Source organism: Danio aesculapii, chromosome 7, assembly GCF_903798145.1.
Source record: "Danio aesculapii chromosome 7, fDanAes4.1, whole genome shotgun sequence".
Taxonomy (NCBI): domain Eukaryota; kingdom Metazoa; phylum Chordata; class Actinopteri; order Cypriniformes; family Danionidae; genus Danio; species Danio aesculapii.
In genome coordinates, this window is record NC_079441.1 from 10,843,851 (window position 1) to 10,915,939 (window position 72,089).

Consider the following 72,089-nt stretch of genomic DNA (forward strand, 5'->3'; position numbering starts at 1 on the left):
TTTTCATGCTGTCTCTGGAAAGTACCAATAATTCATGTGGATTTGCAGACACACACACACACACACACACACACACACACACACACACACGCACACACACACACACACACACACACACACACACACACACACACACACACACACACACACACACACACACACACACACTGAAAAAGAGGGAGATGGTTGTATTATTCATAAAAAGACACCAAGCTTAAGGTCTGGTCCTTTCATTGAGCAGATTTAGGAAGCATGAACAAAAGCAAGAGTGTCACATGTCGTCTTTTCCACATACACACACACACACACACACACACTCACACACACACAAATCCGCTTTTATCAAGCCTTCACACACCACACTACCTCTAGAGAGACCCTCTGAACACAGAACAGTCAGAGAGCTGCCATTGTCTCTGGCATTATTTCCATTCGTACTGTTCTGCATTTTCACTAATGGATAACAGCACAGGCCGGAGTGAACGGTGTGTGTCTTTGATCCTACGTCCAGCTTGCATTTCATACACATGTATTTGAAGTCCCGCAAACATTGTGATACTTGCAGTGTAGTCAGCAGTTGCCATGGTTGCAGAAACTCACTCTATACCCTTAAAGTACACATGAAATCAAAACAAACCATATTGATTGTGTTAGCTCACGTTGCTAGTTTTGTGGTGAACGATTCATCTGTGCATGTCATTAAGAAAAATACAATTGTTTGGCCTTGTAATCTTTAATTGAAATCTGAAAATGCACTTCCTGTTTGTTTTCAGTTAAAATGTCAGATTACATCTGTCTGAGGTATTAGGCGTGGCTAACACACTTAACCACGCCCCCTTCCATATGTCAGATTGACAACAAACAGGAATGGTGAGCAGGAGGTGTCTGCTAGCACTGTAAGACTGGAAATATCAAAAAAGGTGGGCAGAAAATTCAAATTTTCTGGAACTGAGATGTTTATTAGACCAGTGTTTCCCAACCCTGTTCCTGAAGGCACACCAACAGTCCACATTTTCAACATCTTCAAACACACCTGAATCAACTTATCATAACATCAGAAGAGACTCCATCACCTTAAGTTAATGGGTCAGAAAAGGGAGACATCCAAAATATGTACTGTTGGTGTGCCTCCAGGAACAGGGTTGGGAAACACTTTATTGGACCGTCTAGCAAAATCAAAAACATTGTTTTTGCCATATACATTTTTTCATGATATTTATTTTGTATCACATTTGATATATCAGGCGTTTGTGCAACTTTTTGCTCATAACAATGTTAATTTTAATTACAAAAAAACTTTGCCCTTAACATTTTGACAACAGAGAACATGTCAGGCAGTTTTCCTCTTTGTTTTTATTTTACATTAAATATTTTACAGTCTTTTATTATTTCACTTTGTGTTAGGTGTAATAGCAGTTTCAGTCCTTGTTCAGGCAAAGATTCACTTTACACTTACATAGTACACAGACGTTTGAAGTGATTGCTGGAGCAGTGCTTTCGTCTCTGTCAGGTTTCTCCATGTTGGAAAGTATCAGTTTCTTGCATTCTAACATAAAAAGGCTCACTGCAGCCTGACCTTTATAAGGTGCAATTATTGTAAAAATACCCACAATGCATTTTAAGATGGAATTTCAGTCACTGATTTGATTAATTAAATTCCAAATACTGTGCGTTTGCATTGTAGTAGGTATGATATAGATTACATAACAAAAATGTGACATGATTGTTCAGGAATAATGTACCTTGTTGTATCAAATTTGATACATGCATTTTCAACACAATTTATTTGTATCACAATGAATTAATTTTTAAGTAAGTATGCATTGTTCCAGTCACAAAACCTTTATTTAATAAAATTAGTAACAATAAAAATTGTATTCTTACTACAACACCTTGAAATTAACAAATAGTTTCCAGCAGGGGCGTTGCTAGACATAAAGCTCTACTGGGGCACGTGCCTCCTTCAGTTTGCGTTTTGATTGCATTGCTTTCACCAGCGTTGGTTCAGTTGCACATAGAGAATAACGTCTTTATTTCGGAATGACCACCTTTAATAAATACACTTGCTTATGAAGTAAATCATATCTCAATGCATTTACTGGGCCAGTGAATTGGGTCTAGCGACGCCCCTGTTTTCCAGCCAAAAAGCATGCGAGCAATTCAATGAGAGCAGCCATTTTGAAAAGGTAAAAAAAGCCCTTTCACTGCCTGGACTGTCTTGAAAATCCACAAGAGGGCAAAATACATGTATCAAATTATATACAAGTTTTCAAGCCAAAAATTGATCAGGTTGATATTATATAGGTCTTAGAAACATCTGTATCAAATACAATACATGTGGCTTTATAATTGTAATAACTGTCCCCAAACCCTTTCCGATCGTTCTGAACAGAGTAGGGTGTAACGCATTCCACAGTAATGTATTCTACTGTAATTTTGTAAGAATGGGTTTTAAAACCACAGCGGTCCGAACTGTAGTTCTGCCAAATGACTAAGAAGTTATCAGTATTGATGGTAAAAAACTGTACATTCTAGTCAAACCATTCTTCTGCAATCTTATACCAAAAACGGACATAAGGTTAATAGCTATAAATGTGGGAGAGCTATAAATAGCTATAAATGTGGGAGAACGCTGATATTATGTGATTGTATTGTATTGCAATATGGAACAGTTAAGTGTTGATGTTAAATCAAAAGTAATTCACAAATACTTGATAATGAAATGATTTAATGACAATAATTCTCTATGGTTACAACTGAATTAATTACAAAATAACTGTTTAAAATGATCAAATATGGAATGATAAAGCATATGATATAAATTGTACCCAGCTTAAATGTAAAATTAAAGTTACCAGAGGTAGAAGAAGAGACACAGGGGAGGGAGAGAGAGACAAAGAGAGCAGGCCCAGAAGTTAGCCTGATTGCAGTAGAGTCAGAGAAGATAGACTCCAGAGAAGGAGAGTAGCAGAGGAGGAAAGCAGACCAGGAAAGACAGGCCAGGAAAAGAAAAGAGTCAGAGCAGCTTTTTACCACCTATTTTGTATCTTTCTTGACCATGTGACTAAAGCCCAAATGCTGAGACATTCAAACGTGACCACATCGTAAAACTCCCAAAGTCCACACACCAGGCCCTGATCTTATCAGTATCTGCCTTTGGAGTCAGTATGGACCTTCTTGAATCAAAAAGACATGTTTTGTCATATAAACAAATGCATATGATAATTTAGCTTCTTACAATTTGATTACAGTTACTAAAGTCACGTTACTTACGTTACAAATAAAGTTTTAAGAAGAAAAAATGCTTCTTTTAAATCACATTTTCCACTGCAAAATCAATTAATAAGCATGTGCTTTTAAACTGCTGGAGAACGCGAGCTGAAATAGCTGCTGACGAGAGCGGCTGCTTCTTCAAGTGGAAATACAGACATTACTTTGATTTTATTGAGCGGAAAAACAAAAATATTAATGTAAAATTCAGTTTATGACCAATCTCTAATGAACTTTCAACTGCTTTTAACTTGACCAGCAACTTGTTCAAGCACTTGAACAGAAAGCATTCTAGGACAATACTCGCCGTCAAGCACACTGGTGTCCAAAAACACAGCGGCCCAACTTAGCTTAAACAGGCTAAATTGGATTTTTGTACAGGATCAGGGGTAAAGGGAACTTAGCTACTTATGGGGTCGTTCACATATCACATCTTTTACATGCGCAAGCTCGTTATTTCCAATGGAGGTGTGCGGCTTTTTTGTGCGCGCATATTGGGAGCGGATATTGCGCACACTCACATTTCCCAGGAGAACTCAGTTGAAAATGTTACATGATAAGAACTGACTGATCAGCTTTATACTTTGTATGGCATATACACATTTCGGTAGACTAAATTAACTCAGACAAACACTGCAGTGCTTTATGGATGTCAGTGGTTACAGATGTGCAGTTTTCTATCCAGTTTTCTTCTAAATGTTTTTTTTTTTGTGTTTAAAAAAAACAGATTTTAAGTTTTGAGTGAACTCTTTATGGGTGGTTTCACACTTGGTTCAGTTGCCTGGACCGTACACAAGTTTGATTATCCCCTCTTGCCACCTTCTCGCCTGGTTTGGGTTCACACTGTCTTTTTTCCTTCTGAACCTCGGTATGCTTGCGTCATCGAGCTGCTGTGTTGTGTGTACGGCTGCTGCCAGGTGACGGACACGAAAGCAAAGCTCCAAAATGGAAAGACGAACGCACTCCGCACATCGCGGTCATTCTGCTTTTACTCAATCTTTTGGTTTTGAACATACAGAAAGCGACTCGCATCAATCTGCCGCAAAAATATTATAAACCTTCAGAACATAATGCGATGTCTGCAGAAGCTGTTTTTGGAGGAGACAAGTAGGCGTTATCCCTGTGCTTGCCCTGGCTCATGTCCCACTTGTCACCAAGGTACAATACATGATACAGACACACACACGAATGAATGTTGTGAAAACGATTTATAACGCCAATAGTTTGTTGTACTATTGGCGGTTCACTTTCGTTATTTGGTATGATTGCATTCACACCACAAGTGAACCGGACCAGAATTCGCGTGAACCGTACCCCAGACCACCTCGTATCATATGAGCAGTACTTCACACAAAACTGATGCTTTACACATATAAATACTTGTTTATAAATGTTTATTACTAACTTTTCTATGAATATGATTTGATTATAACTGCAGATCAATGACAGAGCGAAATAGCCTACTGTAATGTCTGTGATTATACAAAATAAATATATAAATGCAACATATATGAACACATACAGACCCTTACAGTCACCGATATGTTACCAATTACAGAAGAACTACACACAACAGACATTTAGTCCTTATTAAGGTTCATAAACAACACGAAATATAGCCCACAGTCAGTGCAAGCCTCTCATCTGTGTCTGTAATCTTCACCAGCACATGTAAGCTCTGTTAGAGAGTAACTTTGTCATTCCGAGTTCATAATAGTCCAAAAGGCGATGATAAACATGTCAGTTTGTTCGTGATTCAGGTTGCTCAAACAAAGGATCAGATGACGGAGACACTTTAATAATCACGCACACGTTATTATCATCAGCTCAAGAAGTTATATCAAATATAGACGAGATCGCGAGCTCCATGGAGAAAGAGAAAACCGCTCGCACTTTTAGACGGCCTCCTAAAACATCAACAGGACATGGCAGATTTTGTTCTTCTTGGCTTTGTGTCTGTACATCAAGACAACGACAAGGTTTGTTTGAGCTCGGGTCATCCATGGCTCATTATTATATGCATATAGTTTTACAGTGTCATCTCTCGGCTGTGTATAAAAACATGGCGGTTCATGGTTTTCATTCTGGCTAGCTCCATGAGTTCGTATGTCTGTAACCAATCAGCGTTCAGCTGCGTGTGTAGCTCCACCTTTTGGTATACTTTCTCATGTTTGGTTCCCTTTCGAAAGGGTGCTGAAAAAGTGGTACGGTACGGTACTGTTCGGTACGGTACGCCTTTTGACAGTGGAAACGGCCATAAAAGCATACCGAACCGTACCGTACTGTACCGTACCACTCAGTTGAAACTGGGCTTAAGTCTTTTCAAGCTGTTGTGATCAGCCTATTGTAATGTTTCTCAGTGAATATTAAATTACTGATAGAGCTGCAGTTTTATTTTGTATTTTTATAGGTTATAAAAGTAACTTCAAAGTAAAATAATTAGTAATCTGAGTAAAAAATAACTACTAATGTAATTAGAATGCAATAATTTGTAATCGATTCCTTTTTTAAAGTAACTTACCCTACACTGTTTCTGAATGAAAGGCCTACTTTTACTACATCCAATCAGCTCGAGTAGAAAAAACAAGCCACGCCCACTGTTTTCTCATTTATTATTACGTTTCTCTAGGAACTGCCTCACAATACGAAAAAAACAAAGACAAAACAAACATATGACAGAATTAATCTACCTTTTTGGTACTTCTGTGTATAATATGTATAATGCATGTATAATAATTGGTTTGATAGCAATAATACATATTTTTTCACATTTCTAGGCATTATAAGAGAGATTTCAGCCTGAAGTCCTGCTCATCTCCCTCTTTTCAGTGACCATGTTGAACATCCTCGCTGACTATAAATCGCACAATCAGGAACAGCGATGGACATCAATATCAGCCATGGCGAATGCAGTTCTGACCCTCTGAATATTTGCAAATGTGATGCCATAACATCTGCTCTGATACATTGACTGCTTTGTATTCATTTCAAATGGCTGACAATCAGATCAGGTGAGTTTTATTTAGAGGCCATGGTTATAATAACTATAATATTGACAGTATATAGAGTGTGTGCAGCCATTGGAACCTTATTGGTCTCATTCACTTCAATTAATTTTTTAGACATTAAAAATATCTGGTTATGCTGCTTAAATGTGCCATGAAGTGCTGTGAAATGTGCATTATTCAATGTTTGATGTAATCTCAACTGAAAAATAAAACCATGATGGGACAGTGTAGCTCCTCCCCTTAAAAACAGCCAATAGCGTTTGGTTTTATCACAGCTCTGCCAGTAAGAGTGGTTGAACATCAAATGAAAAGCTAATGAGAAGCATCTTGAAGGGGACAGGCTAAATCCTAAAAGGAGCAGTTTCAAAGAGCTATAATACATGATTTGTTTGGTATTTTAAGATGAAACTTTACATACACACTTTAGGGACATCCAAAACTTGTTTTACTCTCCGTAATAGGTCCCCTTTAAGCACATACAACGAAATAAAAACATTCAACAGTCATTTCTCTGCAGGAAAGCCATTCAACCCATGTGTTGACAATATTCCTGTTCATTATTTCATGTCATGATTGAAATATTGTGTCATCATTCTGGAATAAAGTTGAAAATCACTTACTGAATCATTAGATATTTAGTTATTGTTACCCCAAAAAATACCTACACTATTAAATTATTAATTAATTAATTCAATTATATTAATACGTATTTAAATTTTGGAATACTACGTTTTCACACATTTTACAATACATTTTCAGCTTAATTATATGAGAATTTAATATGTATATAAAATATTTTTATGTAAAAGCATAAGCTGAAGTTGCGATAATTATCTCTATCATAATTTCTGATTTAAAATATTAATAATAAAAATATAAAGAAAGAAATATTTAATTATAATTTTAGATTATTTAATTTAATATTTTTATTATTTATTTAATTTTTTTATTGAAACTTTGTGCCATCATTGTGTAATAATAATGAAAATCCCTAACTGAATCCGTAGATATTTAATTATTGTTACCCAAAACAAATATACTTACACTATTACATGCATGGGTCCCTAGTGACCCAATATACTTATGTTATATTTATATATGTTATTTTATATATGTTATATTGTTATATATTTATATTATTATATGTTTAAATATTGGAATACTACTGTATGTTTCAGCACATTTACCTATACAGGCTCATTCTGAAAATGTACCCCTATATATATTTCTGGAGAGCGACAAATAGAAGGAGGTACATTTTTTTACCAGTTTTTATTTTCACGAATCCACCAGATGCCACTGTGTACCCTTTTTCAGATCTCAAATTTCACTCGCGAGTGCCAATCACGCCTGCTGTGCATGCGTAAATCCACCTGAGGTCGCTGTCGACTGACTGAATGACTGACCGATCGACTGACCTACCCTCTTCCTTTCCTAAACCCAACCAATAGTGTTTTCAAAAGCCACAATTTACTCACCCATGCACCCACTTCCCTAAACCCAACCCTTTTAAAAAAAAAAGGCAATACAGAAAAAGAAAAACTCTCGCCTGATTTTTACCACATTTTCAAATTTTACCACATTCTCACCCTGGTATTTACTTGCTTATTTTATTATTTGGATTCTGTTTTTGTGTTACTCACTTTCTCGAACTGTTCCTCACCGGACTTGAACCCTGTCTTCACGGTCAACTCCTCTCTGTATCTCAAATCCGCTGACGTACATGATGAGCTAACTGGACAAACTGGTAACACCGGGAAAGCCGTCCATACGGAGCTAAGCGGTCAGCTGGTAGCGCAAAAAAGAAAAAATTTAGGCGTTCGTTTTAAAGATGAAAAGCAGCCATACATTCCTCTAGCTACATAATTCATGATCTCCAGAAACGTATAGGGCTACGTTTTCAAAACGAGCCTATGTTGATGCCTTTAAACAAACGGCTTTGACAGTCAGGGTGAATTTCTTTCATTTGTTTGGCATCGTTTCTTTTGTGTAATATATTAATCTGCATTAATATTTCAGCCTGCCAGCCAAACTTATCAATGGAGGCATTGCTGGACTGATTGGCGTCACTTGTGTTTTTCCAATTGATCTGGCAAAAACACGCCTTCAAAACCAGCAAAATGGGTCACGCATCTACACTAACATGTAGGTTTCATTCTCCTTTCATTTTCTGAGCAAATATATGGTATAGGCTTGTGCATACAGCAGAAGTCTGAATTATTAGCCCCCCTGTATATTTTTCCCTCCAATTTCTGTTTAACAGAGAGAAGATTTCTTCAACACATTTCTAAACATAATAGTTTTATTAACCAATTTCTAATAACTGATTTATTTTATCTTTGTCATGATGACAGTAAATAATATTTGACTAGATATTTTTCAAGACACTTCTATACAGCTTAAAGTGACATTTAAAGGCTTAACTAGGTTAATTAGGGTAACTAGGCAGGTTGGGGTAATTAGGCAAATTATTGTTTAAGGATGGTTTGTTCAGTAGACTAAAAAATATAGCTTAAAAGGGGCTAATAATTTTGACCTTAAAATTGTGTTTAAAAACAATTAAAAACTGCTTTTATTCTAGCCGAAATAAAACAAATAAGAATTTCTCCAGAGGAAAAAATATTATCAGACATACTGTGAAAAATTCCTCGCTCTGTTAAACTCATTTGGGAAATATTTGAAAAAGAAAACCACAGGGTGGAGAAATAATTTTGTATGGGTGTGTTTCATTCACAGGTCTGACTGTCTGATGAAAACTGTGCGGTCTGAAGGATTTACTGGGATGTACAGAGGTGATTGTGTGTTTGTGTTTAGTTCATCCAGAAGTGTTGATGCTCAGAGAAACTCTATTATTTCTGTATTTTCCCTCCTGATATCCCTCCTTTCATGTGTAGGGGCTGCTGTTAATCTGACTCTTGTGACTCCAGAAAAGGCCATCAAACTGGCCGCCAATGATTTCTTCAGACAGCAGCTCTCCAAAGATGGGTGAGAAGAAAACGCTATTTATTTACACCTTGCAGTGCAATGGGAAAATCAATAAACAGAAGTTCATTTCTCATATTTCTTACTTGGGTGCTTAAAATTTAGGATTACAAGTTTGATTCTGCAATTTAAGTCATTAAGAGACATGCATGTGCATTCAATTTAAAGGAATTCTCAGTTTAATTCTGAGTTATAATAATTCCTTACATTTATATAGCACTTTTCTGGACACTAAATGTGCTTTACACATTGGGGGGAATCTCCTCATCCACCACCAGTGTGCAGCATCCACTTGGATGACACGATGGCAGCCATATTGCGCCATACTGCACACCAGCTGATTGGTGGAGAGAAGACAGAGAGATGAAGCCAATAATGATATGGGGATGGTTAGAAGGCCATAATGGAAAGAGGCCAGTGGGCAAATTTGGCCAAGATGCCAATGTCTTATCCGCAGTATAGAGTCCCCATCAATATACTGGGGCGTTAAGACCCACACAGACCGCAGTTTGAGCACTCCCTGCTGGTCTCACTAATACCATGTGGTCTCTAATCCAGGTACTGACCTTAGCTTCAGTTGATGACCATGTGAGAGATGCAGAGAACTAGCTGCCGGCTATGCACAATAATGCACAATCCCTATTAAAAAAGAGAAAGACAGAGATTTGTTTAGAAAAGTATAACTGGAATATTTTTCTTAAAATTGTAAATATTTTTCTTAAAATCACCTATAGAGCATATATTATTGGGTATATTATTATGCATTTAGGTTTATTCAGAAATGTTAAATAAATAATATTGTTCATCTATAATCAAATAGATTTTCATTATATATATATATATATATATATATATATATATATATATATATATATATATATATATATATATATATATATATATATATATATATATATATATATATACAATATTTGAAAGAGAAAAAAAAATCTAATATTTATATATTTTTATTAAATTAAAAGGACCAAATTGGAAAATATAAAAAAAAAAAAATCTAAAGGGGGGCTAATAATTCTGACTTCAACTGTGTGTGTATATATATATTATAACAAACAAAAATTAGACAATAAGAGAAACTCTAAAAATACTAATTAATACAAATTATTATTTAGCTTTGTTTATTTATTAACATTATCTATGAATAATTACAATTTCTGTTGCCTGTAACGTTACAAGTTTTTCTTTCTTTCATTACATTTTTCTTTACTTCTATTTTTACTATTAACATTTTGAATCAGAAATGACAGAAATATAGCAACATAGGCTTATACATTTACATGTAAACATTTCATATACATATTATATTCTTATATATAAAATGCTAAAATCCATCTATATATTCTTATATATAAAATGCTACAATTCATATATATATATATATATATATATATATATATATATATATATATATATATATATATATATATATATATATATATATATATGAATATGAATTTAAGCATTTTATATATAAGAATATATAGATGGATTTTAGCATTTTATATATAAGAATATAATATGTATATGAAATGTTTACATGTAAATGTATAAGCCTATGTTGCTATATTTCTGTCATTTCTGATTCAAAATGTTAATAGTAAAAATAGAAGTAAAGAAAAATGTAATGAAAGAAAGAAAAACTTGTAACGTTACAGGCAACAGAAATTGTAATTATTCATAGATAATGTTAATAAATAAACAAAGCTAAATAATAATTTGTATTAATTAGTATTTTTAGAGTTTCTCTTATTGTCTAATTTTTGTTTGTTAAAATATACATAAAAAAAAAAAAAAATAAAATAATATATATATATATATATATATATATATATATATATACACAGTTGAAGTCAGAATTTTTAGCCCCCCTTTGAATTTTTTTTCTTTTAAATATTTTCCAATTTGGTCCTTTTAATTTAATAAAAATATATAAATATTTGATTTTTTTTTCCTCGTTCAAATATTTCCCAAATGATGTTTAACAGAGCATGGAAATTTTCACAGTATGTCTGATAATATTTTTTCTTCTGAATGTGAGTCTTATTTGTTTTATTTCGGCTAGAATAAAAGCAGTTTTTCATTTTTTTCTGAACCATTTTAAGGTCAACATTATTAGCCCCTTTAAGCTATATATATTTTTGATAGTCTACACAACAAACCCAGAACATTAAATGAAACTAATTAAAGTGGATAAATATTTATTGATATAATTGATATATTTAAATTTATTTCAATATTATATTTTAAGCAACCATTTTTTTAGAACATGTATGAAATTACCGCTTTTGTCCACCCAAACTTCCACCTCTCAGAATAAACCTTCATTATACAGTTTTAGTAATTTGTATTCATTAAAATGACTTCATTTTCTCATCTGCGTGACTCATTTACTCATGAACGTGCTCTGCGGTGGGACGTAATGGAGGTCTCATAACTTATTGAACAGTTGCACTGATTTAGAAATCGCCTTTTTAATTTATTCTTTTAGCTGAGGGCGATGAAGTCTCAGCTCCACTTCTGATTTTCTAAGAGAATGAGTCCACCGGGCCGCTGGATTTGCACGCAGACTTTTGAAAACAGAGCAGATCTCGATAAAAGCTTGTGCATTATGGATTGATACCACAGTATAACTCTGTACACCTTGAATAGACCTGCAGCTCTGGTGAGCATCTCGGTGGAGACTAATAGCTCGATTTCTGAATTATTGATTAATATGGCCTAGCAGACTGCAATGTGTGGATGAATTATTGAAATAAGTGTGTGTTTGGGTGTGTGATGTCATAGCAGAGGAAGAGCCAAGAGCTTCATGTTTAAAAAATCTGTACGTTAAGCCTAAAATGCATCAAAATAATATATTATTCCAGCCTGATCTCACGAGAAAACGTAAGTATATTACGTTTTGATAGTTTAGTGGCTAATTCGTACGAATTCATACGAGTTCAGTCGTACGAAATTGTACGATTTTAAAAAGGAGGTGTGGCACCGAACCCCACCCCTAAACCCAACGGTCATTGGCGGATGAACAAATCGTACTAAATTGTACGAATTAGATCGTACGAATTCATACGAATTAGCCACTAAATCAAAAAGTTACGAATTGCTGTGAGATTGTGTTGATTATTCAGCTATTATTAAAAATGCTGCCTCACTATAAAATATATTGTGCCCTGTTATAATTTATGAATTATTTACACCAGGGGTCACCAAACTTGTTCCTGGAGGGCCGGTGTCCTGCAGATTTTAGCTCCAACCCTAATCAAACACACCTGAACAAGCTAATCAACATCTTACCAGGTATACTTGAAACACCCAGGCAGGTGTGTTGAGGCAAGTTGGAGCTAAACCCTGGAGGTACACCGGCCCTCCAGGACTGAGATTGGTGACCCCTGATCTACACGCTGAGAAATGCTTGATTATTTAAATACAAATTGGGTCAAATATAGACTAACCCAAACATCAGGTTAAATTTGGTCCTTTTAATTAAAAAAAAAAATTAACCCAGCAGTTGAGTTATGCCGAGTTCATACTGCATGATTTTCAAAATAGTCATGTCATAGATGTTTTCACACTGCATGACTATCTGGCGTAGTATTCCGTCTGTGCTTTTTTACACTGCAAGTTGGATTGAGAGGAGTCTGGCTGCAGACTCGGTGCAAATGCAATTTGAGCTGCATCCAATGCTTTTTAATGCACTCATGCACTCAGAAGTTTCTTGAAAAATATCTAGTAAAATATTACTTACTTTCATCATGGCAAAGACTAAATAAATCAGTTATTAGAAATGAGTTTTTAAAACTATTATGTTTAGAAATGTGTTGAAAAAATCTCTACGATAAACAGAAATTGGGGAAAAAATAAACAGGGGGGCTAATAATTCAGGGGAGCTAAAAATTCTGACTTCAACTGTATATATATATATATATATATATATATATATATATATATATATATATATATATATATATATATATATATATTAGCATTTATGTATGTTAAAATACGCTAGTTAATTTAAGGTTATTATTTTATGGTAAGATGTGTAAAAACAATTTGAAACATTTCTCTTAAAATAAGATCTGCCCATCTAAACAAATAAAGCTCTCTCCTTCTCTGCATGTTTTGTTTTATTTCTGGCTCTCTTGCAGGCAGAAGTTGACGCTGGTTAGAGAAATGTTAGCTGGTTGTGGTGCCGGGACCTGTCAGGTTAGTCTCTCTCTCTCTATTCTGCACTCATGCGATTCACATTTCTCAAACTCACACAAAGCAGCTGCTTGTTCCTCCAGTGTTGAGTTTCCTAAAGTACTTTGCTGGCTTAAGTACAACTGAAAGGGAACTGTGCAGCCAAAATGCAAATTCTGTCATTAACCGTGTCTTTGAAATCTTGTTTCAAGCTACTCACTATGATTTGTTTCTGTTCTCCATGGGCTTTTTTAAATTCTAATTATTCGAAGTTGACATTTATTATTATTATTATTTTTATTATTATTATTATTAAAGGCACAGTATGTAATTTTAAACACTAGAGGGTGCGTTTTCACAACAAACAAATGTGTTAAGGTTGTTTATAAATGTATTGAGGTTGTTTATAAATGTATTGAGGTTGTTTATTAATGTTTTGATGTTGTTTATAAATGTTTTTAGGTTGTTTATTAATGTCTTGAGGTTGTTTATAAATGTTTTGAGGTTGTTTATAAATGTTTTTGAGGTTGTTTATAAATGTATTGAGGTTGTTTATAAATGTATTGAAGTTGTTTATTAATGTTTTGAGGTTGTTTATAAATGTATTGAGGTTGTTTATAAATGTCTTGAGGTTGTTTATAAATGATTTTGAGGTTGTTTATAAATGTTTTGAGGTTGTTTATAAATATTTTGAGGTTGTTTATAAATGTCTTGAGGTTGTTTATAAATGTATGGAGGTTGTTTATAAATGTTTTAAGGTTGATTATAAATGTTTTAAGGTTGATTATAAATGTATTGAGGTTGTTTATAAATGTATTGAGGTTGTTTATAAATGTTTTGAGGTTGTTTATAAATGTTTTTGAGGTTGTTTATAAATGTATTGAGGTTGTTTATAAATGTTTTGAGGTTGTTTATAAATGTATTGAGGTTGTTTATAAATGTCTTGAGGTTGTTTATAAATGTTTTTGAGGTTGTTTATAAATGTTTTGAGGTTGTTTATAAATGTTTTGAGGTTGTTTATAAATATTTTGAGGTTGTTTATAAATGTCTTGAGGTTGTTTATAAATGTATGGAGGTTGTTTATAAATGTTTTGAGGTTGTTTATAAATGTATAGAGGTTGTTTATAAATGTCTTGAGGTTGTTTATAAATGTTTTTGAGGTTGTTTATAAATGTTTAAAGGTTGTTTATAAATGTTTGGAGGTTGTTTATAAATGTATTCAGGTTGTTTATAAATGTATTGAGGTTGTTTATAAATGTATTGAGGTTGTTTATAAATGTCTTGAGGTTGTTTATAAATGTATGGAGGTTGTTTATTAATGTTTTGAGGTTGTTTATAAATATTTTGAGGTTGTTTATAAATGTATTGAGGTTGTTTATAAATGTTATGAGGTTGTTTATAAATGATTTTGAGGTTGTTTATAAATGTTTTGAGGTTGTTTATAAATGTTTTGAGGTTGTTTATAAATGTATTCAGATGTTTATAAATGTATTCAGGTTGTTTATAAATGTTTTGAGGTTGTTTATAAATGTTTTGAGGTTGTTTATAAATGTATTCAGGTTGTTTATAAATGTATTGAGGTTGTTTATAAATATATTGAGGTTGGTTATAAATGTTTTGAGGTTGGTTATAAATGTTTTGAGGTTGTTTATAAATGTTTTGAGGTAGTTTATTAATATTTTGAGGTAGTTTATTAATGTTTTGAGGTTGTTTATAAATGTATTGAAGTTGTTTATTAATGTTTTGAGGTTGTTTATAAATGTTTTGAGGTTGTTTATAAATGTATTAAGGTTGTTTTGAATGTTTTGAGGTTGTTTATAAATGTTTTGAGGTTGTTTATAAATGTATTGGGGTTGTTTATAAATGTATTGGGGTTGTTTATAAATGTTTTGAGGTTGTTTATAAATATTTTGAGGTTGCTTATAAATATTTTGAGGTTGCTTATAAATGTTTTGAGGTTGTTTATAAATGTATTGAGGTTGTTTATTAATGTTTTGAGGTTGTTTATAAATGTTTTGAGGTTGTTTATAAATGTATTGAGGTTGTTTATAAATGTATTGAGGTTGTTTATTAATGTTTTGAGGTTGTTTATAAATGTTTTGAGGTTGTTTATAAATGTATTGGGGTTGTTTATTAATGTTTTGAGATTGTTTATAAATGTTTTGAGGTTGTTTATAAATATTTTGAGGCTGCTTATAAATATTTTGAGGTTGCTTATAAATGTTTTGAGGTTGTTTATAAATGTTTTGAGGTTGTTTATAAATGTTTTGAGGTTGTTTATAAATATTTTGAGGTTGTTTATAAATGTATGGAGGTTGTTTATAAATGTATGGAGGTTGTTTATAAATGTTTTTGAGGTTGTTTATTAATGTTTTGAGGTTGTTTATAAATGTTTTTGAGGTTGTTTATAAATGTATTGAGGTTGTTTATAAATGTATTGAAGTTGTTTATTAATGTTTTGAGGTTGTTTATAAATGTATTGAGGTTGTTTATAAATGTCTTGAGGTTGTTTATAAATGTTTTTGAGGTTGTTTATAAATGTTTTGAGGTTGTTTATAAATATTTTGAGGTTGTTTATAAATGTCTTGAGGTTGTTTATAAATGTATGGAGGTTGTTTATAAATGTTTTAAGGTTGATTATAAATGTTTTAAGGTTGATTATAAATGTATTGAGGTTGTTTATAAATGTATTGAGGTTGTTTATTAATGTTTTGATGTTGTTTATAAATGTTTAAAGGTTGTTTATAAATGTTTGGAGGTTGTTTATAAATGTATTCAGGTTGTTTATAAATGTCTTGAGGTTGTTTATAAATGTATTGAGGTTGTTTATAAATGTCTTGAGGTTGTTTATAAATGTATGGAGGTTGTTTATTAATGTTTTGAGGTTGTTTATAAATATTTTGAGGTTGTTTATAAATGTATTGAGGTTGTTTATAAATGTTATGAGGTTGTTTATAAATGATTTTGAGGTTGTTTATAAATGTTTGGAGGTTGTTTATAAATGTTTTGAGGTTGTTTATAAATGTTATGAGGTTGTTTATAAATGATTTTGAGGTTGTTTATAAATGTTTTGAGGTTGTTTATAAATGTTTTGAGGTTGTTTATAAATGTATTCAGATGTTTATAAATGTATTCAGGTTGTTTATAAATGTTTTGAGGTTGTTTATAAATGTTTTGAGGTTGTTTATAAATGTATTCAGGTTGTTTATAAATGTATTGAGGTTGTTTATAAATGTTTTGAGGTTGTTTATAAATGTTTTGAGGTTGGTTATAAATGTTTTGAGGTTGTTTATAAATGTTATGAGGTTGTTTATAAATGATTTTGAGGTTGTTTATAAATGTTTTGAGGTTGTTTATAAATGTTTTGAGGTTGTTTATAAATGTATTCAGATGTTTATAAATGTATTCAGGTTGTTTATAAATGTTTTGAGGTTGTTTATAAATGTTTTGAGGTTGTTTATAAATGTATTCAGGTTGTTTATAAATGTATTGAGGTTGTTTATAAATATATTGAGGTTGGTTATAAATGTTTTGAGGTTGGTTATAAATGTTTTGAGGTTGTTTATAAATGTTTTGAGGTAGTTTATAAATGTTTTGAGGTAGTTTATTAATGTTTTGAGGTTGTTTATAAATGTATTGAAGTTGTTTATTAATGTTTTGAGGTTGTTTATAAATGTTTTGAGGTTGTTTATAAATGTATTAAGGTTGTTTTTAATGTTTTGAGGTTGTTTATAAATGTTTTGAGGTTGTTTATAAATGTATTGGGGTTGTTTATTAATGTTTTGAGGTTGTTTATAAATGTTTTGAGGTTGTTTATAAATATTTTGAGGTTGCTTATAAATATTTTGAGGTTGCTTATAAATGTTTTGAGGTTGTTTATGAATGTATTGAGGTTGTTTATTAATGTTTTGAGGTTGTTTATAAATGTTTTGAGGTTGTTTATAAATGTATTGAGGTTGTTTATAAATGTATTGAGGTTGTTTATTAATGTTTTGAGGTTGTTTATAAATATTTTGAGGCTGCTTATAAATGTATTGGGGTTGTTTATTAATGTTTTGAGGTTGTTTATAAATGTTTTGAGGTTGTTTATAAATATTTTGAGGCTGCTTATAAATATTTTGAGGTTGCTTATAAATGTTTTGAGGTTGTTTATAAATGTTTTGAGGTTGTTTATAAATGTTTTGAGGTTGTTTATAAATATTTTGAGGTTGTTTATAAATGTATGGAGGTTGTTTATAAATGTATGGAGGTTGTTTATAAATGTTTTGAGGTTGTTTATTAATGTTTTGAGGTTGTTTATAAATGTTTTTGAGGTTGTTTATAAATGTATTGAGGTTGTTTATAAATGTATTGAAGTTGTTTATTAATGTTTTGAGGTTGTTTATAAATGTATTGAGGTTGTTTATAAATGTCTTGAGGTTGTTTATAAATGTTTTTGAGGTTGTTTATAAATGTTTTGAGGTTGTTTATAAATATTTTGAGGTTGTTTATAAATGTCTTGAGGTTGTTTATAAATGTATTGAGGTTGTTTATTAATGTTTTGATGTTGTTTATAAATGTTTAAAGGTTGTTTATAAATGTTTGGAGGTTGTTTATAAATGTATTCAGGTTGTTTATAAATGTATTGAGGTTGTTTATAAATGTATTGAGGTTGGTTATAAATGTTTTGAGGTTGGTTATAAATGTTTTGAGGTTGTTTATAAATGTTTTGAGGTAGTTTATAAATGTTTTGAGGTAGTTTATTAATGTTTTGAGGTTGTTTATAAATGTATTGAAGTTGTTTATTAATGTTTTGAGGTTGTTTATAAATGTTTTGAGGTTGTTTATAAATGTATTAAGGTTGTTTTTAATGTTTTGAGGTTGTTTATAAATGTTTTGAGGTTGTTTATAAATGTATTGGGGTTGTTTATTAATGTTTTGAGGTTGTTTATAAATGTTTTGAGGTTGTTTATAAATATTTTGAGGTTGCTTATAAATATTTTGAGGTTGCTTATAAATGTTTTGAGGTTGTTTATAAATGTATTGAGGTTGTTTATTAATGTTTTGAGGTTGTTTATAAATGTTTTGAGGTTGTTTATAAATGTATTGAGGTTGTTTATAAATGTATTGAGGTTGTTTATTAATGTTTTGAGGTTGTTTATAAATGTTTTGAGGTTGTTTATAAATGTATTGGGGTTGTTTATTAATGTTTTGAGGTTGTTTATAAATGTTTTGAGGTTGTTTATAAATATTTTGAGGCTGCTTATAAATATTTTGAGGTTGCTTATAAATGTTTTGAGGTTGTTTATAAATGTATTGAGGTTGTTTATTAATGTTTTGAGGTTGTTTATAAATGTTTTGAGGTTGTTTATAAATGTATTGAGGTTGTTTATAAATGTATTGAGGTTGTTTATTAAGGTTTTGAGGTTGTTTATAAATGTTTTGAGGTTGTTTATAAATGTATTGAGGTTGTTTATTAATGTTTTGAGGTTGTTTATAAATGTTTTGAGGTTGTTTCTTAATGTTTTGAGGTTGTTTATTAAGGTTTTGAGGTTGTTTATAAATGTTTTGAGGTTGTTTATAAATGTATTGAGGTTGTTTATTAATGTTTTGAGGTTGTTTATAAATGTTTTGAGGTTGTTTCTTAATGTTTTGAAGTTGCTTATAAATATTATGAGGTTGTTTATAAATGTATTGAGGTTGTTTATAAATGTTTTGTAGTGGAGTAAAAGTAAAGATACTAAAAATGTACTCAGGGGGAAGTAAACATGCTCATTTATAAAACTATTTAGTAAATTACAATTCCTGAGAAAACCTATTCATTTACAGTAATTTGAGTATTTGTAATGGGTTACTTTACTCTTTGCTGTTTCCCTATTTTATACAAAACCAGACCAGAAATCACGGGTGTGTGATGACATTAGCATGAACACGCAGCACACGCTCCGTCTCAATAGTTAAAATTGAAATTTTATCATAACCTTCTTCAAAAAATTTGGAATAATGTAAGTACATAAGTCAGCAAAATATGTAACACTGTTCTAGTGTGTCTTAAATATTTGAATAAACATTTTTTAAATATTGTGATTTTAAAAAACATTGAACACATCAGTCAGATAAACAGAAAATGATGGCTTTGTATTTCGGGCAGGTGATTATAACCACTCCGATGGAGATGCTGAAGATCCAGTTGCAGGATGCCGGCAGATTAGGTAAAAGATCACTGATGTGTTTCAAATCTACCGCTAGTGTTTAGTTGAAGATATGAGGATATGATTGGATACTACTGTACATACAGTGCTCAACATATATAAGGACATTCTTCACAAATCTCTCATTTAGATTAATATATTAGTATAGGAAGCTTTACAATATTATATTTGTGCACATACATTTGATTAATCAGTACTGAATCCAAATCTGGAGATAATCTAACAAAATAATTTATGATAACGGTCCAAAATTAATATACCCAAATTTATATACCTGACTAAAGTCTTGTCGCCTATCCAAGTTTTAGGAACAAGAAATAATATCTTGATGTCTAGTTGATCATTTGGTGTCAGAAGTGGCTTATATGAAAGGCAAAGGTCTCTAGATTACCCTTATTTTACCAAAGTAAAATATGATCATGGCTTGATTTTGAATTATTTAATTAGGACAGTAAGGTCTGACTTTGCTTAGACAAAAGTCTTGTCACTTAACAGAAATAATGTCCAGTATAGAATATAAAGTCGTGGTGCAGTGTAAAAAGAGTTAATATTGTGTCTGACTCCCATGAGCTTGGAGGACTGCATCCATACATCTCTGCAATGACTCAAATCTCTTATTAATAAAGTCATCTGGAATGGCAAAGAAAGTGTTCTTGCAGGACTCCCAGAGTTCATCAGGATTCTTTGGATTCATCTTCAGTGCCTTTTCCTTCATCTTACCCCAGACATGCTCAATAATGTTCAAGAGGATGACTGGGGTGGCCAATCGTGCCGCAGTTTGACCTCCTTTGATTTCAGGAACTTTGATGTGGAGGCTCAAGTATGAGAAGGAGTGCTATCCTGCTGAAGAATTTGCCCTCTCCTTTGGTTTATAATGTAAAGGGCAGCACAAATGTCTTGATACCTCAGGCTGTTGATGTTGCACACCCCCAATACTGAATGTAACCTCAAACCATGATTTTTCCTTCACCAAGCTTGACTGATTTCTGTGAGAATCTTGGGTCCATGCGGGTTCCAATAGGTCTTCTGCAGTATTTATGATGATTGGGATGCAGCTCAACAGATAACAAAATAACCGACCTTCTGCCACTTTTCTAAACGATCAACTAAAAGTCAAACTATTATTTGTTCCTCTTACAACTTGGATCGATGATAATATAAAATTTTTTAGAGAGCAAAATTTAAGAAGAAAAAATGTAATACACTTTCTTGAAATTTTATAGTTTCTAATTTTTTTCCAATATATGACATGAATTTAAATGTAATATCTTTCTATTTCTAAAGATGTTCGGTGACTAAAATATTATTTAAATAAATATGTTCATTTAAGAAATCTGTTTTGTTTAAATGCACCAAAATATATGAGCTATATTCACTGAGAAATGGATAAAAATATTCTAATAATGCTTGCTACTTCTGCCAGTGCACAAAACACTAAAATGTCTGTTTGCACACTTGCACAGAATACCAGATATTTCTTGGTAGAAAACAACCCAGCACACTGCAAGTTATGGTGCATCCCACAATGCAGTGCACCCAGTCTGACCTTGACCACAATATCAACCATAGATAATAACAGGACACATGTGCTGAATTAAACATGACATGCAGACGTATGACAGCAGTGCAGAATAGAACATCAGGAGATTTTACATGCTACAGATCGTATGTACAGTTAAAATCAACATTATTATCCCTTCTGTGATTTTTTTTCTTTTTTAAATATTTCCCAAATGATGTTTAACAGAGCAGGGAATTTTTCACAGTATTTCCTAAAATATTTTTTCTTCTGGAGAAAGTCTGATTTGTTTTATTTCGACTTAAATAAAAGCAGTTTTAAATTTTTTTAGAACAATTTTAAGGTCAAAATTATTAGCCCCTTTAAGTAGAATTTTTTCTGATTGTCTACAGAACAAACCATCATCAATGCAATGACTTGCCTAATTACCATAATTTGCTCAATTAACCTAGTTAAGCCTTTAATTGTCACTTGAATACTAGTATACTAGTAAGCTGAATACTGGTATCCTAAAAAATATCTACAGAGTTGGCCCATTGTAACCTTTGATTTGACTCATCATCTCATCTGGGAGATGCCTTTAACACAGAGATTGTCATTTCTAATTTGACGTAACCTTTTTTGTTTGTTTGTTTCATTGCTGAGCTACAAAACAACAACTGAAAATTAAATGTTTCGATAAAATTTTGTATTAATAATAATTCCTTACATTTATATAGCACTTTTCTGGACACTCAAAGCGCTTTACACAATGGGGGGAATCTCCACATCCACCACCAGTGTGCAGAATTCACCTGGATGACGCAATGGCAGCCATATTGTGCCAGACCGCACACCACACACCAGCTGATTGGTGGAGAGAAGACAGAGGCTGTTTCTCAAATTCAAAAATGCAGAGACCACGAAGACCGGTTTTGCCAGGTTACTTCAGAAGAACAAATTAGGGAGACCATGAGAACAGAGAATGCGTCCTGTGAGAAATGAGTTGCTGCGTTCTTCCTGATGGTCACGTGACCTTCACACATTTTTAATGGAAAATTATTTAAACATTACAGCATTCATACAATGATTTATTGTTTTTCCCCTTTTCAAAATATATAATATGCATAAAACATTATAAATATACGTTGCACAATATAAATAAAACTGATTTTAATACGAATTTCAGCAAACAAACACCCTTTATGTGTTTATTCCTTTATTTAGATGTCCATGGTAATGTTTACTTTTACCGTTTCATTTAGGGAAACTCCTGAGGTAAATAAATTCTATCTCTGAACTTTAATTATAAATCTAAATAAAACGCTGCGATTCCCACCTCCAGTCGCAGTGACTTCTGGGATTTCTAGAGTGAGTTCGCTGCTCAAGTCTGCATCGGTGCATCCTCGATATCCGGGAAGTTTCACACGTCCTCTGTTCTTGTGGTCTTAAGTTTTGAAACTGAACTTTGGCAGCTGATGATGAGAACACGAGGACGCAAGACTGCTCAAGAACACATATTGAGAAACAGCCAGGAGTGATGAATCCAATTATGATATGGGGATGGTTAGGAGGCCATGATAGAAGAGGCCAGTGGGCAAATTTGGGCAGGATGCCGGGTGTCACGATCACCAGCGATCTAAACTTCATAGATTGCTGGAGAACATTCACATTTACACAGACTACAATCCTCCATTGATTACACTGACACAGCTGAAGATCACACACACATAAATACAGCTTACTTTGAGACACTCATTGCTGAGTCTTGCTATACTGTTTGTGCATATTAGGACTAGTGGTGGGCAAAGCGAAGCTTTATAAAACACTGAAACAGTCAAAGCAAATGTGTCAAAGCTTCGAAACGTTTCGAAACCCGTCTCTACAGTGACACCTAGTGATCACTTTTTATGTATTGCTCTGGAACAGCTTCAGCAAGGAAACAGTTTACGCAAATTGAGGTATTAAACCCCACGCTGTTGAGTTGAGGCTATAAGTGATTTAGTGAAGCAGTGAGAATTCCAGACGAGCAAACAGATTCGCTGGGTCTCAAAACGCTTCAGAAATGAACAATGCTTTGAATCATTTTAGTCACATGACCTGGTGTATTGAAACACTTTAGTCACATGACCTGGTTGTTTCGAATCATCTTAGTCACATGACCTGTGTGTTTCGGATCATGCTTCGGTGCAGTTTTTTGAGAATCTTGCGCTTCAGAATCTCAACACTGTGTCAAAGCGTCAGTTTCACGTCAGCCATCCCTAATTACGACACCGTTTCCTTGCCTTTCCGTGTTAGACCTTTGCTTTGTTTTGTTTGTTTACGTTGCCTGCTGCCTGCCTGTACTGACTTTTTGCCTGTGTTTTGACCATGTCTCTGGATTTCTTGTATACATCTGTTTGCCCCTGTGTTGACCGTTGATTGCCTGACCATTCTCTGTTCAATAAACCCTGCATTTGAATCCGCACCTCCATTGTCAACGTCCAACGTCACATTACACTGGGGTTAAACCCTTACTCTTTCAAAAAACATCCTGTGATTTTTAACAACCACAGAGAGTCAGGACCTCGGTTTAATGTCTTATCCGAAAGTCGGCGCTCACTGAGCAGTATAGAGTCCCCATCAACATACTGGGGCGTTAGGACTCACACAGCAGGCTGAGCGCCCCTTGTTGGTCTCACAAACACCACTTCTGGCAGCAACATAGCTTTCCCATGTGGTCTCCCATCCAGGTACTGACCGGGCGCAGCCCTGCTTAGCTTCAATGGATGACCATGAGAGAGTTGCACAGAGCTGGCTGCCGGCAAATAAATGAGTTGTAAATGAAACAAGTAAATACTGTCACACATAGAGGACTATGCAAAGTAGAGAAGTAGAAGAAATCAGCGAGCAAATCAAAGCAAAAACAAGTGTAATTCTGTTATAAGTTAGATTGTTTTGCTTTTACTGTAATAAGTTCATTTTAAAGTGTAAAACAATATATACAAAATAAAAAATAATGTAATAGTTAATAAAAAAGCAGCGTTTTCTAGTCATTTTAAAATATTATTAAGTAAATTAGGAAATTACATTTTCCTCCGGCCCATTAGCCTCAATCAAGTTTGTTTTTTGACCCTTTATAAGAAAAAGTTTGGGCACCCCTGATCTACACTGTAAAAAATCCTGGCTGCCTTAAATTTTTAAACAGAATCAAATGAACTCTATGAGTCCATTGAACTTACATTATGTTAAACTGACTTAAAACAGTTTGCGTAACATATAAAATTAAGTTAGAACATAATTAACTTAGTTTAATAAGTTGCAATGAACTAAAAACATATGTTGTCATCACCAACTGATCATGTAATTTTTTAGTGTAGGTAAATATTATTGTAACTGAAGGATGCTTTCACAGAGATGCAAATGCAGATTTGTTTACAGGAATAGTAAATCAGGCAAGGGTCAATAACAGGAGCAAACGGGTACAAACAGATCATCCAGAAGTCGTCGTCGATAAACAGGCAAATGGTCAAAACCGATTACATAACACACAACAAGGATCAAAGAACATGGCTAGAAATGCAAATAAAACGCATTGTAAAGTTACAGGTTTGTTAAACTAACAAAACAAACAAATGCACTCAGCATCGAGTATGTGTGAATGAGGTATATATAGTCCATGAAGTAAGTGCAAATTAACAGCAGCTGTGTGTCTGCGTGTGTGCTATCAGCAGAAAACCAGAACAGGTGTGTGTGAGGTGCATGACAGGAATTGTAGTCCATATGGTGACGGGATTGTAGTCAGAGTGAATTTGAATGATTCCCAGGATCTACAAGCCTGGATCGCTGATGAATGTGACAATTATGTATTGTCATCATGGCAAAGATAAAATAAATCAGTTATTAGAGATGAGTTATTAAAACTATTATGTTTAGAAATTTGTTGAAGAAATCTTCTCTCCGTTAAACAGAAGTTGGGGAACAAAATAAATGGGGGAAATAATTTAGGAGGGCTAATAATTCTGACTTCAACTGTACTGTATGTACTGCAGAATTTCTCAACAACTATATTTCTCTGACAGAGGCCCAGAGGAAGCTGATTGGTCCGGATGCTGTAAGGGGCCGGGCCAAAGATTGCACTTTTCATTTGAAGTCTCCCTCAGCTCTCCAGCTCTCCAGAAATCTGCTGAAGCACAAAGGCATCGCTGGTCTCTATACAGGACTGGGGGCCACTCTATTACGGTACTCAAACTGTGGGATGCTTTTAGCCGCCGTAGGCTTTGTTTGCATTCTTTGCCTCTTATTGGTGTTTTCTCTCCCTCAGGGATGTGCCCTTTTCTATCATCTACTTCCCACTGTTTGCTAACCTGAATAGTCTGGGCAGGAGAAACGCTGATGGTTCGGCTCCGTTTTACATCTCTTTCCTGTCCGGCTGTCTTGCAGGATGTGCTGCGGCTGTTGCGGTCAATCCTGTGGATGGTGAGATGGTCAATGTTGTGCATTTAAAGAGATACACAGTAATGTTTAACCTTTTGGGGGTCTAAAAGATGTTTTTAGTAAAAACTTGGTATCCCTTTACATGGACACTTTTCAGAAGACTGTTATGACTTGTTTAACGGTCATCAGCATCTTAAATACTTAAAAGTTTTTAATATTTTGATGTATTTATGAATGTATTATATAATCTTTGCATACAAAAAATCAATTATCGCTTATGCGAGGCTTGTAATGCAGTATCAATGGGGAAGGACAGTAAATTGAATGTTATTCTCTCTTCTGGCTGCCTTTATCAGTCTCACACAATATTTGTTCTTTTTCTAAAAGTCTTGATAACACCATCGTGGAGTTTTTCTTTTATTTTCTCAGCAAATGGGATTGTAAAAAATTATTTGTTGTACTCTCCCATTCACTGCACTCTAAGTTTACCCAACTATGACGACTTCTGCTACTGAGAAACTCGGAAATGTGAAAAGGGTCCATTAGTTAGGCATATTACTAGAGGTGTGAACCTACACTGGTCTCACGGTTCGGTTACGATTATCATGCCATCCATGATAATCCATGATCCACACACACGCCACGCGCGCTTGCTTGCTAGCTCGCTCGGGAGCGATATTGTGAGACCGCCCACTCCTGTTAAAATTACACCAGAGTTTCCGACTGCTCCTGCGGTTTTATTCGGAAATGTATTCCCGCGCATGAAATCTGGTCGGGTCCCGCTACGATGCACAGGTACAGCCGAGAGCAAAGTCACGAAGGTGGAATGGGCCACAGTGAGAAAGAGAGAGAGAGAGAAATGGAGTACTTTCATTCCCTCAATCGCAGAGAAATAGGGTCTTCTGCTGTAAGTGCCAGTGAAAGACTTTCCAGAAAACACACACACAGTGAAATTTTTAAGTAGTTGGCGCCTGTATTGTTGTAAATACCCGCGCTCGCCTCCGTCGCGACAGAACGCATATGAGATACATGATGTCAGTACATAATAACCGGTTATAATTATTACTGAACCGATACCAAACTGTCCGCGTCTGCATCGTGGTGCACCGAAGAAACAATTAATTTTGCTGTCTGGAATACTCGCTTCTGATTGGTCATAGTATGTTATTCCCAGTTAACAACTTCTAAATAACCCAGGGCACAGGCTCATCCGGGAACTTGGAATCACCTTGATTGTCAGTGAATTAGGGTTGTTACGATACTGGAATTCGTTGCCAATCGATACTGATATTTAAAAAATGTCCATTTCCCGCTAACATTTGAGCTGAGTGTCGAGTGTGTTGCTCAATCTTGACGATCGTTGAGTGTGTTCTTAAACAGCGCTGATTTGCCGTAGTGGTCATGTGCTCTACAGAAATGACTGTGATTGGCCGTGAAGGTCATCAATTCACCGCTCTTCACCAATGTTTACTGAATGTAATCACAGATACAGGGTCACTGGAGTCTTTTAAAGTCGCGATTCATCAACGGATCGCTCGTATGTCATCTTACATGCAAACCAGCTGATCGACGTGACTTCGAAATGCTCCAGTGTCCCTGTATCTGTGGTTACATTGTGGTTATTTTGGAGAACTGATGACCTTCATGACCATCACAGTCATTTCTGCTGAGCAATTGAACACAATGGCAAATCAGTGCTGTTTAAGAACGTGCTCAACAGCGCTCAAATGTCAGTGGTACATGGACATTTTTAAAATTTCAGTATTGATTGGTACTGAATTCCAGTATCGTGACAACCCTACAGTTTATAATATACAAGGCATATTATTTCAGCCTGGTCTCATGAGGAAACTTAGTGAAGTTTATCTATAAACTAATTTCGAGAGGATCACGTGCTTATGATTGCTAATGACTGGATCCGCATTTTCCAATGCTCAATGGACCAATCAGAGGACTCCTAAGCCACTACAAATACCCTGGGTTATGTACCACCGCTATCTTCGTTTTGAAGAATCCCCCCTTCCACCCCTACTCCTCCTTCTTCCTAGATGGGTGACACGGTGGCCCAGTGCTTAGCACTGTTGCCTCACAGCAAGAACGTCTCTGGCTCCAGGCTTTACCAAACCAGCAGACGTTTCTGTGTGGAGTTTGCACTTTCTCCCCGTGCTCACGTGGGTTTCCCCCGGGTTCCCCATTTTCCTCCCACCATCCAAAAACATGCAACTTAAGTTAATTGACTAATGCAAATGGGCACATAGACATGCTCCTACTAAGTAGTTATCTCTCAAGAGCAATCACTATCTGTTCATTAGCTACTATAGCAGGGGGGTTCTCGAGATCTACCTGAGCTCAAACTCCCCTCTCGCCTTGCAACGGGAGGTAGCCCCGGGCTCGAGGATCTTATGAGCTCAGGGCTCTCTCCCGGGACAGCATGCCAAACAAGCTTATAATTAATCATCAGCTAAGTGTGAACTCTTGAAACTATATTATGTTTTGCCAGTTTAGTAAGTAATTCATATAAATTTGTACACGTGAAAATGTTAGATTTTTAAAGGAGACATGGCATCAGACCCCACCCCTAAACCCAACAGCCATAGAGGGAGGAGCAAATCATACTAAATAGTATGAATGAGATTGTACAAATTTGCCACTAAATCAAAAAGTTACAAATTGCCGTGAGATAGTGTTGATTATTCCCAGGTAACAACCTCTAAATAACAAGCTCATCTGGGATCTTGGAATCCACTTGACTGTCAGTGAATACGTTCAAATCAATGATCTATACTGAATGATGATATATATGTACATTTTATTCTATACTATGAATATAGAATGTTCCCTATTATAGACCAGTGGTTCAAATCCATATATTTACATACACCTTCATATGTAGGCTGTCTGCTTGTCTGTCACGCTGCAGTTTTTAACTGTTTTTGACTGTTTGGCTTCATCTTGTGAATGAATAATACATAGTCTATATTCAGCCAGTTTTTTTCTGTCAGCTTTGGGTTTTTGACTGTTTGGTGCCATCTTGTGAATGAATAATGCGCAAGTTAGTGCAAAATCATACTCCATCATCTGTTTTCGTTTTCGTAAAGAATTAATGTACGGTGGCTGAGAAAGCTCATATTTGCAGCATTTTAAGAAAGCATGCTAACAGAAAAATGTGAATTGAGAAAACATCATCAGTTTAACAAGCGCATGAAAATGATCAAAACATATGAAAATACAGAAACAACAGAAATATGTTGGAAATGAATCCAGCTGCTTTCGGTGTTGTCATCAGAGAGCTAGTATTTCTATTTTTATTTTAACCTCCAAGTTGTACAGTTCCTTGTTGTTTGTATTTTTAATTCTGAGAGTAACTCTTATGTGTGTTCATTGTTAGGTTGTTTTACCTAATCTATGAACAAATAAATTAGTGTATGTGTAAGCAAACATTACCTAATTAAGCTGTTCATTTAAAGAAATAATTTAGAATATGAGTCATTTAATGAGATGGGTTATTCAATGTTCATGTTATCTAATGCAATAAGTAGGGGACAAAGTAGGTTACAGGTGGTTGTTATCACAGAACAAAGCCTGACAGGCTAAAGCACTGTTGTGTAAGACTGAAGGGCTTTTATTCTGCAAAAACAACCTCCTGGATGTACTTTATCCCGGTTTTTACATGGCTACTTGCCAACAAAAATAAAAATTAGATGCAAAACACATTATTCTGAGCCATAATAGTTCATTAATACGGTGGCCGAGAGAGCTTAACGTGTTAATTTATGAAAAAACGTGCAACTACAAAAAAACGCCAGCAAATTGAGAAAAGATCTTTGACAGGAAATGTGTTGCAAATCCTCACAGCGCAAACACATTAAGAAAAATTCTCACAAATAAATTAAGAAAACGTGCTGCATTTTCTCACACCACATGCAAATAACACAATGGGATTGTTTCAAGGGGACCCAAAAACGTGACGGACCTGGCTGGGATTTGCTTAGGCTGCGTCTGAAACCGCATACTTCCATACTATACAGTACGGTTAAATCAGCATGCGAGCCGAGCAGTATGTCCGGATTCATATGACTTACTACTTCCGGCGAGATTCTGAAGTGTGCATCCCATGCACGCTGTGCTATCCCATGATGCCCCACAAGAGAATTCATGAATGGGAGTGAAGCGACGCAACTGACACAGGTAGGTCACGTGACCATGACAAAATGGCTGATGTAGTACGTCATACTGTATAGAACGTACTTTTCTAACGGCCGAGTGGTACGTTTAAATTCAAATGCAGTACCTACTGAGTAGTAGGCCTTTCGGACGCAGCCTTATTGTGCCATGACTGTTGCTCAGTGAAGTTGGAGGTGACCTTTGTAAGGTGAGTTTTTTTGTTGTTGTATATTTTAACATCCTGATTACACAAAAACCTCATAGTCTTTTGTATAATATTAGCCAAAATAAACAGCCTAAATAGCCTGGTCCATCATGTTTTTGGATCCACTTGAAACATTTCCACTGTGTTCCATGCTATTTGCATGTGTTGTGAGAAATTGCAGCAGGTTTTCTTAATTTATTTGCATTGTGAGAATTTACAAGATCTTTTCTTAATGTGTTTGCCTAGTGGAAATTTACAAGATCTTTTCTTAATTTGCTGGTGTTATTTGTAATTGCATGTGTAACGGAGTAAAGAAGTATGTTAAATTAATGCTTAAATGGGGACAGCGCCATCTACAGTGTGCGTGCTGTAATAAGCGTGTGTAGAGACTAGTGTTGCCAGATGGGGCGAATTTGATTGTGCGAGTAAAAATGGCACAGGCGGCTTAACAAAATTTGGGTGGTTTTGAAATGTAAATTTTATATGCAACTTATTTAACAAAACATAACTGTGTGCTCGTACTCCATTCAGTTAGTAGTGACCTGTACATAGCCCAAACTGTGCGGACCCACCCGCAAGAGGAAGTGAAGGAAAGTTGTTTCAAAATCTGACTCCCTGGACAAATCGGTCTCCTTTTTTTCATGCTTGCGCATCACGCAGCGCCTGCAGTTAAACTCAGCGGTTTATCATGACACTTTAACTGTGCATTCACATGGGGTTTCAGAGTCAACGCTTGACCGAGGACGTGTCTGAAGTTGGGGCTGACGTGATCGTCATAACGGCGTCAGCCAATGAAATTAGTCTGTAATTGGCTACTGTCTGAGCTGGGGTATTTGCATGAAGTGATCTAATCCATTGGCGCTTGAAAAGTTCAAGGCTTCCTATTCATTTTGAATGGGTGATGTCAGGCGTTGCCAAACTGCATTGTGGATCCGTCGCTGCCGCTTTAGTGGTGTTGCTCGCTGCAGAAGTTGGGAAATTCTCAACTTTTGAAGCATCAATGGAAACGTCAGCCAATCAGATCACTTTATGCAAAATACCCCAGCTCAGACAGTAGTCGATTGCTGACTAATTTCATTGGCTGACGCTGCTATGTCGGTCAAGCGTTGACACTGAAGCCCCGCGTGAATCGGGCATTATCTGTTATTTTTCCCGCAATTAACAGCAAGAACAATCATAGAAGCATTGTCTGATTGACAAGCAGCAGCTAATTATGTTAAAAAGAATTTAAAACGCCAAATGAGATAAATGTAAATCCCATTTCAAAAGTGAAACACTCTAATAAGTAGTGTAATCTACAGAACAAAGTGCAGTGTGTGTGTGAGAGGGGTGCAGTGTTTGGATGTGATCCGGTTATGTTGTGGTTCTGTAACTGCTGGTGTTGGATGCAGTGTGGTTTAATATATATAACAGTTAAAGAAACTAGATTATTTTTCGATTTAAATAAATTTAAATAAAAAAAAATGTATCTAATATTTTGGGTGTTTTTTGCGTGTTTAGGCGGGTTTTGGACAACTTTTTGGCTGGAAAAAGTCAGCTATATCTGGCAACACTGGTAGAGTCCGCCCACAGCAGAGTTAATGCTGTGGGTAAGTCGCAAGTTTGACGTTTTTCTCAGTTAGTAAATGACCATTTACAAGTGTCTAAAGCACATAAATATTAGCTTTAATATGACTGAATGTTTCAATGTATATGTTGGGACACTGTTAAGTTGTGTTTGGCGTCGAGTGTGTTGCTCAATCTTGAGTCAGAACATGATTATATAACGAGGCCTGATTGTAATCAATTTGTGTGGCGTCTTGTGTTTTATATTTTCTATATGAGCCTGAAACTATTTACACACGCTCCATTGTACTGGTATGTTGTTAAATTTTGTTAAATGTTTGTTATTCACAATGAGTTGCTAAATTTCGCTGGTGTGTGGTGAGCGCACTGGCGCCATTGTCCTGTGGCTGCCGTCGCATCATTCAAGTGGAAGCTGCACACTGGTGGTGGTGTGGAGAGACGGGGGTCTCATGATTGTGAAGCGCTTTGAGTGTATGGCCATACACAATAAATGTGCTATATAAATACACATTACTTACTCACTAGGTGGGGATGTTTCCCTTCTTTTTGAGTTTAATTATATTGCTCTGTGTTATTCACTAACTGTACATTTAGTATTGTCATTCATTGATTTGTCATTTGTAATTAATTTCAAGTGTGTTGCATATCCAGACTGCAAAATTATGAAACCAAACACTATAGTATCACAAATTTCAAAAGAATTTAATTGGCATATTAAAAAATATGACTTTTAAATACAAAAGTATTTTTTTTAATGAGCCAGAAACTATTTACACACGCTGTCTCCATTGTACAGTAAAAAGACAGCCCAAACATGTGTTTTCTTAAATAGCAGTGTGCTAAGCTCTCTCGACCACTGTAGATGTAACATGACATGATATAATGGCTGTTTATTGACACAAGCCTGCGTCAACCGGAAGTTGCTGAGACTTTTATTTGAGTATGTTGATGATTTCTTTTAAGATGGGACAACATTTTGTGAATTCAGACTAATTGTATGTCTCTTTGCTTGTGTGTGCTGCAGTGATAAAGACCAGACTTCAGTCTTTGACCCGAGGACATCATGAGGACACTTACAGTGGAGTAAGAGACTGTATCAGGTAAGCAGACACTAACACACACACACATCTTTTGTTTCTTCTATATATGTACTGACCATCTCTCTTCATCTTCCCGATAGTAAGATTCTCCGTCACGAGGGCCCGTCTGCTTTCCTGAAGGGGTCTTACTGTCGTGCACTGGTCATCGCGCCGCTGTTTGGCATCGCACAGGTGGTTTATTTCCTCGGAGTTGGTGAATTTGTTCTCAGCCTCCTGCGTGGACAAATAAACTAAATCTTTACTATGGATGGAGGAGCTGATTTTAAAACATCTGTGTGTATTTAAAGGGATAGTTCACTCAAAAATGAAAGTTTACTTACTATTTACTCAACCTTAATTTTATTTTGAAGAAAGCTAAAAAGCTGTTACCATTGACTTCCATAGTAGGGAAGTCAAATATTATGGAAGTCAATGGTTACGGCTTTTCAATCTTCCAAATATATTATTTTGTGTTAAATAGAAATAAGAAATACATTATGTTTTAAACTAGTAAATGGGGAGTAAATGATTACAGAATTTTCCATTTTTGGTGAACTTCAGAAAACACTGAATCTGTACTATGGATGGAGGTGCTGATCTTAGAACAGCTACTTGTATTTAAAAGGATAGTTCACCCTAAAATGAAAATGTACTCATTATTTTCTCACCCTTAAGAAGTTCCAAAGTTTCTTCTGCTGAACAAAAAAAGAAGACATTTAGAAGAATGCTGAAAATCGGTCACCATTGACCTCCATAGTAGGAAAAACAAATAGACGTCAGTGGTTTCCAAATATATGCTTCGAACAAGGAGAGGGTGAGTAAATGATGACAGATGAATTCTAAAAAGAAGTATAAAACCTAAATAAATAATAAAATAAACTGAACTATCCCTTTAAAATGCAGCAGTACTAATCAAATAATAAAAAGTCAACATTGGAAATCATGTTCTATTGTCAGTACAATTTATTAAGGGATAGTTCACACAAAAAGTCTTTTTGGGCACATTACAGAACTGCATTTAGCCATATAATGCATTAACCTGTAATGCATTATAATATGTTTGGTTGGAAATGCATCTTAAAACTTGTTAAAGTATTGTTTAAGCTCAGTGGAAGTATATTTTAAGCCCAGTAGAAAACATATTTTAAGCTTCTTATTAATGTGTTATTACTATGCTTACTATACATTTGCAGAGTACTACAAGACGTACTTTATTTCTGCAATAATTAACAAAATCAATAAGAAGATTGTATTTTAATTATGTTACAAATATGCTGTAAAAGTACAATACAAACACAAATAACTTCACGGTTTCTGAATGCTTAAACTGCTATTTTCAACTTTTTCATTTGACAATTAACATTGTATAACAATGTGAAGTAAAATCTTTTGAATCACAGGCTAAAGCACATGCTCATTTGCAGTATTTAAAATATGTTTCAGTATGTCTAAAACAATTAAAAATAACATGCATATATTTTAAACACACTCAAATTGGCACAATTTCACAATGTTCTTATACAAAGTGCACAAAACATACTCTAAGAAAGAATAAAATTAGTGTGTTCTCTGTAAATACATTAAAATGCATGAATAGTATGCTTGAGTTCTAGCATATTGTTTAAAAGTGCAATCACACATATTTTGTACCAATGTACTTGTAGTATACTTTATAATAAATACATAAAAATGCAAACCAACACATTTAGAATGCACCTTAAGTATGTTATTTGTGCTAATTGTGCTTTAAACATACTATCAACATATACATATATATATATACATATGCATATATACATATATATATATATATATATATATATATATATATATGTATTTGTGTGTGTATGTCTGTGTATATATATATATACACAAAACACATCAATTTTAAATTGTAATAATGATTTTTAGATTAAATATGGACTGCCAAACTTAGTAATGTTTCATATTAATGCTAAAACAGTATCTAATAGCTGATAAATTCCAGATATGTTCTTCATGACAAGTTATTGTGTATCAAAACTACAATGTTATAATTTTAAACAAGTTGTTAATTAAAAACCACTAGTTTCAATAATCATTCAAAAACGTTAGTAATTTTTTTGTGTGTGCTTTAATTTTAATTGATCAAATGTAATCGTAAATCCACTTGTAACATTATTAAATTATATAATATATAAATTTAATAATCAGTAATATAAAAAATATATATATATATATATATATATATATATATATATATATATATATATATATATATATATATATATATATATATATATATATATATATATATATATATATACATATATATATATATATATATATATATACATATATATATATATATAGGGAGTGACATGGTGGCTCAGTGGTTACCATTGTCGACTGACAGCAAGAAGGTTGTTGCTTCGTGTCCCAGCTGGGCCAGATGGCATTTCTGTGTGGTGTTTGCATGTTCTCCCCGTGTTGTTGTGGGTTTCCTCCGGGTGCTCCAGTTTCCCCCACAGTCCAAAGATATGCGCTATAGGTGAAGTGGATGAGCTAAATTGTTCGTAGTGTATGAGAGAGTATATATGTGTTTCCCAGTTCTGGGTTGCGGCTGGAAGCGCATCCACTGCGTAAAACATATGCTGAAATAATTGACAGTTCATTCCACTGTGGCGACCCCTGATAAATGAGGGACTAAGCTGAAGGAAAATAAATGAATAAATATAATTCATTCTTTCTCTTTTCGGATTAGTCTCTTTATTAATCTAGGATCGCCACAGCGGAATGAACCGCCAACATATCCAGCATATGTTTTACGCAGCGGATGCCCTTCCAGCTGCAGCCCATCACTGTGAAACATACACACTCATTCACACACATACACTACGGACAATTTAGCTTACACAATTCACCAATAGCACATGGACTTTTGTGGAAACCGGAGCACCCGGAGGAAACCCATGCGAGCGCGGGGAAAACATGCAAACTCCACACAGAAACGCCAACTGGCCCAGCCTAGGCTTAAATGAATAAATATAATGCAACATATAAATTCAATTAGAAAGAAATTTAGATTATATTTTATTCAGTGTATGGATCAAATAAATGTCTTTAAAAACAAATCTACTACTTTGAATAATTTTCTATTGCAGATTAGTTAGCCTATGTTCACAATAAGTCATGAATAAATTTAACACCTTAATTCATAATCAAATGTTTTGTGAGATGAGTGAGAATGGCTTTTTGTAGTATAACATCTATGCTTAAAAAGTGATTTGCTTTAAAGCTTGTTTTTATGATTAAAATCAAGCACAGCCTGTTTCCTCAGCGCAGCTTTTTAATGAATTGTTTACCATGATCTTATCAGAACCAAAGGAGACAAATAGCTTTTCTTTGAGCGTGTTTCAGTGCATAATGGTAAATTACAGCACATCTGAGGTTATGTTCAAAACATGTTTTAATGTCTTTGTTACAAGAGCTTGCATCTTAGGGTTAGGGATTTAAAACACACCACAATCCCTGAGGAATACTAATACAGTTGTGCCATGAGAGCACCGTAAGTGAATACCAAAATGATATAATTTTTACTGAGCAGCAAATCAGCATATAAGAATGATTTTTTTAAAGATCATGTGATAACTGCATACTTATGTAATGATACTGAAGATTCAGCTTTGTATCACAGGAATAAAAAAACATATTTAAAAATTCAGCTTGATCTTTTTTTGTATATAAATTTGAGTATTTCACAATATTACTTTTTTACTGTGCTTATTTGAACCAAGTGGCAACCTCCCGCTCTCCCTCGGGAAGCCAATACGGAAGTAACTCAAACTGCAATTCATCAAAATTCCTCTAGTCCTGGCTCCATAATAGAGCAAATTGCAATTGAACCCACTGTTAGAATGGTCAATTTTACAACAGAAATAAAGGTGTTTACAGCCTGGTACAAAGAACGATTTTGGTTCATATAGCTATTATTACCCTCAATGACAACTGTGAGGGGGGTGAATTTTTTTATAACTCATCCATTTCCTTTATATTAGGTTATATTAAGTTTGCATAATTAAGGGCGTGGCCACTTGAGTGACAGCTAGGTCTCGCTGGTCGCCGTCACTTCACCTCAGCTGAATCCGGCAGATTAGCCACTGATCTCGGCATATTCCTCGTATTTTTGTGTTGTTTTATGTGGCTTCACACAGTCAGCTGCCTTTTGGACTTATTTCTTACAATTATCAGATGATATGGGATGCTGTGTGTACTTAACTGTGCTCACAAACCATTCATGTGGCCTCGTTTCCCATGTGAGTAAAGTTATATACTTGTGTACCATATCTATAAAAGTATTTGTTTTATTTAAGATCATTTATCATTAATATTTTTCTTTAGACCCGTAAAGCACTCCAGAATGTGACAGATTGATTAGCTGTAGGCTCTAGATCAGTCATCTGAAGCGTTATCATACAGTGTTATGCCTGGAGTTCATCAATAGTCCTGCATTTACTAACACACAGACTATATCTGAAGTGTTTGGAAGTAATTCGCGTTTTCCTCCTGTAGAAAAACGTCATAAGAACAATGTTTAGTGGCTCAATGTATTACTACAGTGTTTTTAAAAGTCTAAACACTTTATTGATATATTGTACAGCCAAGCACATGTGGTCAGAACACAAACGAGTCGCAGGTAATAAAGTATCAAGCGTTTCTCCCAAAGTAAAGTCTGTCTGCCAGATCTAAGCAAAGTGCCAGCAGGTGGCTGTAGCTCCGCTCACTCTCCGCCTCTTTGCCCTTGTTTGGTATCCCGCCGTGGGTGCGATGACGCGCGAACAAAATGGCGACGGTTGGCTGCGCCTACTTGTAGCTTCTTTAGCAGTGTTCAGAAACCTATGGGTGACATCATGGATGCTACGTCCATATATTTTACAGTCTATGATTTGAACTTATAAATTCAGCCTTCAGTGAGCTTCTTAAAAAAAATTGGCAAACATTGAAAAAAGAAAGCTGTCAGTTTTTCATCTTTTAAATGATCAGATATTACATGTCCAGAATAATTCATGCTCAAGTGAAGTTGATTTATAAACTCATTTCGAGAGGATCACGTGCTTATGAGGGAACACAGCTGGTCATAGATTAGCCAATGCATAATTCACCAATCAGACGATTCCTAAGCCACTATAAATACCCTAAGTTCCATATCACAGCCATATTCGTTTTGAAGAATCCCACCTTCCACCCCTACTCCTCCCTTTTTTCCTAGATGGGTGGCAAGGTGGCCCAGTGGTTAGCACTGTTGCCTCACAGCAAGAACGTCACTGGTTTTAGTCCTTACCAAGCCAGCTGACGTTTCTGTGTGGAGTTTACACGTACTCCCCGTGCTCATGTGGGTTTCCCCGGTTTCCTCCTACTGTCCAAAAACATGCAACTTAAGTTTACTGACTAATCCAAATCGGCACCATATAGGCATGCTCCTAGTAAGTAGTTATTTCTTAAGAGCGATCACTATCTGTTCATTAGCTACTACAGCAGGGGAGTTTCAAGATTTACCTGAGCTCAAACTCCCCTCTCGCCCTGCAACGGGAGGGAGCCCCGGGCTCGAGGATCTTATGAGTTCAGGGCTCTCTCCTTATTGTTGTCAAACAAAAAAGACACACACTCATTAGGTACACCTGTCCAACTGCTCACTTTATTAGGTAAACCTGTACAACAGCCCGTAAATGCAAATTTCTAATCAGCCAATCAACTCAATGCCTTTAGGCATGTAGATATGGGCTGTTTCTCAATATGCGTTCTTTAGCGATCTTGCGTCTTCGTGTTCTCGTGTAACGTCATCATCAGCTGCCAGAGTTCAGTTCCAAAACTCAAGACCACTAGAACAGAGGATGCGTAAAACTTCCCAGATGTGTTCTTGATATCGAGGATGCACCGCTGCAGACTTGAGCACCGAACTCGCTCTAGTCCCAGAAGTCATTGCATCTGGAGGTGGGAAGAACAGCATTTTATTTAGATTAATTATTAAAGTTCAGAGAGATAAAATTTATTTACCTCAGGAGTTTCCCTAAATGAAACGGTAAAAGTAAACATTACCATGGACATCTTAATAAAGGAATAAACACATTAAGGGTGTTTGTTTGCTGAAATTCATATTAAAATCAGTTTTATTTATATTGTGGAACGTATATTTATAATGTTTTTATGCAGAGTATATATTTTGAAAAGGGGAAAAACAATAAATCGTTGTATGAATGCTGTAATGTTTAAATAATTTTCCATTAAAAATGTGTGAAGGTCACGTGACCATCAGGAAGAACGCAGCATCTCATTTCTCACAGGACGCGTTCTCTGTTCTCGTGATCTCCCGAGTTCGTTCTTCCGAGGACACCTGGCAAGACCGGCCTTCACAAGAACGCAAGTACGTTCTTGGAATTGAGAAACAGCCCTGGTCGAGACGATCTGCTGCAGTTCAAACCGAGCATCAGAATGGGGAAGAAAGATGATTTAAGTGACTTTGAACGTGACATGGTTGTTGGGACCAGATGGGCTGGTCTGAGTATTTCAGAAACTGCTGATCTACAGGGATTTTCATGGGCAGCCATCTCTAGGGTTTAATGGTCCAAGAAAGAGAAAATGTCCAGTGAGCGGCAGTTCTGTGGGCACAAATGCCTTGTTGATGTCCGAGGTCAGAGGAGAATGGCCAGACTGGTTACAGCTGAAGGCAACAGTAACTTAAATAACCACTCGTTACAACCAAGGTTTGCAGAAGAGCATCTGTACGCACAACACGTGCAACCTTGAGGCGGATGGGCTACAGCAGCAGGAGACCACACTAGCAACCACTCCTGTCAGCTAAGAATAGAAAACTGAGGCTACAATTCGCACAGGCTCACCAAACTATGACAATAGAAGATTGGAAAACCGTTGCCTGGTCTGATGAGTCTCTATTTCTGCTGCGACATTTCATTTTCTTAGCACACTTTGGGCCCAGCATCATGTCAAAGCTACAGCCTACCTGAGTATTGTTGCTGACCATGTCCATCCCTTTATGACCACAGTGTATGCAACTTCTGATGGCTACTTTCAGCAGGATAACTTGTCATTTCATAAAGAGTGAATCATATTAGACTGGTTTCTTGAATATGACAATAAGTTCACTGTACTCAAATGGCCTCCACAGTCACCAGAGCTCAATCCAATAGAGCACCTTTGGGATGTGGTGGAACAGGAGATTCGCATCATTGATGTGCAGCTGACAAATCTGCAGCAACTGCGTGATGCTATCATGTCAATATGAACCAAAATCTCTGAGGAATTTTTCCAGTATCTTGTTGAATCTATGGCATGAATAATTAAGGCAGTTCTGTAGGCAAAAGTAGGTCCAACCCGGTATTAGTAAGGTGTACTTAATAAAGTGGCCAGTAAGTGTATACAGTTTTATTTTTATAGTTTTAAAATGGTCAACGTTTTGAAAAAAATCATAGTTTTAATGCCTGTATCTTGAATCTTATGCTGGGCGCACACCAAGCGTGAAGAGAAAATGTGCATCGCATCACTTGCTCTAGTTTACTCACAGGATGTTTTTGCCTCAAGTGAATTTTCCACTTGAGTTGAATATCTTGAAAAATTGAAACCGATTCAAATTCTTTTTTATGACAGATGAATGTTTCAGAAGCGGTGTATACATGAGACTGACACAATCTAAGGATGAATTAATGTTTTAAAATTTTTGCCAAAAAGTTTGGACAGCAATGAACTTTAGACTTCAGCCTGCAATCATCAGTCAGGCAAACACTGCAATTTTGGGTCCATTTTTAAGCCAACCTCTGACTTGTGCAAACTCTTTTTTCAGACCGAATTGGAGCTTTGTTGTGTCTTTTGTTGAGCAGTGTTCAGTGTTCAGGGGGAAAGGAAATAAAACTCTCAGTCCTGTCGGAGGTGTGGTTATGAGTCCTTTAGGGGGTGGGGCTATCAGTCTTTTAGAGTGGGGCTATCAGTCATTTAGGGGGTGGGGCTATCAGTCCTTTAGTGTGGGCTATTGCTCCTTAAGGAGGGTGGGGATATCGGTCCTTTAGGAGGTAGAGCTATTGGTCCTTTAGGGTGGGCTATCAGTCTCTTAGGGGGTGGAGCTATCAGTCCTTTAGGTGGTGGGGCTATCAGTCCTTTAAGGGGTGGGCTATTGGTCTATCAGGGGGTGGGCTATTGGCCCTTTAGGGGGTGGGCTATCAGTCCTTTAGTGTGGGCTATTGGTCCTTAAGGAGGGTGGGGCTATCGGTCCTTTAGGAGGTAGAGCTATTGGTCCTTTAGGGGATGCGCTATTGGTCCCTTAGTGGGTGGAGCTATCAGTCCCTTAGGGGGTGGAGCTATCAGTTCCTTAGGGGGTGGAGCTATCAGTCCCTTAGGGGGTGGAGCTATCAGTCCTTTAGGGGGTGGAGCTATCAGTCCTTTAGGTGGTGGGGCTATCAGTCCTTTAAGGGGTGGGCTATTGGTCTATTAGGGGTGGGCTATTGGTCTATCAGGGGGTGGGCTATTGGTTCTTCAGGGGGTGGGCTATTGGCCCTTTAGGGGGTGGGCTATTGGCCCTTTAGGGGGTGGGCTATTGGCCCTTTAGGGGGTGGGCTATTGGTTCTTCAGGGGGTGGGCTATTGGCTCTTTTGGGGGTGGGCTATTGGTTCTTCAGGGGGTGGGCTATTGGCTCTTTTGGGGGTGGGCTATTGGTTGTTTATGGGGTGGGCTATTGGTTCTTTAGGGGGTGGGCTATCGATCCTTTAGGGGTGGAGCTATCAATCCTTTAGGGGATGGGCTATCGGTCCTTAAGGGGGTGGTGCTATCGGTCATTTAGGGGGTGGGGCTATCGGTCCCATAGGGGACGGGGCTATCGGTCCTTTAGGGGTGGACCATTGGTCATTTAGGGGGTGGGCTATTGGTCCTTTAGGGAGTGGGCTATTGGTTCTTTATGGGGTGGGCTAGTGGTCCTTAAGGGATGTGCTGTTGGTCCATAAGGAGGGTGGGGCTATCAGTCCTTTAGGGGATGGGCTATTGGTCCTTTAGGGGGTGGTACTATCTGTCATTTAGGGGCGGAGCTATCAGTCCTTTAGGGCATGTGCTATTGGTCCCTTAGGGGTGGAGTTATCAGTCCTTTATTGTGGGGCTATTAGTTCTTTAGGGGGTGGAGATTTTAGACCGTTTGGGTGGGGCCATCAGTCCTTTGGGGGGTGGAGCTATCAGTCCTTTATGGTGGGGCTATCAGTTCTTTTGAGGGTGGAGCTATTAGTCCTTTAGAGGGTGAGGCTATCAGTCCTTTAGGGGGTGGGCTATTGATCCTTAAGAAGGGTGGGGTTATCAGTCCTGTAAGGTGAGGCTATCAGTTCTTTAGGGGATGGGCTATTGATCCTTAAGAAGGGTAGGGCTATCAGTCCTTTAAGGTGAGGTTATCAGTTTTTTTGGGCAGGTCTATATGTCCTTTAGGGTGGTGCTATAAGTCCTTTAGGACGGTGCTATAAGACCTTTGGAGGAGGGCCATCAGGGCATGTCTCATTCTGCCCTGCTTTTGTTCATTCGTCAATCTTGCTCTATTTTGTTAGCAACTTTATTTCCCAGGATGAAATCAATCACCACCCTAAATTTTACTTCTCATTTCTGGACACTTTAATTAGATGTTCATCACAAGACAGGAAAAAAGTGCAATCTTAACTTAACTGAAAAAACATCAGAGGAATATTAATACAGTTCCTGCCATTCAAACACAATACAATAAGCGAACAGAAGGGATTGTGTGCAGACATGCTGCTAACCACTCAAGCAAATCAGAGTGCCAGGAGAAATGCATTGATTGCTGGCTATGTGATTGTATCTGCAGGGGCTTTAGATCACATTTAGTATTCGGACCACAGAGTCCTCTTTTCCATGGCAGGCTGTTAATAGCTTTCACCGCGTATACCGTCCAAAGGGACATTTTGAACTATACACCAGTCGCTATTTTCATCTGCGCACTGTAGTGACCGTCTCTCCATTTCATTGTAATCTCAGCCATCTCCTCTCGGCTCTAATCATACCTCTCTGGCCTCATCTCTGGAAATTTTTCTATCTCCCAGGTGGCCGCAGTTATTGATTTCTGTGTGTTTTGTGCGCTGGGAGTGTATTTCATCTCATAGCATGCGACAGAAGTGGCAGCATCACAAAGATATTCTGGGAGATCCGTTTCATCTTGATATCATAGTCCTGAAATGGCCGAGCTCGAGGCGCTGATGGCGAACACAGAGCGGCCGAGTATACATACGATGCATGGACGGCTCTAATAACTGTGCTCGTGTCTTTGTCTGCACCGCGGGGAATATCTGTCTGCCGTCTACATTCGACTCTTAGTGAAGCCAGAGCTTTTTATGAGTTGCCATTGAAGTCACTTCATAGCTGACATGCAGTATAGAGAAGAATGAGGATTAGGGGGTGAAATATGGGAGGAATGGGTTTTTGTGTAAGTTGTGAATTGTGGGACGTTCATTTTGGGTTCGAAAATGCATGTGGATAAAAACAAAACAAGTTCAGTGTTGGAAATCACAAACTGTATAATAATTAGGCTGCTGTATTTACTTGGGAATACAATCTGTAAAATTTATGGTAAAGAAATGACAGCTGTGGTTAGGAGAAGGTTAAAGATATGGGATATGGGCCATTAAAGATATGGGAGCAGCATTTTTAAATTTACACTAAACTACCATATTTCATTAAGTTTCAACATATTGTACTCACCTAAAACAGTTCGGTTAATAAAAACACAACAGGTAACCCATAGATGGGTCAATTTGGCACTGACCTTCTGTTGGGTTATTTTAACCCAATCCATTGGGTTGATAAGGTTAACCCAACAATTTGGGTTATAAAAATAACCAATTTGTTGGGTTATTTTGCCAAAATGGGCTTAACCACTATATAATAATAAATTATTATTATTATTATTATTATAGTAGTAGTCATCTTTATATGTAACAAAAAATACACCGCTTTTATTACATTGGCAACACTTTATTTAAATCCATGAATTTAGTGCCACTCCTTCCACAATAACAAATGCCTGACAGCAGTTTAGTTCATCCCCAAGCAGCAGGACAAGAGGGTTCTGTCTCTGTTGCTCCTCCTGCTCTAAGTACTGAATGAAACACAAGTATACACACATGAATTAAATAATGTCCAACACTTATTGTCATAAATAATGCACCTAGAAGTCACAAATCAACAAACTCTTGTTTTGCCTCCTGGTCTGAGGGCCGAACCATCTTGCTGCACAATTTGTATGGCAGTGGAGAAATGATAGCTGGCTGAGTTGTTAAAGCACCATCTCCAAAGCGGGATCTCCAAGGCTGTCTTTAAATCAAACAGAAAAAAAACACAATAATTAAACTCAAAACAAGCCCCTCATATCAAAGGTGAAATGCTACAAATTGGGATTAAAACAGAGCTGTTATGCAGGATTCAAAAAATGTAACCCAACTGGTTGAGTTATTAAATAAATAACCCAATAAAAGGTTTAAAATAACCCAACAAAGCACCAAATATTTTTAACTCAACCATTGGGTTAAATAAATAACCCAACGTTTTTTAGAGTGTACACATTTCACGCTTTTCTGGCTATATTTACACAGATGGTTCAGCATTGTATCCCCAAGTCCTCTCTCATGCTCTTTTATGACACCTTGCCTTAACATACCACCTGTTTACAAAGACATGTAATGGCAGATTCATATGATCCTCCGCTCACCCAATAGAGTGGAGGAACTATGACGTCAATTTGTATGCAAAAACCCGGGAGCGAGTTAGCATTTTAGCAGATCCGGTTCCCTTAATAATACTCTTGAGTTTTTAAATCTGTTACGCTTCTTTAAAAAGACTGTTATCAAGTTGCTAAATGGGACTACAACGAGTTCACTGTACTCAAATGGCCTCCTCAGCCACCAGAACTCAATCCAATAGAGCACCTTTGGGAGGTGGTGGAACGGGAGATTCGCATCATGGATGTGCAGCTGACAAATCTGCAGCAACTGTGTGATGCTATCATGTCAATATGAAGCAAAATTTCTGAGGAATATTTCCAGTATCTTGTTGAATCTATGACATGAAGGATTAAGACAGTTCTGAAGGCAAAAGGGGGTCCAACCCGGTACTAGTAAGGTGTACCTAATAAAGTGGCTGGTGAGTGTATATGTATTTGTATATATTTAATATGTATGTATGTGTGTGTGTGTGTGTGTGTGTGTGTGTGTGTATAAACTAAATTGGACATAGTGTATGAGTGTGAATGAGTGTCTTTAGGTGTTTCCCAGTACTGGGTTGCAGCTGGAAGGGCATCCGCTGTGTAAAACATATGCTGGATAAGTTGGTGGTTTATTCTGCTGTGGCGACTCCTGATGAATAAAAGAAACTGAAGGAAAATGAATGAATGAATATGTGTGTGTGTGTGTGTGTGTGTAGTTGGGGCGGGGGAGGGGGTGTCTCTGTGTGTCATTGCATGTGTGTGTCTGTCAGTGTGTGTCTGTCTGTGCATGTTTATTTGTGTGGGTCATTGCATGTGTGTGTGTGTTTGTCAGCATTTGTGTGTGTGAGTGTGTGCGTCGTTGCATATGTGTGTGTCTGACTGTGTGTCATTGCATGTGTTTGTGTCCCTGTGTGTCTGTCTTTCTGTGTGTGTCGTTGCGTGTGTGTGTGTCTGTGTGTGTGTGTGTGTGTGTGTGTGTGTTTGTCATTGCGTCGTTGCATGTGTGTGTCACTCCATGTGTTTGTGTGTGTGTGTCTGTCTGTGTGTGTTGTTGCATGTGTGTGTGTGTGTCACTCCATGTGTTTGTGTCCGTGTGTGTTAGCGTGTGTGTGTGTGTCGTTGCATATGTGTGTGTCCCTGTGTGTGTGTGTGTGTGTTTGTGTCTGTCTGTGTGTGTCGTTGCATATGTGTCATTGCATGTGTTTGTGTCCATGTGTATGTCTGTTACTCCATGTGTTTTTGTCAGTGTGTGTGTGTGTGTCTGCCATTGTTGGTGCATGTGTGTCAGTGTCTCTGTGCCCACCAGTCCATGTGTGTTTGTCAGCGTGTGTGTGAGTGTGTCTGTCTGTCGTTGCATATGCGTGTGTCAATACATGTGTGTGTGTGTGTGTGTGTGTGTGTGCTGGAGGCTTAACCTTGAGTTAAAGTATCCAGACACCTAAGTGAGATTGGAGCTGATATGCTGACTTCTTGTCATTGCCGCTGGCACGTTGATATCACAGCATCACTCCAACATCAGTCTGTCTCTATCTCTCTCATACGTACACACACACACACGCACACACACACACGCACACACGCACACACACACACACAGCACTGGTTTACAGCATCCATCAACTCAGCTGTACCCAGAACACTTGTCTCCATATTTCTCGTGTAAAATCCATTAAGGTAAATTCATGTCAACATCCTTGACATTTACCCATAATCCTTGATAAACTTTAGCGTATCAAATACTCAGAGTAAATCACGTTTTATCCACCCTGGCTTTCCTTTAACGAGCTCCCATAGAGAAACAATGACAAAGTCAAACGCGCTCTGCTGTGTGTAAACAGTGTGACAGATGCATGTGTTTGATTGGTTGAATGGCCCCTTTTCACAAGACGCGTTTAACGGACATCAGCATCTTAAATCCTGGGATGTTTTTAATATTTAGATTTTTTTTAAATGTAAGTATATTTAGATGTATTTAAGTATGTATTATATATATTTTACACCAAACTACAAAAAAGAATTACCCCTTGTGCAAGGAGTTTCTAACGCAGCGTCTGGGTGGGCATACCTGCCAGCATTCGGATCATGAAATCCGGGAGATTTTATCCGGGGGTGCGCGTGAAGTGAAGACCGGTAGGGGGGGAGGGGGTGAACTGGGAAGCAGGTATGAAAATGGTTACGTGGTGGGTTCGGTACGTTTGGGGACTGAACCAAAAAGCTGGAAAAGGGGGTTGGGTGGGGAGGGGGTAATGTGGATTTCCGGAAGTTTTCGGGAGACAGAACACTAAAGTTGTGCTCGCTGCAGAACCACGTGGGCAGGAAATGGATCTGAAATACAGGAGACTCCCGGGGAAAACGGGAGTGTTGGCAGGTATGGGTGGAAATCTGACGTTGTTCTCTTGTCTGGCTGCTGTTATATGAAAGCCACAAGACGTGTGGAAAATGGAAAGGCCGGTCAAGTCAGACAAGCACTTTAAGTTCTTACATTCATCAGGACAGCCACAAATACCACTGAAAGGTAAGTCTAGTCTCGTGGATGCATGTGTGGACCTGTGCTGCCTTGATATACAGTACGCCCCTTCCATGTTGTCTCTGCCAAGGGATGCGCAGATTAGCTCACTGAATCTGCTGTTAATAACTGTTAATAACAAACAATCCACGTTAACCTATCATCATTAGAACAAAGAATTAGAATTATTAAAGTGACGATCGCGTGCGGGTCAGGTGCGGATATATATATATATATATATATATATATATATATATATATATATATATATATATATATATCAAAGGCCTGTAGCCAGCCTGGTGAAAGGGGTGGTTCTTTTTTCTCAATAAGTGGAACTTTTTGCAGTTATTCGCCTCAATTTCTATTGAATTGTGAGGTTTACAGTTTTTCTCAGTGGCTTCGGAGCATTTCTCACAACACTATTTACATTTGCACAACAGTTCATGCATTTCTCAAAAAAATTAGTACAAACTGCAAAACCTAGTTGATAACCTGCAAAAGCATGTCACTTGGTCAAAATGGAGAGCTCATTCCTCAACAGCAAGTATGTCAATGAAAGTGACATCAAGATGAAAAGTCCTGACACCATTGTTTATGAACAAGATAGTCAAATGTCTTTGTCGTGTTTTCATCATGGCAGTTTACTCTGTACATTTGCTCCAATGCAAAAAAGTCAGATTTTGGTGACACTCGCTGAAAATGCTCAAGACAGCACTATATACTATTTGTACAGCCATTTGAAAACTACAGTAAAGTTAGACATCACTGTATTTAGCATGAGGTATCTAAGACTGAATATGTATGTTTCACCTTTTTACTTCATTTGCTCTTTACAATTCTAATGTATTCACAGCATTGTGTAAAAGAATAAACACACCCTCATTTACAACAAACATAAACTCTCTTTGGGTAGAGCTGTGCACAACTGTAAACAATATTACTGTACATATTGGAACTGAACCTACAACATTCACAGGTCTGTAAATCATTCATCAAATTGTTCAATTTAGAAGACTCTTTCAGGAAAATAAAAGATTTAAAAAGGTTTATAAAATTAGCTTGACAGATTTTGACAACTAGTTCAACATTTTTGTATGTAATGACTCCAGTAATGACATGAGGACTATCAGTTTTATCTGGAATGACTACTCAGCGTTCACAAGTTTAGTTAATATTGACTGACATGACACAAGCAAATGATAATGTTATAAAACAGCAGAGAGCTGTATGAAAGCGATTGATGCATGTCCAAAAGCTTTCGCAATTTGTTGGAAGGAATGAGAAATTTAAAGTTTTAAATGAAAACAAACTGTAGCCTATTGTCATTTATTGGGCAGAAAACTAACTGGTCAGCACATTCAACTCTTCTCAGTCAGAATTTGGCCATTTGAGGAAATAAAATATTAAAACATAATAATATTAATAATGTAGAGCTTGATGATTTTTCTTGTCTCCTCTGCAAAAAAAGTATATTTTGAAAGTTCATGGATAATAAAAAAGGCCTAATTAATATTAAAATTAACTTTAATATGGGCCACTTTTGGTGCTTCAAGCCTTTTTTTGGTATTTTTTCTTTTAAGAGTGAGGTCCAAGATTCAGAATAAAACTTGGGCTACTTGTAGTAAAAGATGACTTCATGTTTGTCATGTATGTTTTCTTTCACAGCTGGATGTTGAACTCATGAAAAATAATAGTTTGCATTCATTGGAAGCCTTCTTTGATGGGTTATTTTCACAACTGATGATGGTATAGCAGTCAAAATAAGACAAATGAGCTCATGTATAGGACAAATTATCTATTGGGGGGGGGGATCTTAATGACATGCACACATGAATTGTTCAACACAAAACTAGCAATGTGAGCTAACAAAATCAATATGTTAGATTTGATTTGATGTGTACTTTTAAGGAAATTTTGTGAGCGGCTCCTTAGAAGGGATCAAACATTAAAGGTGAAGTATGTAAGTTTGACACCCAATGGTTGAACTAGATATTGCATTTCTGGATCAAAAGAAATGCAAGGGCGGGTTGCCAGATTGACGGCCAAAAGGAGCGATTCTCACGATCAAGCCTAAAGGCTGATTTAAATCATGCTCTAAATAAAAGCAACGACACGCGATAGAAGGAATATTATCCATATTAAAAGGAGTTTTTGTTCTAACCGACACCTCGAACTGATAAGCTTGCAGCTGAACAACAGAAACAACTCAGGTTCACCTCATGTGCTTTATTCAGTGTTAAATGCTAACAATGTAAGTTTGAATGGCATTTCACATGATGTTTATTGCCATACTACTGAAAGCAGCAGCAGATAGTTCACCTCAGATCTTGATAAAATAAACAGTTTGAAATTGAACTTTAGAGCTGTGATTCAGTGCAAGCCAACACATATCAGTGAATCAGCATGTATATTTAATGTTAAAGAGGTTTAATATGCAATAATTAGATTATAAACCTTACCATTTCGTTGGAGTGCAGTGAGTGCACTATTCTGTGCTTCTGAATGGCTGTATTTAAATTTCTGTCCTGAAATGCTTACCACTGCAAACCTCATCACGCAGCATGTTATTTGGACATGGGGTTACAATGAAACCTGCGCACCTACTGTTTACGCTCGTAATATATTATTTGCTAATTAATAACCACTTCATGTGGAACTTTGAATCTGCGTCTCATTTCGGAGGCTGCTATTGTCCACCGGAGGTCACGTTTCGGTCACGGGCACATGCTTTGAGAGTCGTCCTGACTGAATGAATGAAATACGCTGTTTTCCACCAAGGCAACCCGGGTGCTGAAATAAAATTGGATAAACTGGCATTGGGTGGGTTAAAGGGACCAAACAAAGACAAACAGCAGGTTTCGGCAGGTAACTCACATTTTCAAAGCAGAATATCTGACTTTTGCATTGTTTTTCAGATAAAAAAAGAGTGTTCACTTAGCATGTTTCTTAAATATCTGCAAACATATCATGGTATTTTTATGCTTTAGAGTCAAAACCTTACATACAGCACCTTTAAGAATCAGAATTGCTCTCTATGTCTTACTCTCTTTGAGGTGAATATTCATTAGGCTGCCTCACTGGTTGCCTCTGAACTCAAGTCAACAAGCGTGTCTTTCATCTTGCGCTGTTTTCATGGGTAATCAAGCACAAGGATCTGGGTAATTTTACAGCCTTGATCTCCCAGTTTACCTTGCAAACACAGCTCATGCCACACATCACATAGTAAAACAACCACATGGTGTTGCTGACATGTTGCTTTTTACAGCTTCAGATGTAATTCTTTACTAATCGAGTAACTGAAATAAATACTATAGTAATTTATTGTAAATTCTACAGTGTTTTTGAACTATACTATATAGTGCTTGAGTCAATCTGTTGTAGTAACTCTACAGTTCAACCAGTAATATAAACAAATCATCCAATATTTTTCAACAACTAGGATATATTACTGTACAATATGCCACATTATACTGTAGTAAAATAACTGCATACATTGAAAAAATACTGTAATGATTTACTTTACAATAACTTTACGTCTAGTAAAACAACTGTAATATAAATAAATCACACAATATTGTAAGTTTTCTACAACTATAGGGTATATTACTGTACAATATACCACATTATACTGTAGTATAAAGAACCGCATTACAAAAACACTATAGTAATTTATTGTAAATACTACATTGTTTTTAACCTATATAGTGCTTGAATCAATCTGTTATGGTAACTGCAGTTTGTAAAACAACTAATATAAACAAATCACCCAATATTCTCTACAACTAGTGTATATTACAGTACAATGTACCACACTTTACTGTTGTAAAATAACTGCACACATTAAAAAAATACTGTAGTAGTTTACTTTCCAATACTTTACATCTGGTAATACAACTGTAATATAAATAAATCACCCAAAATTGTAAGTTTTCTACAACTATAGGGTACATTACTGTACAATATACCACATTATACTGTAGTAAAAATAGCCGCATTACAAAAACACTAGTAATTTATTGTAAATACTACAGTGTTTTTGAACTATACTATATAGTGCTTGAATCAATCTGTTTTAGTAACTTTACAGTTATGGTAGTACAACCAGTAATATAAACAAATCACCCAATATTTTTCAACAAATAGGATATATTACTGTACAATATACCACATTATACTGTAGTAAAATATCTGCATACATTGAAAAAATACTGTAATAATTTACTTTATGTGATGTGAATGCGTCTGAATGTTGTGATTGGCTGTAGTAGACGTCTCACGTCAGCGCGTTCTAATCGTGAACGCGCTCTTTGTTAATGTTACAAATGTTACAGCTTCTCTTTCTGAAAAATTGCCAGAACAAATTTACCGGTAAGGATCTGTTGACACATACAGACCTTTACGGAAAATTGCCGGTAATTTTAAGGAAAGGTCTGTATGTGTAAAAGGGGCTAAAGAGTCGCTATCATTTCTTCAGGAGATTCGCCATCAAGACCAAGTTGTGAATTACTTCAGAAGAGAAGCGTGATATGACGATCATTATCCAGAGGATGATATTGTGTAGAACAGCCATAAATAAGGTTGGTGTCGTGATCTCATTCTTTTTAAGTGCGCATGTGCATAAGCTCGGATATCCTGAAAAAAATGCAGATTTTATTTGATTCGAACGCTTAGAAACGAAGCTCATGAGACAGTTGTTGTTTAATTTTATTACTCGCCTCATTTTTTGTACTATTTACTCTTTCTTCTTTCAGATGAACACAGTTGGAGTAATTTTAGATTTTGTACTTTATAATGGTGCTGGATAGTGACTTTTATTTTGAACCCTCCAAAAGTACATTGTAACTGTAGGATGCTGGACAAAGGAGTGATCCAATTGCAGCTTTATTAAGAGAATCGTCTAGCAAGCAAGGGTCAAAACAGGAACAAACAGGTGTGTGCAGCGTAATCCAAATAGTTGTCGGTAAACAGCTGAATGGTCGGTACAGGCGGCAAACAACGTAAGCAAAGTAAAGGTCAAACACAGCATGGCAAGGGAAACGCATTGTAATGTTCACTTAAAAGTATAACAAGACTCTGTCTTTATAGTCTAGGACAGGGGTCACCAATCTCGGTCCTGGAGGGCCGATGTCCCTGCAGAGTTTAGCTCCAACTTGCCTTAACACACCTGCCTGGATGAAGTATACCTAGTAAGACATTGATTAGCTTGTTCAGGTGTGTTTGATTAGAGTTGGAGCTAAAATCTGTAGGGCACCGGCCCTCCAGGAACAAGTTTGGTGACCCCTGGTCTAGGAAATCAGTCCATAATGATCTTTCTGCTGTGTTTGTGTAATCAGTGGGAAACAGTAATTATCGGTGGGACCAGTGGGAACCGGTGTGTGCGAGGTGCAGACTGGGAGTTGTAGTTCGTTAATGTGGCGAATGTGTAGTTTTCCAGTGATCCGTAACACATAAATTATGAAACAAATCAATGTGTTTTTGTAACAGAAATATCTCTAATATCTGGCAACCTTTCAAAGATTATTTTAAGACATAAATTCTACAGGAAATAGTTAAATTGAAGAGGATTAGATTAAGCTTGACATAATCTGAAGGCCAATAATTTTTTTTTGATATTTATTTATTTGTACACACACGCGCACACACACACGTACACACACACACACGGGTTCAAGCCAATGCCAAGTGCTGTCCTCTGTTTGTTTGTCCTTGTATATACAGCAGGTATAAATTGCAGGGCACACAGTTTATCCAGCTCATCTCAGTGGAGTAATAATGCTCGTCTGGCTTTACAGTTTAGACTCTTGATGAAGTGACAGCTCTCCGGCTCTGCTGGGACTTTATGGAACACACATGGATGCTTTTACTCGCTCGTGTTGCTCTTACTTGGAGGCAAATGCATTATTCACAAGGACAGAGATACTCAAGGCCTTTCAAGGGCATTCAACATGGCCTGTGTTTTGCATGCTCAGATTCTTTTGGGATGTTTAATCAAACACAAAATTGTTGCCTGTGTGTGCAGGTAGAAATCTACTCATGGTGACACGGTGGCTTAGTGGTTAGCACTGTTGCCTCACAGCAAGAAGGTCACTGGTCTGAGTTCCAGCTGGGTCAGTTGGCATTTCTGTGTGGAGTTTGAATGTTCTCCCCATGTAGGCGTGGGTTTCCTCCGGGTCCTCTGATTTCCCCCAAAGTCCAAAGACATACTGCTACAGGTGAACTGTAGGCCATGGTGTATGAGTGTGTGTGTGTGAATGTGAGAATGTGTGGGTGTTTTACAGTACTGGGTTGCAGCTGGAAGGGCATCCGCTGTGTAAAAAATATGCTGGAATAGTTGGTGGTTCATTCCGCTGTGGTGACCCCTGATAAATAAAAGAACTAAGCCGAAAGAAAATGAATGAAATCTACTCATTTATGTAGCAAATGCAATATGCAGATTATAAAATCACTTTCCAGTGGATTTTCTAAGATTTTTGTGTCTTATTTGGATGTGCAAATTCCCATCCCTCGCCTTTGTCCTTGATTTATCAGGGGTCGCCACAGCGGAATGAACCGACAATTACTCTGACATATGTTTTATGCAATAGATGCCCTTCCAGACACACAAATCTGGGTTATAATAGTTAAATAAAATAAAAAGATATAATAATAATAATAATAATAATAATAGACAAATAATTTAAGTTAAAATGCCAATTGAAATATGAAAATAAATTAAGATTATTAACAAAAACTGCAATTCTACCCCCCCCCCCCGCCACACGTACACATATAAAATAAAAAAATACAAATAATTGTTACAGTTTTTCTCAATTGCTTTGCCTCAATTTTTTAATTGAATTTTTTAATTTTCAAGACAATAAGTTTAGATTTCTGAACAATTAGCTTATTACTTCATTAGCTTATTACTTATTACTTCAGAGTGCCATTTCTTATAGATTTGAGTAAATTGCAAATGCTTTGGCTTGTGAGCAAAGAGTAAGTAAAATTTTCTGTATTTTGGACAAAAACTAATTGCATATGGCAAAGTAAAATATTGGTCAAAACTGATGAGTCGATTCTCATTTAAAATGTCAAACTCTTCACAACGTCCCAATCATTTTTCATTGTGTAAGCCATCTCACTCCAAACTGTTTATTCAATTATCAAACATTTGCATTAGCACGTTTACACCATAAATATCTGATGTTGACATTGTTTGGAATGTCTGTTAAATTGGCAAATGACCTCCAAGTTGCAATACAATTTGTATTATCTATTTATCAAGTTTGGTAGCATATATCGATTGCCCACATCACATTCACAATCATGAACTTACACCTGAATGCTTGTGGAAGAGTAATTGGAAGAATTGTAATCTCTGGCAAGGCCAACAAGAGCAACAGGATGACCACCAAGAATAATTTTTTCATAAACCATATTTTGTAGTTTTTTTTTTATTTTTTATTTTTTTTTATTTTACCACAAATAAAATTATTTGTGGTAAAATAAGAAATATGAAATATACAATACAGTAATTGGACAAGCAAGATTTCACTAATACATTTATACACAAAATAAATGTACTGTATAAATACAAATGTTCATTTATGTATTTTTCTATGTACAACTGACTTTTCTTAAGAAATATCAGATTTTTTTATTTCCATGTTTGACTGGTGAAAAAACAACTAATCATGTTAAGCAGTGCTCACACGATGACAAATACACTTTATGTTTTGGTGGCCTTGGCCAAATTACTGACACGATAACTAGCTTTTGAAGCATGGATAAAATGTTTTGGGGAGTAATTACATTTTGCAGACATGCAATAATGCTGTGAAGTTCCAGCAAAAAGTTCTCACAGTTTAGAGAATGCTAAGACTGTTCTGAAAAACTGGATGGATGGATAGATAGATAGATAGATAGATAGATAGATAGATAGATAGATAGATAGATAGATAGATAGATAGATAGATAGATACTAACATTGTAAAATTAAAATGCAAATAAGTAAACTTGAAATGCTATTAAATATATAGAAAATATTTAAACAACAATATATAATACATAATTATATTAAATTTACACAAATAAAAATATATAAACACAACAAAATAAATACTAAAATGAACAATTATATATATATATGTATGCATGTATGTTTGTGTGTACATATTTATATTCATTTTCTTTTCGGCTTAGTCCCTTTATTATTCCGGGGTCGCCACAGCGGTTTGAACTGCCATTTTATCCAGCACGTTTTATGCAGCGGATGCCCTTCCAGTCTCAACCCATCTCTGGGAAACATCCATACTCACTCACTCACTCACACACAACGGACAATTTAGCCTACCCAATTCACCTCTACCGCATGTCTGGACTGTGGAGGAAACCGGAGCACCCAGAGGAATCCCACACGAACGCAGGAAGAACATGCAGACTCCACACAGAAACGCTAATTGACCCAGCCGAGGCTCGAACCAGCGACCTTCTTGCTGTGAGGCGACAGCACTATATATATATATATATATATATATATATATATATATATATATATATATATATATATATATATATGCCCCACAATAAACATCCAATTCATAATATTAAGAAAAAAATCTTACCTTCTCTATTTAGTAATGATACTAAAATAGCATTTTTTAAGGCACCATTCTCTTCCATAACTGCAAAAATAATCACAAGAGACATTAAATGTGCATAGTGTGTCTAAAGCTCGAATTTGTTTGAAGGCATCTGACATTATCGTCATCATTATCAGTCTGAATGTTCACAATTGTTAAAAGCAGCACTTCATCTGTTGAGTCTGTATTTGACCAATGCAGCTGCAGTTCAGCTCCTGCAGGGGGCGCCAGAATCAGTGCAGATGCTGAACCATAGACTGTAAAAGCTGAACCCGCAGCCGTGATCTGACAGTCAATCGGTTTGTTACCAGCTGGGAAAACAGATCGGTCTCAGGAGACTCTCAGTGCAGTGCGATCCCCAGATGAGTCTGAATCCACAAAAGGACACTCATTTAGAGGCATTACTGAGGATGATGGCACTTGGCATGGAAGACGCAGGTAATGTTGTCATCAACGCATCACAAGGTATAATTAGCAGAAGCAGCTGTCAATCATCCAACTTCAAGTAAAGATGCTAAATAGCTCCTGAAAAATCAGCAGGAACGGCAAAACACTGGCTAATTGTGCACAAGAAAGAGCCAATTAATTAGCTTTCAAGGTAGAAATTATAAAACTGAAAGACGCTCGAAGACATTATAAAATGCAGAAGTGGTTGCACAATTTATGTTAACTCTTTGAAGTCTGTTTTAGGCCTCTAATTAGCAACAAGATCGACTTTACTGACAAAACGTGTGGAACATTGTCTGATATAACAGTTTGTTTGCAAGTAAATGTCTTTTAGAGATTAAAATGTAATGTACAACATCATTTATTTTATTATTATTATATAAAAACCCTTTATAATGTTATATTTCAGGTTGAATAGTTACTAAACCTAACTTCATTCTTTTTCTATTCTACATAAAACATGTTGGAATATATCAAATATATCATAAAGGGATATTTATGTGATTGCCGCCATAATAAAATCAGACAGACAGACAGACAGACAGATAGATAGATAGATAGATAGATAGATAGATAGATAGATAGAGACAAATATACAGACAGACAGACAGACAGATAGATAGATAGATAGATAGATAGATAGATAGATAGATAGATAGATAGATAGATAGATAGATAGATATAGAAAGTGATAGATAGATAGACAGACAGACAGACAGACAGACAGACAGACACACTAAATAATACTACACAATAAAAACTACACAATAAAAACACAGTCACAGACGAACAGGGGGGTGTGGTACAGAGGACTGCATTGTTTTATCACTCACCGGCTTACATGGAAGCAGGGAAGCATCCCCACAGTGTTTACTTAGTGCACTTGATAAAAACAGTCTGCAGAAACACTTTAACTGACACTCTCCCTTTGTACATGTCATCAGAGGGGGAAAGCCCCGCCCATTAGTGACAATCTCTCACTCATTAGCATAGGAGTTTAGTCTTGTTTTTAAATCTGCCTCTGCCTATGCTGACACATAGGCATTTATAGCCCCGCCCTCTTTTGAAAAGAGCTCAATCTCATTTGAATTTAAAGCGACAGTCACCAAAACAGCACAATTAGGATCAAAGCCTAAAAGATGCCGTTTTAGAGAGTTATGAAACCTTACTCATGGGGCATTTTGAGCTGAAACTTCACATACACAGTCTGGGAACATCAGACATTTATTTTAAATCTTGTAGAAAGGGGCATAGGTACCAAATGAATGATTAATATCACAGAAAATATGGTCTAACAGCAATCTTGATATCTAAAAAGAAAGATACATCATGCATTAACACAAAACAGTGAGATGCCCAGCTAAAGCCGTCAAATATAACAGCAGCACCAAGGCCATGGGTTTGATTCTGAGGAAAAACCTTTCTAGGAAAAAAAAAACCCTTCAATGCAAATGTAAATCACTCTGCATAAGCAAATCAGCCAAATGCATAAATGTCACAGTTCAAAGAATAACTAGATCAAAAGTCTATGCATATCTACAATATACATGTACGTCCAGGAATGTGTTTTTGTACTACATATTTCCATTACAACACACAAATCACATATGAAAATATTTATACACTCTCGGAAATGAAGCTAGAAAATCTGTCACTAAGGCAGTGCCTCTTCAGAAGGTACATTTTTGTTCCTAAAAGGTACTTAAAGGTACATATCAATACCTAAAAAGTACAAAAGTGTACAACCCATTCTGAAAACTTACCACATATACATTTCTGGAGAGCACCAAATATGTCCCAAGGTACGTTTTTTTGCAGTTTTTGTTTTTGCAAATCCATCAGAGGCTGCTGTGTACGCTTTTTGAGATCTCAAATGTATGTCTTAAGAGCCATTCGTGCCTGCTGTTCTAACATAAATCTATCAGAAGCAGACTGACTGACTGACTGACTGACTGACTGAGTGATCGACTGACCCAGGGGTGGACTGGGACAGCATTTTCACCCAGGTACGGCAGGCCACAGTCACAGTGGCAGGCCAGATTGACTGTCAGGTCACCAGGAAATGGTGTTTACAAAAGCACTGATTGACACGATCACCTCCTTCTCTAAACCTAACTGACAGTGTTTTCAAACGCAATCCAGAAAAAGAAAACCCCTGTGATTTTTACCACGTTTTCTGATTTACCACATTCTGACCCTGTTATTTACTTGTTAATTTTTTGGCTGTTGTTTTTGTCTTAACCGCTTTCTGGAACCGTTCTTTGCCGAACTCGAACACCATCCTCACGGTCAACTCAGCTCCAAGTCCATCAACGTACACGGCGAGCCACTGGGCAAACTTGGAACAATGGAAAAGCCGTCCACACGGAGGTAAGCCATCAGCTGTAAGTGCGAAGAGGAACAGCATCATACTGCCCCAGCATCATACTGCCCCCTAGTGTTTGTTTTAAGGATGAAATGCAGCCATATGTACTTCTGGCTACATAATTCACAATCTCCAGAAATATATATAGGGGTATGTTTTCAGAATGAGCCTATGTTGTAATGTTGTAAACAAATGTGTACCCTAAAGATACAAAAACCACCCCTGTGACAGATTATGTACCTTTTATTTCTGAAAGGCAACAAACTGGCAGCAAATGAGAGCAACTGAGCATGTGCACAAGGTTAGTTGACTGAAAGCCCAAATTCTGTCAATTAGCAAATGAGAGGCAATAATCCACACATCATTCAAAATAATGATTATCCAGTCATTGCAAACTGTTGGAAATGTTTGCCAACATTGGCATCCTATATGAATGAGTAAATCTGAGTGATCTAATGAGGAACAAAAACCTGTCTTTCATATATTTTATATGGGCGTAGTGGGTAGCGCTGTCGCCTCACAGCAAGAAGGTCGCTGGTTCGAGCCCCGACTAGGTCAGTTGACATTTCTGTGTGGAGGTGCATGTTCTCCCCATGTTGGCAGTGGTGGTTCCCTCTAGGTGCTCCAGTTTCCCCCACAGTCCAAAGACATGAGCTGTAGAAGAATTGGGTAAGCTAAATTGTCAGTAGTGTATGTGTGTATGTCCTGATCCTCCAGATTGGTGGTTCAGTGTTGGGCTAACAACTCATCTCATAAAAACTAGATGTTACGAAACACCAATATGGTGTGCCTAAATATCAGCTTCGTTATAAATGGCCCTGGCAGTAAGTATATATTTTATACCTGTTATGATCACCAGCGATCTATCAATTGGAGATTGATTGCCACTGAACCGAACTACTCTAATTGCTCCAATCACTCTTGCTATAGCTGACAGTCATCTGGACACTGACATCATCATTGAATGATTACTTGGACTATATATACACCACACATTTACACAAACTTGGCTGAGTCTTTTTTCTTAAGTGAGCAATACAAAGCGGTCTCCTTGTTTAGTCTTGCCGTGTTTATTGTTTTCTGTTGTTTTGCTGCCTGTCCTGACTTTTCACCTGTTTTTCTGACTATGTTTTGTATTTTCTGCATGCTCCTGTTTGTCCCAGTTTGACCATTGCCTGCCTTTAGTGGTGGGCAAAGCGAGGCTTCATTTAACACTGAAACAGTCAAAGCAAATGTGTTGAGGCTTCGAAAAAATTTCAAAACCCACCTCTACAGTGACACCTAGTGGCCTTTTTTTTAAAAGTATTGCTCTGGAACAGCTTCAGCAAAGAAACGGTTAAGAAAATTGAGATATTAAGTCCCACGTTGTAGAGTTGAGGTTTCAAGTGATTTAGGGAAGCGGTGTGAGTTCCAGACTATCATGCCGAAATAATGGGTTTGGATACAGGGTGATTCTGTTCTTGTAACGTGTTTTGTTTTAACATTGGTCTGACATTTGAATAAACACTTTGTGAATAAATATGTCTTGTTTTGGTCTTAAAACAGTAATATTATTAAAATAAATCAAGTCATAATTTTAGAGTGCTTAAGCCATTTGCAGCACAGTTACTCTGTGCATATGCACAATTCACCAAGCTACATCAGATCGAGGTTTAGTCTGACCCTGTCAGTCAAACATAGATTCGCCTGGTCTCGAAACACTTCTGAAATGGCTGATGCTTTGAATTGCTTTAGTCACGTGACCTGGGTGTTTAGAATCACCTAAATCACATGACCTGGGTGTTTCGAATCATGCTTCGGTGCAGTGTTTGAAACACTTGCGCTTCGGGATCTTGACACTGTCGAAACTTCAGTTTCACATCAGCCATTCCTAACTTTTTCTCTGGCTATGTTTAGGCTCCTGTTTGTCCCAGTTTTGACCATTGCCTGCCTGACGATTCTGTTTAATAAAGCTGCACGTGGATCATCCCCTTCCTTGTGCCTGACTCATTGCAATACCACTGTTATCTAAAATTGCCATTTTATCACATTTATCCCATTCATTCACTCACTAATAATTGTGATTTGTGGGATACTTGATGGAATTTTTGAAATACTTTCAGTACTTTTCTTCAGGGAAACTTAAAAATCACTGTAGAATTTAGTTATTTGCTTAAAGAGATTCACCTCTGTCTGTCAGTGGATCAACAGCTTCCTAACGGACAGGCAGCAGCTGGTGAAGCTGGGAAAATTCTCATCTAGCATCCGCACAATCAGCACTGGCGCCCCCCAGGGGTGTGTCCTCTCCTCACTGCTCTTCTCCCTGTACACGAATGACTGCACATCAAAAGACTCCTCTGTGAAGCTCTTGAAGTTTGCAGACGACACCACACTTATCGGCCTCATTCAGGACGGTGACGAGTCTGCTTACAGACAGGAGGTTAAGGAGTTGGCTGTCTGGTGCAGTCACAACAACCTGGAGCTCAACACGCTCAAAACAGTGGAGATGATAGTGGACTTCAGGAGAAACCCCCCTGCTCTCCTCCCACTGAGCATCATGGACAGCATTGTGGCAGCAGTGGAGTCATTCAGGTTCCTGGGCACCACCATCTCTCAGGACCTGAAGTGGGACACTCACATTGACTCCATTGTCAAAAAAGCTCAACAGAGGCTGTACTATCTTCGTCAGCTGAGGAAGTTTAACCTCCCAAAGGAGCTGCTGAAACAGTTCTACACCCCCATCATTGAATTAGTCATCTGCACATCAATAACTGTCTGGTTTAGCTCAGCTACTAAATACGATCTCCAAAGACTACGTCGAATAGTTCGGACTGCTGAGCGAATCACTGGTACAACCCTTCCTACTCCCCAAGAACTGTATTTATCCAGAGCGAGCAGGAGGGCTGCCAAAATCACTCTGGACCCCTCACACCCAGCACACTGCCTCTTTGAACTTCTACCTTCTGGTCGACGCTACAGAGCACTGCGCACCAGAACAGCCTGACACAGAAACAGTTTCTTCCCTCAGGCAATCCATCTCATGAACACTTGATGATAATAATTGTGGAACCAACATCACTACTTGCTATACACTTTTATACACATATACACTTATTTAACAACACACTTTACATGCCAATTTGCACATAACAGCAGCACATATAAAGTTGTATATAGTAATAAATATGTACATACACTTGTCAATCTGTATATTTGCACTCACTACTTCTATTTTTTTTTAAATATATTTATTATCTGTTTTTTGTCCTGTCTCTGTAATCCTGTTGCACTGTAGAAGCTCTGTCACGAAAACAAATTCCTCGTATGTGTGAACATAACTGGCAATAAAGCTCTTTCTGATTCTGATTCTCATTATAAGCTGTGTCCATTTGTGTAGATTTTATGATGTAGATTGTGTCAAAGCAGCTTCACATAGAAGTTCTAGTAAATTGAAACTGTGTCAGTCCAGTTTTCAGGGTTGAAGTTCAGTTTAGATCAGTTCAGTGTGGGTTAAATTTCACTGCTGAAAGTCCAACCACTAAAGAGCAAATTCGTTGATGCGCAGCTCCACAAGTCCCAAACCAAGGAAGCCAGTAGCGAGGAACAAACTTCACCAATTGACGAAAGTGAAGGAAAAAACTTAGAGAGAAACCAGGCTCAGTTGGGCATGACCATTTCTTCTCTGGCCAGACTTCTTGCACAGAGCTGCAGTCTAGGTGCTGGAGGGTAACACATTTCAGAAAAGGGTAACACATTCATTGGCTGCATTCTAGTCCAATTCAGTTTTTCACTCAGATGTACGTCATTGATTAGAGTACACAAGTGTCCACTACTGATGGAGCATCTGAACGGGTTTCAATTGAGTGAGCACTTGGGAACTACACTGTTATGATGTCACAATCGCATTGCATTCTAGGACATATAGGTGCTGGAGTGGACATATGAAGCCGAATCCCTCTCTAGGTCAAAATTAAGGGATCGATGTCCATGTAAACTTCCCTCGTTCACTTGATGAACGCACTTTATAATGCTGGCAGGGATTCCCCCGAGGGAACAAGTGAAGAGAAGTTTGTGAGTGTGTGTCTAAAAGTAGAGTGGAACGCAGCCATTCATTCACTCGTTCCCTCACAATCATGACTTTGCAGAACTTGAACTCTTAAGCTAGCTATTTTTAAACACTTGCTCCAATCAGCACTTTAACACTTGCTAAAAACAGAGAAGCCTAAATTCAGTTTTGCATGTCATCTTGTCAGATGATGTCTATTTGGAAAATGAAGGAAAGTTGTGACATGGACAAGTATGATAACCCATACTCTCTGTATTTAACCCATTCAAGTGTACACACATACACAAGGAGCAGTGGTCAGCCATTGCTGCAGCACCCAGGGAGCAGAACTTGCAACCTTTGTTTACAACTCTCTAACCCTTAGTACATCGCTGCACCCTAAATAGGTGCACATTTGCAAAAATTTTGACATAATTATTATGTTGCTGTATAAATGACAGGTTATTTCAACCCAACTGCTGGGTATAATATGGACTAACCCAACTGCCTGGTTAATTTTTTTAAATTAAATTAATAGGGCCATATTTTACCCAATTTGTGTTTAAATAACCCATTTTTAGAATGTATAAGTGAATGTAAACTCACTAGCCTACATTATTTTTGCTCGCTCATTTGATCTAAACACTGTGACTTTAGTTTGTGACTCCATTTCTACATGTGACTCCTAAAATAAACCAAAATAAACCTAAGCTGATTTTAACGCTGACCAAAAACACACCCCATCTTATAATTTTTTTTATCATCATCATCACTATTACAGGAAAGTTAGCAACCCAAACATTGGGTCAAATATGGATAAACAGTTGTTTTAAAAAATGACCTATACTCTGAATTTGAGCTCTGTATTTAACACATTCAAGTGAACACACCAACACGGAGCAGTGATTAGCCATTGCTGCGCCACCCGGGGACTTGACCCTGCAACCTTTGGTTTACAATTCTCTTACCCTTAGTACACAGCTGCACCCTATATAGGTGCACATTTGCAAAAAACTTTACACAATTATTATGATGCTGTATAAATGATAGGTTATTTCAACCCAACTGCTGGGTATAATATGGACTAACCCAACTGCCTGGTTAAATTTTTTTTTAATAAAATTAATAGGGCCATATTTTACGAAATTTGTGTTTAAATAACCCAGCATTTCTTAGAGTGAATTTATTTAATTAGTATTTATTTATTAATACCTTTGCATTTATGGTTTTGTTAAAAAAACAACATTGACCCAACGTTGAGTTACAACGACCCAGCATTTAACTATTTGTAAATGATGCATCTATAAATTTGACATCTATACAAGAAAGCTGGAATTTACATTTTTTTGTAACCCAAATTTTGAGTCAAATATGGGGTGCATTTTGTTTTTGGTCAGTGTTACAATATCTGAGAAATCTGCTCTGGTTTATTTTAAAGTCGTGTTGAAAATGTCAAACTATGGTCTGAAGTCACTGTGTTTAGACAAATGGGCGAGTGAATCTGTATTGAAAATTAATATAGTGAGTTTTAATTCCTTACACTTACAGTTGAAAATTGCTGGGTTGTTGTTTGACTTAACGTTAGGTCAAACATTGACAAATCCAATAATATGTTTATTTTGTTTTATTAAATTTAAATACAACAGTTGGGTTTGTCCATATTTGACCCAACGCTGAGTTATACCGACCCAGCGTATTTTTAGAATGTATAAGTGAATGTAAACTCACTAGCCTACAATATTTTTGCTATACAGATTTACTCGCTCATTTGATCTAAACACTGTGACTTTAGTTTGTGACATTTTCAACACCTGACTCCTAAAATAAACCAAAATAAACCTAAGCTGATTTTAACGCTGACCAAAAACACACCCCATCTTATAATTTTTTTTATCATCATCATCATCACTATTACAGTAAAGTTAGCAACCCAAACATTGGGTCAAATATGGATAAACAGTTGTTTTAAAAAATGACCTATACTCTGAATTTGAGCTCTGCATTTAACACATTCAAGTGAACACACAAACACGGAGCAGTGATTAGCCATTGCTGCGCCACCCGGGGAGACTCGAATATGCAACCTTTGATTTACAACTCTCTTACCCTTAGTACACCGCTGCACCCTATATAGGTGCACATTTGCAAAAATTTTTACACAATTATTATGTTGCTGTATAAATGATAGATTATTTCAACCCAACTGCTGGGTATAATATGGACTAACTGCCTGGTTTAATTTTTAAAAATTAAATTAATAGGGCCATATTTTACCCAATTTGTGTTTAAATAACCCAGCATTTCTTAGAGTGAATTTATTTCATATTTATTTATTAATACCTTTGCATTTATGGTTTTGCTAAAAAACATTATCGACCCAACATTGAGTTACAACAACCCAGCATTTAACTATTTGTAAATGATGCATCTATAAATTTGATATAACTCTCTAACCCTTAGGACACAGCTGCACCCTATATAGGTGCACATTTGCAAAACTTTTTACACAAATATTGTGACACTGTTTTACACTAAAAATGTCAGGTTATTTCAACCTAATTCTGGGTATAATATGGACTAACCCAATGACTATATTTTACCAAATTTGTGTTTAAATAACCCAGGATTTCTTAGAGTGCATTTATTTCATTTGTATTTATTTATTCACCCCTTCACATTTATGTTTTTTTTTTAAATAAAACAGCAACAGTATTACCCAACGTTGAGTTAGAACAACCCAGCATTTAACTATTTGTAAATGATGCATCTATAAATTTGAAATACAAGGAAGTCGGAATTTTGATTTTTTTTCCCCTTAAAATTCTGGGTTGTGGTAACCCAAATGTTGGGTCAAATATGGCGAAAAAATAGGGTGCATTTTTAGATAGGCTAAAATGTGTGAGTGAATATGTATAACAAATTAATATAGTGAGTTTAAATTCCTTACACTTTTTTTGCAGGGTTGTTGTAACTCAACGTTGGGTCAAAGATGGACAAATTCAAAAATAGATTAATTTTGTTTTATTAAATAAAATAACTCCAAAATAACTCCGTTACACAGACCTTTCAGAGATATATATTTCTTAACACTAACCAAAAATATAAAACAAAAAAAAAACGCGTCCCATTTTTTCACTGGAGTTTTTCACCCACATAAACCGAGCCGTCAGTGCTCGCGCCTGATCAGCTGGCGGAGACGCGTCACACGCACGGCTCTCCTCCATCCATGCATGCATGCATCCCTCCCTTTAAACCCTCTCACCACCAAAAACGAGTGACGGGACCGGGAAAGATAAACCAAGTGAGTGAGTGAAAGAAAGAAAGAAATAAACGGCTGAGGAGACACACAGAGAGAGATACACAGAGAGAGAGAGAGAGATAGAGAGAGAGAGCGAGCGCGCGCGTTGCTCCATGCTCACTCCCCCATTGGAAGCTCATTTTGGATTCGACTTTTTTTCTTGGAGGGACTTGAGAGAAGAAACAAGCGTCTGTTTGGCGTGCTGAAGGCGGACAGCCATGCACCTGAATCGGGAGGACGAGGACGGTAAAGGTAAGAGACGCCAGACTTCTGTGTTTTGTTACCAGCACGCCCGCCCTTGAAATGAAGCGGCAGACGGTTGTGTGTGGCGGCAGCCGGTACCACCGCCGCGCGCGTCCGGGTCAACGCCGTGTCATTTCCATTCAATTTCATGTCAATTCGTCCTCAACTGCAAAGTGTCAGCACGCGAACGCGCAAACAGGTGCAAGGGGCTTTCTCAATCAAGCAATTCGCGCGCGTTTTCTCGATTGCAGCACCTGTTGTGTGTTTTGTTTCACCGCGAGGGTATTTCTCCGGGTGCCTTTGAGGGAGTTGTCATCCACGCAAGGTCATCATCACATAGTCATGATTGGGCGTTTATCATACTGAGTGCTGCGTCTTATCGCTTGCATGTGTGATGAACAGGGTTTTGCTCACTTTTTAATCATTATCATTACTATTGTGTGAGTGCAAGATGATGGTTGTTATTAGGACGAAGGGAAGCGGACGTGCATTTGGCCTCTGCCCCCTCCTGTTGCGCGCAGAGCTGATTTTTGGAGGAATTGCGATGGTCAATTTTTTTGACATTTGTTTGACAGACAAGAGGTTTATGAGACTCTGACTGCTGTGGCTAAACAAACAGGACGTCGGATGGTCATTAAACACTCATTTGTGATGCAAGATGGCAGTGGAGTTAATTAAATGAAAGACTATAGGTTAACCCTTGAATATCAGAGTGCGTTAAAATCATTCATAAACAGCAATTCGGTCAGTCGTGATGTCAATTTTTAGACCAAACCAGAAGGCTAGTTTATTTTGGGTAGCTACTTTTTTTTTTGGAGGGAATTTCTGATGTATATTTAAATGGCAGTTTTTACAACAGTGTTTTGCTTGGTATGGAGGCAAGGTGAAATCACCTTTCAGTTCAGGATGGACCGATAAACGATATATCAAATCACAATAAAATTTCTGTCAATAACAACGATAAGCTCTGGACATTTTGACTCTATATTGATCTAAGAGCCAATCACACAGCAGAAATGTGCAACAATGGGAATCTAAAAGTGTGTTGATATTAGAGATGTGTTGTATTTGCGGCCACTGAAAATTCATCGGCTGAAAATGTAACGCCATTTAATGGACCCTCTAATTTTTGTGGCTTCAGTCATTGTTGGGGTACTCTTAAATCTGGAATCATTAACAAGGCGTATCGAAATATACATTGCTGTCGTTCAATATAGAAAATAATTATCGAGATTAGGGATGCACCGATATGGATTTTTTGGCCGATATCGATAACTCTTGGATTTGGAGGCCGATGAACTAAAATGTATTTAACAATTTTTTTTTTGGCATTTGAGTGACAGACAAGAGTTTTACGAGACTCTGACTGCTGTGGCTAAACAAACAGGACATCGGATGGTCATTAAACACTCATTTGTGATGCAAGATGGCAGTGGAGTCAATTAAATGAAAGACTATAGGTTAACCCTTGAATATCAGAGGAGCGTTGAAATCATTCATAAACAGCAATTCGGTCAGTCGTGATGTCAATTTTTAGACCAATCCAGAAAGTCTAGTTTCTTTTGAGTAGCTACTTTTTGGGAATTTCTGGTGTTTTTTATTAAATAGCAGTTTTTACAACAGTGTTTTGCTTCCTAACGAGGCAAGGCGAAATCACCTTTGAGTTAAGACAATATGTCGAATCGTGATAAAATTTATGTTAGTAACAATAAGCTCTGGACTTTTTTTTACTGTATATGGATCTAATTTAAGAGCCAATCACACAGCAGAAATGTGCAACAATGGGAATCTAAAAGTGTGTTCATATTAGAGATGTGTTGAATTTGTGGTCACTGAAAATTCATCGGCTGAAAATGTAACGCCATTTAATGGACCCTCTAATTTTTGTGGCTTCAGTCATTGTTGGAGCACTCTTAAATCTGGAATCATTAACAAGGCATATCGAAATATACATTGCTGTCGTTCAATTTAGAAAATAATTATCGAGATTAGGGATGCACCGATATGGATTTTTTTGGCCGATATCGATAACCGATAACTCTTGGATTTGGAGGCAGATGAACTAAAATGTATTTAACATAATTTTTTTTGGCATTTGTGTGACAGACAAGAGTTTTACGAGACTCTGACTGCTGTGGCTAAACAAACAGGACGTCGGATGGTCATTAAACACTCATTTGTGATGCAAGATGGCAGTGGAGTTAATTAAATCAAAGACTATACTGTAGGTTAACCCTTGAATGTCAGAGGAGCGTTAAAATCATTCATAAACAGCAATTCGGTCAGTCGTGATGTCAATTTTTAGACCAAACCAGAAAGTCTAGTTTGTTTTGAGTAGCTACTTTTTGGAAGTTTCTGGTGTTTTTTTTATTAAATATCAGTTTTTACAACAGTGTTTTGCTTGCTAACGAGGCAAGGCTAAATCACCTTTGAGTTAAGACAATATGTCGAATCGCGATAAAATTTATGTTAGTAACAATAAGCTCTGGACTTTTTTTTTACTGTATATTGATCTACTCTAAGAGCCAATCACACAGCAGAAATGTGCAACAATGGGAATCTAAAAGTGTGTTGATATTAGAGATGTGTTGAATTTGTGGCCACTGAAAATTCATCGGCTGAAAATGTAATGCCATTTAATGGACCCCTTTAAATTTTGTGGCTTCAGTCATTGTTGGAGTACTCTTAAATCTGAAATCATTAACAAGGCATATCGAAATATACATTGCTGTCGTTCAATATAGAAAATAATTATCGATATTAGGAATGCACCGATACGGATTTTTTTGGCCGATATCGATAACCGATAACTCTTGGATTTGGAGGCCGATGAACTAAAATGTATTAACATAATTTTTTTTTGGCATTTTCTTGACAGACAGGAGTTTTACGAGACTCTGACTGCTGTGGCTAAACAAACAGGACGTTTGATGGTCATTAAACACTCATTTGTGATGCAAGATGGCAGTGGAGTTAATTAAATGAAAGACTATAGGTTAACCCTTGAATATCAGAGGAGCGTTAAAAACATTCATGAACAGCAATTCGGTCAGTCGTGATGTCAATTTTTAGACCAAACCAGAAGGCTAGTTTATTTTGAGTAGCTACTTTTTGGGAATTTCTGGTGTTTTTTATTAAATATCAGTTTTTACAACAGTGTTTTGCTTGCTAACGAGGCAAGGCGAAATCACCTTTGAGTTAAGACAATATGTCGAATCGCAATAAAATTTATGTTAGTAACAATAAGCTCTGGACGTTTTTTTTACTGTATATTGATCTACTCTAAGAGCCAATCACACAGCAGAAATGTGCAACAATGGGAATCCAAAAGTGTGTTGATATTAGAGATGTGTTGAATTTGTGGCCACTGAAAATTCATTGGCTGAAAATGTAACGCCATTTAATGGACCCTCTAAATTTTGTGGCTTCAGTCATTGTTGGAGCACTCTTAAATCTGGAATCATTAACAAGGTGTATCGAAATATATATCGCTGTTGTTCAATATGAAAAATAATTATTGAGATTAGAGGTGAGCGATATGGATTTTTTGTCCGATATCGATAACTCTTAAGATTTAGAGGCTAATGAAATAAAATGTATTTAACATTTTTTTTTTTTTGGCATTTGCTTGACAGACAGGAGTTTTACGAGACTCTGACTGCTGTGGCTAAACAAACAGGACGTCGGATGGTCATTAAACACTCATTTGTGATGCAAGATGGCAGTGGAGTTAATTAAATGAAAGACTATAGGTTAACCCTTGAATATCAGAGGAGCGTTAAAATCATTAAAATACAGCAATTCGGTCAGTCGTGATGTCAATTTTTAGACCAAACCAGAAAGTCTAGTTTGTTTTGAGTAGCTACTTTTTGGGAATTTTTGGTGTTTATTTTTTTTAAATAGCAGTTTTTTCAACAGTGTTTTGCATGGTAATGAGACACGGTGCAATCACATTAGAGTTTGGGCTCGGCCAATAAACGATATATCAAATTACACAAAATGTATGTCAATAACAGTGATAAGTTCTGGACTTTTTTTACTCTATACTGATCTAAGAGCCAAACACACAGCAGAAATGTACAACAATGGGAATCTAAAAGTGTGTTGATATTAGAGATGTATCAAATTTGTGGCCACCGATTTATCGGATGTTGTAATGCCATTTAATGGAACCTCTAGTTTTTGTGGCTTCAGTCATTGTTGGGGTACTCTTTTAAATCTGAAAGCATTAACAACTTTTATATCTAAATATATATCGTCATCGTTCGATATGGAAACAAATTGAGATTGCATTTTTGCCATATCGCCCAGCCCTACTTTGAGTCTATATTCATTCAATGTTTACATGCTTCTGTGTTGTGTATTTAAATATTTAATTCAGCAGTTTTCTAGAAAAGGTGTCATAATGTACATAATTTAATTGATAATCATTTTTATTGTGCTGTACAGTTAATTTATGTATAACTTATATATTTTAATTCATACCTATATTACTGAATTTTAGTAAACCAATGCAACTTTAATGTTTTAATGTTTAATTATAAATAAAAACGAGTAAAGCAATTCAAGCGTTATTTTCAGTAAAACCTTAAATTATAAATACACAGAGAAAGTATATGTTGACATCATATTGAAACATCTGTTTATATTTTGCAAATTAACTAAGTACAGAGTTATGGGATCAGAATGATTGAATATTTTAATCCTCGAGTTTTATATGAGAATTGTGTCCTCAATCAGGTGAAAAGGATTGTAAACGATCCAACTCATTTTGTGTTTCCACATTACGAACTGCTTCCCTCTGGTAGAAGATATAGAGTCCCAAAGTGTAGGTTAAACCGTTATAAGAAATCCTTTGTACCTGTATCAGTGGGTTTATTTAATAAGAGTCTATCTTAATTAGCATTATACATTTTGTAACTGTTGTATTTTGTATTGTTTTTATTGCTTGTTTTTAGTGAATGTCTGCAGCAATATGGAGATGCCCATAACAAATTTCCTGTCAAGGACAATAAAGATTTACTACTTACTACTTTACTACTAGAAAAATATCAATCTGTAAACATTTTTTATATTTTAAATGAGGAAAATAAACACACGTTGTAGATGTGACCAAAAACGTCTGCGAGTTTACTGTCACATAACATACTTTGTAGAAATTAAGCTGCACAACCCATCAGAAACAATGCTAATCAAAAGTATAAGAGTTGGCTCTCTATAAAACAAACACGATTGATTTGTTTTATTGGACTTCTTTGCGTTTATGAGGAAAAAGCTTCATCATGGATGTGACGGATGTGAAATTGTCACTTGTGTGACTTTGGTAAATCTAATAGAATTGTTTGAAAACACTGACAGAGACATTTTGGAGTATTTTTACAGTACTGTAAAATACAAGCCTAAACAATAAACATAGAAAGGTTTTCGCTATTTTAGTAAAAAAAATTTAAACTTTTCATGGCATGGTTGACATTTGCATGGAATTGCTCAGTAACACTGTAGATGACTTTGTTAAATACATTTTCTAAATGATTCAATTCAATTCAATTCACCTTTATTTGTATAGCGCTTATACAATGTAGATTGTGTCAAAGCAGCTTCACATAAAAGGTCATAGTAAATAGGAACAGTGTAGTTCAGTTTGTAGTGTTTAAGTTCAGTTCAGTTTAGCTCAGTTCAGTGTGGTTTAAACTCACCACTGAGAGTCCAAATACTGAAGAGCAAAACCAACGATGCGCAGCTCTATAGATCCCGAACCATGGAAGCCAGTGGTGACAGCAGAGAGGGAGAAAAAACTTCACTAATTGGCAAAAGTGAAGAAAAAAAACCTTGAGAGAAACCAGACTCGGTTGGGCACGATCATTTTAATTTCTCCGCTGGCCAAACGTCTTGTGCAGAGCTGCAGTCTCAGCGGCGGAGGCTGCGGAAGCTGGCCTCAGCGAAGACTTGATGTGTAATGTATTTCATTCTATAACCATAAAGTCTTTTTAAACTATCTTTGTCTTGAGATACTTACTGGCAAGCTCATTCACCTCTGTTTAATACGAAATAAAATGTATTTAATATTCATATTTTTGAAAAATATTAATAAGTCACATTATATTCTGTGCTCTTTTACTATAAACATGCAATGTTGTGAAGTATACTGTAGTTGTTTTTGTTATGTGACCCTGGATTAAATAACCAGTCATAAGAGTCAGATAAATAATATATCACATTAAAGTTGAATAAATAAGCTTTCTGTCATCACGGTGGCGCAGTGCGTGGCACGA

At 36.4% G+C, this 72,089-nt stretch overlaps 1 protein-coding gene across 1 annotated transcript; it reads left to right on the forward strand.

Annotated features, from left to right (window-relative positions):
- The first annotated feature begins 6,261 nt into the window (after positions 1 to 6,261).
- On the forward strand, positions 6,262 to 32,834 carry slc25a22b (solute carrier family 25 member 22b). Its single transcript, XM_056462698.1, has 10 exons — positions 6,262 to 6,281; positions 8,298 to 8,423; positions 9,015 to 9,070; positions 9,173 to 9,263; positions 13,427 to 13,484; positions 19,591 to 19,651; positions 25,211 to 25,370; positions 25,453 to 25,607; positions 32,525 to 32,600; positions 32,681 to 32,834. The coding sequence occupies exons 1-10, from the start codon at positions 6,262 to 6,264 to the stop codon at positions 32,832 to 32,834; spliced, it is 957 nt and encodes a 318-aa protein (XP_056318673.1).
- Positions 32,835 to 72,089: the final 39,255 nt, after the last annotated feature.

Excerpts from the sequence above, each read along its gene's own strand:
- slc25a22b (XM_056462698.1), top strand. The coding sequence starts at position 6,262 with ATGGCTGACAATCAGATCAG. Across the intron at positions 19,652-25,210 it reads GCAGGATGCCGGCAGATTAG|AGGCCCAGAGGAAGCTGATT; the intron begins GTAAAAGATCAC and ends TTTCTCTGACAG. Across the intron at positions 25,608-32,524 it reads TGCGGTCAATCCTGTGGATG|TGATAAAGACCAGACTTCAG; the intron begins GTGAGATGGTCA and ends TGTGTGCTGCAG.